We start from the raw sequence: 72,089 nt of genomic DNA, 5'->3' as shown, positions 1-72,089 counted from the left end.
CATATTTTCAGATATCTCCTTGTCCTCCTCAATAAACAGGAAAAAAAATGTATTGATTAACCCATTGCCACAAGATCTTGATCTTTTTAGTACTGTCTTAGATCCCATTTGTATAACTTAATTTACTACAAAGTAAGCAATTCTTTCTCCATAATAGTCTTATTCTCCTTTGTATTTTAAATTGCTTCAATCTTGTGTCATCAGAAAAATTTGTTAGTATATCCCTGCTTTTCTTTGCAAGGTTAATTAACAGAAATACTAATAAAGATTGTAAAAACTATTTTAAACCTATCCTTGATGAATTTCACTGTTAATATTTTTCTATTCCTATATTTGCTTGTCTTACAGTAAAAATTATAACTTCTAACCAATTCTTTTCCTACTTACAATTATGATACTGATCCCTATTATTTCTACTGTACATAATTCGTAGTGCAGGTATATATCACATGCATAAGTTTGAATAGATTAAACCCACTGAATTTTGTTTAACCACAGGACCCGCAGCCCCCCCCTCCAAAAAAAACCCACCAAAAACCAAACAAATCCCCCAAACCCACCAGTTTGTTATCAAAGAAAGACACTAGGCTAGCCACGATAGGTCAGTCTTCATTATGCACATGCTATGTATTAAAATATATAATTTATGAAAATTTACCCTTTTAAAATAAAGAGCTGTATCTGCATCCTTACATCTGCTATGTCTGCCCTTTTATATGAATCAACTCACAGACCTCTAGGACATTTTGTCTTCTATAAGCAATTTTACAATATCCTCTTTTTTTACTAAAAACAAATGAAATACAGTATTTGAAGAATTCCCTTACCAATAGGATAAACTGCTTTTCAAAATTCTTAATACTATTTCTTACTTAATCTGTATTTCTAAAAATTACATTTTTAGTACTATGGCTGTTTCCAGTAATAAAAAGGAAAAATCCATCAATATCTAAATCTGGTCTAACATTGTGGTTCTAGAATTATCCCAGTAAATCTTCTCCCATATTTTAAAATCTTTTGTACTATATATATTTTCACTTACTTCTGTACGTTTCATCTTTCCATTTGCATGCAGCTCCACACTTTTCCATTTATCTCCATTTATTTCCATTTTCCTGAAAATCTGTCTGTTCTTCAATACCTGTATTCTAATTGCAACTGATAGGTTACTGGTTTTTATCTTATTGTTAACACTCAAATACTGCTGGAGTAATCTTAGTTTTTGTGAACGTCCGTCCATCACAATATATATTCGGGGAGTTTCTCTGCTGTGTGTATATATATATATATACATGCTGTATTTTGAAAATAAACCAACACACACACCCCAACCAAAACAAACAAAATACCACAAAAAAATCCTACAAAGTCTTTAGGAGCAGTACAAGAACTTATATTCTTTATTTTAAAAAAAGGAGTATGTTTAGATTTTGCAATACCAGAAGGTTTGTTTCTGAGGGCCTACAAAAGCTGATTCTCTGTTACAAAGACGGTTCTATTATGTACTTTTATGAATAGGAATTGCCAGACATTGAAAGTCATAGGACAGTTTAGAAACCATGGCAGAGGAATTCTGTGTTCTTAGGCACAGGGCACTAACTATAAATTCTTCTGAAGTTGTACTACGTTTCTCAGTAGGACAGATTTATCTTTGGGCTGTTGACTAATCCACAGGCCCTACTGAAAGAAAGTCTTTGGAATCTGAAATGAAAAGTGAATAGAAAGAGAAGGAACAGTTGTTGAAGTTGTCTTGATGAGCAGTCAGTGAGGTAGTTTGAAAACTGTCTGAAAGCCTGGGCCGAGAGAGTGAATATCACTGGAACAAAGTCTAGTTGGAGGCCAGTGACTATCAGTGTACCCAGTGGGTCCATACTAGGTCCAATCCTGTTTAACATCTTCATTAAAGATCTGGATGATAGGGCAGTGTCTACAATCAGCAGCTTTGCAGATGACACAAAGCTGTGAAGAACGGCTGATACACCAGCGGGTCATGCTGCCATGCAGAGGAACCTGACAGGCTGGAGAAATGGGCTGACAGGAACCTTATGAAGTTCAACAAGGGGAAGTACGAAGTGCTGCACCTGGGAAAGAACAACCCCAGGCACCTGTATATGCTTGGGGCTGCCTAGCTGGAAAGCAGCTTTGCAGAAAAGGACATGGGGGTCCTGCTGGACACTGTGTTGAGTATGAACAAGCAACGTGCCCTTGGGCCAAAGAAGACTAATGGCATCCTCAGCAGCATCAGACAGATTGTTGCCAGCAGGTTGAGGGAGGTGGTCCTTCCCCTATGCTGAGCACTGGTGAGACCACTTCTGTAGTACTGTGGCCAGTTCTGGGCTCCTCAGTACAAGGTAGGGTGTCCAGTGAAGAGCTACAAAGATGATGAAGGGCCTGGAACATCTGTCCTATGAGGAAAGGCTGAAGAAGCTGGGACTGCTTATCCTAGAGAAGAGGAGACTCAGGGGGGATCTTATCAATGTGTGTAAATAGCTGAAGGAAGGATATAAAGAGAATGGAGCAGGGCTCTTTTCAGTGGTGTCCAGTGACAGGGCAAGGAGCAATGGACACAATCTGAAACAGAAGGTTCCTTCTGAACACCAGGAAACACTTTTCCACTGTGGGGGTGACTAAGCACTGACACAGGTTGCCCAGAGAGGTTGTATAGACTCCATCCTTGGAGATATTCAAAACCCATCTGGACATGGTCCTGGGCAACCAGCTCTAGGTGGTCCTTTTTGAGCAAAGGGATTGGACCAGACGACCTCCAGAGGTCCCTTCCAACTTCAACCACTCTGTGATTAACAGGACATTAACATTAACAGGACAGGAGAGCAAAGTATGCTGCTAAGATAAGTCAGTCAGGGGACCACAACAGATATTAAATATGAATATATTTCCAGTTTCAATGACTCAGACTTTTCCTAACAGCCTAAGACTCCTCATCAGATTAGTAAACACTTGTTTTTATTTTGATTTTGAGTTTAAATAAATTAAGGAAAAATAAAATAATTGGACCAATTATAATGTTTCATGTAATTGTTTCATAATTATCTTTTATTTTCTATGTATCATTTATGCTGTCTCCCTCATTAATAATTTTAATATGAACTACATACCAGAGAAACTCAGAATATTTTTAGAACATCATTTCCTGTAGCTGGTGTGTCAAGGACGTAAAAATTTGTGCTTTGCATAGGATACTGATCCTAATATATATGTTATACTTCGAAAACTTGTGTTTTGTCATGTATTTTGATATCCTGTGATTTGAAGAACAATGTAAAAGCATTGACTTACTAACAGGAATGTACTCAACTGAGTCAATAAAATAATTGAGCATTTCACATTAAGAATTTTACAAGAGAAAATATTTAGCTCCATATAAGAAAAACAATTTTTCCAGGATGATATTAATTAGGAAATTAATCTCCTAAAATGGTGTATTTGTCATCCAACTTTAGACGTGGAAAAACATAAGTGTATTTATATCCATATACACATTCTCCTGGTTTCGAATGGAATAAAGTTACTTTTCTTCCTAGAAGCTGGTACAGTGCTGTGTTTTGGATTTAGTATGAGAAGAATGTTGATAACACACTGATGTTTTCAGTCTTTGCTGAGTAGTGCTTAGACTAAGTCAAGGATTTTTCAGCTTCTCATGCCCAGTCAGCAAGAAAGCTGGAGGGGCACAGGAAGTTGGGAGGCGACACAGCCAGGACAGCTGACCCAAACTGGCCAACAGGGGTATTCCATACCATATTGTGTCATGCTCAGTATATAAACTGGGTGAGTTGGCTGGGGGGACGCCATGGCTTGGGGATTGGCTGGGCATCGGTCAGCAGGTGGTGAGCAATTTATTGTGCATCATTCGTTTTGTATATATAGTAGCAGTAGCAGTAGTAGTAGTAGTGGTAGTAGTAGTAGTAGTAGTAGTAGTATCCCTTCCTTTTCTGTCCTATTAAACTGTTTTTATCTTAACCCACGAGTTTAACTTTTTTTTTTTTTTTTGTGGTTCTCTCCCCATCCCACTGGGTAGGGGCAGAGTGAATGAATGGCTTCATGGTGCTTAATTGCCAGCTGGGGTTAAACCATGACACACATGTATATATGCTTATATAACTCAGAGATGTTCACCATAATCTTCTACTATATGGACAGAAACAGACATCTCCAGAGGTCATTTTCTCCTGAGACAGCTATGTAAATCAACTTCTTGGAGTAGATTTCTTATCTAAAGGGAGCCTATATTAGAGTTCAAAATTCAACTTCTGTAAGTAAGGACTGATGGAGGAAACATTGGAAAATTAGGACAAAAAGTTAGTCAAGAGGACATAGAAACAAAGATTTTGTCCACTCAGTATTTTATCAGAGGGAAGGATGATAAGTCTTTGGAAATAATACATGCTGTTCACAGAAGATGTTTTGGGTTTGTAGCAATCAAAAATGAAAACACATTTTTTTTAAGCCAATAAAGCTGAGAATAAATAAACCAACCTCCTCCTTCTTACATCCTTTTTCAGAATTTCCCCTCAACATCAAAAAACTCCACCTTTTACTCCATTATCTCATGATGGATTGCTGACTCTTGTTTATTTAAAATACTCTTTTATAACTTCCACTTTCTCTCTAAAATTATTCCAGTGATGGTAAAGCTGGATTTCTTATGGAAGCCTGTCTTTGGAAAAGCTTTCAGCAGCTGCTTATTCCTCCGCATAAAAAGCAGCATTGAAAGGAATTCATAAAATTTAGTAAATGTCTTCCTAGGCCAGATCCTAACATCCAGAATCTATTCTTAATTCTTAATTTGGTGATGTTTCTTTTTTTCTTGTCTATTACTAACCAGTGTGTCTCTGCTATTGATGCCACTTTGCTTCTTCTATCAGATGTCCATAGAAAAATTAAACTGCATTAAATATACAGAATAGGACTCTCATGTTTCCCTGGGAGTTTTCTTCTAATTATAAAACCATGTATTAAATGCAAAGAAGTAATGAGAATGGTAAAATCCTACTGTCCCTTGGCTATGTAGTCAAGAGGGATTAAACAAGAGAATTTACTGCATTCATAGTTGTTGGGGGTTTTTTTCTTCTCATCAGCTTGTAAGTCAGCTTTGATTGTTCAACAGTTGGGCTAAGCAAAAATTAATAGCACAAGCACAATGAACAAAATCCCAGGAGATCTAAGATTTGTGTCTATGCATAGGACACAGTACATGCTAATATGAATAAAATGTGAAATATTATTATAAAAAACATCAGGTTTCAGCTTTCTTCTGTTTTACACTACAATAACTTCATTTTTTCTCTTTAATAAGCACTTCCAATGCAGAAGTAGCAAAGAAGCTCTCCTGTACTGTGCGTGCTGTTGGACTTCTCTTGTTCGCCATTAAATTCTCATACTTTCCCTCTCATTCTACTTCCTACTCTTGTACGAAACACAGGACCTGCAGAGGAACATCTACCCACTCCATGGAAAACTACTATGTAGACAGCAGTTCCTTGCAACCTCTCTTTTACATACAATGAACGGATTAGGCTGTGCCAAAGAGGAATAACCACAACTGGTATTATTTTTATTCCCAGGATGTTAAAGGAGTTACACAGTGATTAAGTTTTTTGTAATTTAAGCATAGAAACATTACAGAGTTGTTAATTGTCCATAAACTAACTTTTGTATGCCCACCAACTTTAGAATTAAGTTTATATTAAAACAAAACCAATGAAAACAAAGTATCTATTGGTTATGGTGAGAAATATCCAATTAAAATATTCAATATTTAAATATGTTTCTCTTTTAAAGAAGGCTCAGATATCTATCTCTGATAATTGATCCTTTGAATCTGCCCAATAGGTCTACATGGAACTTCCTACTTCTCTTAGTCTGTGTCCCCAGTCATAGCTCTATTGTAATGGATTGCAAATATTCCCTAACAAATGTTGCAAAACTAATGTCTAGACAGTGTTCAATCATTGAGATTTTAAAAGACAGAAACAGTCAAACCAGTGGGTAACCCTACCCCCAAAACATTTCAGCTCAGAGAATAGAACTATTTCTTGCTAAATAAACTTTCAAGTTTGAGATATCTTGTTGATTTAAGATGTCTGTTTAGGCAGTAACCTTACAGCTGCTTTAACCTTTTCACTAGCCAGTATAATCAGTAGAATTAGACAAGAGACATGAAAAAATCAAACATATGTTAATGTAAAGTTTCACTTGTTCTATTACTTATGTAAACTGAGGAAAAAAAATGCATGGACTCTTCTCACTTATCTCTGGAAACCTTCAATGAAACTTTCTCTACCTGAAGCAGAAATAAACTTCTTTTAGGTGAAAATAGAGACGTTGGAATCAGGAGAGAGAATGGGGCATCTCTAGAGTTTAAGTCTTAACCATAGAACTCCTTACTGAAGCTATCTGAAGTTTGGTAAGAATCCCACCACAAATGAAAATGCAGTTATTTCACTCAAACAATCAACACTTTTGCATGAAAATGATCAGATATTTTATGTTGAACTCTGGAAATAAATACTGTTGAATCAGAAAATATAACTCACTCTCTAAGTAGAAAAAAGCCATGTATCCTCCTTTATGTGCAAAGCTGAAACCATGTAAAAGCTGTTATGTTTCCTGTTGTTATGTTCTGTGGTGGGTTGACCCTGGCTGGATGCCAGGTGCCCACCAAAGCTGCTCTGTCGCTCCCGCCCTCAGCTGGACAGGGGAGAGAAAATATAACAAAGGGCTCGTGGGTCGAGATAAGGACAGGGAGAGATCACTCAACCAATTACCATGACAGGCAAAACAGACTCAGCTTGGGGAAAATTAACTCAATTCATTGCCCATCATACCAAAGTAGGGTAATGAGAAATAAACCTGAATCTCAAAACACCTTCCTCCCACCCCTCCCTTCTTCCCAGGCACCACTTCACTCCTGGTTTATCTACCTATCCCACCCCCCCCCACCCCACCCCCCCCTGCCCCGAGGTACAGGGGGACAGGGAATAGGGTTTACAGTCAGTTCATCACATGTTATCTCTGCCACTTCATCCTATTCAGGGACAGGACTCATCACACTCTTCCCCTGCTCCAGCATGTGGTCCCTCCCATGGGAGACAGTCCTCCATGAACTTCTCGAACCAGACTCCTTCCCACGGGCTGCAGTTCTTCACAAATGGCTCCAGCGTGGGTCCCTTCCATGGGCCGCAGTCCTTCAGGCACAGACTGCTCCACCGTGGGTCCACCGTGGGGTCACTGGTCCTGCCAGAAAACCTGCTCCAGCACGGGCTTCCCACGGGGCGTCCTTCAGGCATCCCCTGCTCCATGGTCCTCCCTGGACTGCAGGTGGAGATCTGCTCCCCCGTGGACCTCCCTGGGCTGCAGGGACACAGCCTGCCTCACCAGGGTCTGCCCCACGGGCTGCAGGGGAATCTCTGCTCTGGCGCCTGGAGCACCTCCTGCCCTCCTGCTACACTGACCTGGGGGTCTGCAGGGTTGTTGCTCTCGCATGTTCTCACTCTTCTCTCTGGCTGCAGTTGCTGTTGCACAGGGTTTTTTCCCCCCTTCTTAAATTTGTTCTCCCAGAGGCACTACCACTATTGCTGATGGGCTCGGCCTTGGCCAGTGGTGGGTCCATCTTGGAGCCGGCTGGCATTGGCTCTGTTGGACACAGGGGAAGCTTCCAGCAGCTTCTCACAGAAGCCACCCCTGTAAACCCACCCTCCTACCAAAACTTTGCCAAATAAACCAAATACAGTTCCCTTCAAAAACTTTAATGACTGCATATTATCTTATGAATTTAATAGTCATGAGTTTTATGATAACAGTCACTAACTGAAGATAACTACTAAAAGACATTTATAATATTCAGGGAATATCCAAATACTTAAGAGTGACCAACTTGAATGAGTCAAATTGATACAGCATTATTAGTATTGTTTAGCATGTTTATATTTCTGAAATGTCATTTTTAAGATGCTTTTTCTGCATATAGAAAGATGGAAATACTTAACTTTCTCCTATGTGTTTACGATAGACGTAAGTGTGAATAAATGCTGTACATACATTAGTGTAAAACAGAGGTGACAATGAAGATACTGTGAACTCCGTAAAGGTTATTGGCAGTTCATAGAGATTTAGTTTTATGAAAATTTAGTGCTGTAGTCTGAGTGTTGTAGTCAGTATAAAGTTGGTCATATTAGCTAATTTAAATGGTCAAGAACTTGGCAGTAAGAACTTCAAACTATGCTCTTCTCCTTTTTCTATAAATGGGAAAATATTTCCTCTAAGTTTTTATTCTTTTCTTGGCTATTTAAGTATAAAGTTGAATTACTCAAATCATTTAAGCAGAGAAAGTAGTAGTGGAAAGATCCAGCATATCTTCCTTATTTAAAAAAATCCGTTACACTCCAAAGCAGTTTCATGTCAGTGAGGATGACAGTCTACATCTCATATATTTGATCTATATAAAGTGAACCCACCCAATGGAGTAAGAAAAGGATGTTATTTTAATGAGGAATAACCACTAGAAAGATAGAATAGCAGACTTTTCTAAGCGTGTTACAGAAGAATTATAATTAGAAGAATTATTATTTTTAAGGAAAAAATACAATAGCAATATAATAATAAAATCCTATTTCTACAGGAATTTCTACATATATCTTAATTTCTACATAAATTTATCCATATTTTCATGTGTCAGAAATAGAACTTGAATTTCTCACACACAACTTCATAAAGTTGTTTTTGTATATCAAGAAATGAAACAGATTTTTTTTTCTCAGAAAAATGTTACAAAAGAATGCAGTAATTTATAAAAATTTTGTTTGATTTGTACCTGTTGCTATAGCATACAACGGGAAGGATGTTCTTTCTTCATAGAACACTACTGTGCAGTTAATAGCTATTGCTTTTTTTTTTTTTTTTTTTTACAGATAGGTCACCTATTGAACAACAATTGAAAGGACACTATAGCCATAATATCTATCAACTGTTAAGATATCGACATCTAAAAATGCTTGCATTTATATCTGTATAACATTTTCTGAAGGAGTCAAACTCAGACTTTTTAAAAAATCTTTTTCTCTAAAAAGATAATAGTTTTTTTATCAAAATTGGTTTTACTTTTTTTTTTTTTAATTGTCTCCTTTGCTTTTGAAGATATTAGTGGTATTTCTTTCTTGGTTCTGTAATTTTAGATAGCACATGATCACAGGTAATGAGATATTTCTAGATTAAGCAAAAGAAGTATACATTTTTTAACTCTTTTTGTTCTACCCTTGTTAAGCTAAATGATCAAACACTCCTATGAAAACTGAGTTCCTAACCTATATATAGGCAGTTTGATGCCAAGCAACAGAAACTTTAAGTAGTTTCCTGAAAGTTTGAGCTAAACAGTCACAACAGCCTAGGCCACTGAAGGTATTTTATGTGTTTATTTTTCATGTATGTATCTAATTCCTGGGTTTTTTTCAGCAGATGCTTCTGAGAATCTCAACCAATGTGAATATGAATTCCCCTGAGATGCATTTATGAAATTTCTCAATGTTTTTTTACTATTAGATGTTTTAGTATAAAATCTAATATACTTTTAAATCAGATACAAATAAATGAGGGCACAAATGCTGAGGAAATTGACTCAGACACAGGAAACCTGGCAGAGAACAATGGATTATGCTTTTAAAGTTACAGAATGGAAAGTTCTTCAATAACATGAACAATGTTGATTATTTGAGTGGTATAAAGAATGATTGTTGCACACAATCAATTGTGAACGAACGTTGCAATTCTAGTAGAAATTTCAGGTTTTAAACCTTAATATCTTAAAGTGAGTGGTATTAGAAAGTAAATCTTTGCAGTGCTTCCCATTGTTTTCTTCTTTCCCCTTTTTCTAGCTCAATAATGGTAGGGCTTATTCTCCCCTCAACACCTCTCTTGACAATGGGTTACTTTCTCTGACTTTAATTCCTTGACAGAGAAATCAGTTCTTACTTTTTTATAGTTGAGTTTCCTTTGATTCCTTCCCCTATGGCTCATTATCTTTGGGTTTTTTTCTGGTTTTTGGGGGGGTCTATATTCCTTTAAAAATCTTGTGGAAATGAAAGGTTCCTGCAGTTTTGAGAGGATTTGTTTTTCAGAATTGGAATGGTTGGAAATTTTATGCACTGAAGAATGACCTTAACCAATGATGCTCTCCTGCTGACTTTCAACCATGTACATGGATATAGAAATTCCTTGGGTTTTGCCTGAATAAATTTAATTACACACTCAGATTCACTCAGTCAATCTCAGTTGAGAATTTCCAAATAAGAGATACTTACTGACATTCTGTCCTTATTAAGCATTGCAGATTGTTATTGTGAATTAACCACAGTCATATTCTAAGTGCTTTAGAGGGAAAGTTTGTCTGTCGTGCCATGAACATCTTGTTCGTATCTGAACTTCAGATGAATCTCTATTAAGTTTCTGTACTGGGACTTAGAGAATGCCCTAAGTAATTATAAAATTTGTTTATTTCTTCTCAGGTACATTTTTCTAGTGTTCTTATACAAGATTGGGTCACTTCAGCAGAATAAAATACATTTATTTTACAAATGTACTAAGCAAAATATACTTTATTTTTTTCACTTAGAATTTATTTAACAATTTAAAACTTGCTTTTATTTATATTTCATGCTGAATATTTAAAAAATGCATCAAATTACCACAAACCACCCCCCCCAAATACACAAAACATTGAAAAATTTCCACGTAAAATCTACAACAGCCTTGTTTCTCATAATGCAGAACAGAGATTTATATAACAATTTATTTTAAACTACTAAAAAAATCATTAGTTTAACCAAGTCAGGCCTCTAAAAATAAGGATTATGATGTTCCAGTGTTCCAGCTAATTATCCTGTTAAAAAATACATGGAGAGGCATTCAGTGATAGTGGGTTTTGTGTGTGTTTAACAGAATAAAAGACAAGAAAAAATCTGAAATCAACTAAATGATTCCTTGAGCTGTGAACATCTGTAGTGATATTAATCTTCAAAGTATTGTACATACTTTCTAATTAACTAGCAAGAATTAATTAGTTAAATATTAAGGAAAATTAAACTGATTGTGAAAAATCACTCTTGATGAAACTCCTTTGATTTCTTTAAGCTTAGAGAAGCATAAAATTTGTTCCATCATTTACTTTACATTCTGGTGTACTACTCCTTAGCAAGCAAAGCCAACTTTTTACCCCAAGGGACACATCCTTAATAACATAGCAACAATTTTGTTTTACTTTTTACCTCAGGCCGCAAAGTAAGATTAAGTGGGAGATGTATTTTTAGTTTAGGTCTACTTTTCCCCTAGCTTCACACCAATAATGCATACAGGGAAAATCAGGAGAGAAAGAAAAAAATCAGTTTTAAGTAGCAAGAGACAGAAAAAGCAGCAAGAAGAGAGTGCTTAATGCACAAGAAAACAGACCTACTTCAAATTAGAAAAGTCATGGGGGTATTGCATTGCATTCTTAGCTTAGGTGTATATGTAAAGGTAATCTGTGGCAAGGTACATAACATAATTAAGCTTAGCAAGCAGATAGGGATTCAAGCTGGCATTCAGGGGGGAAAAAATGCACACATCAAAATGAGATTAAAGGATGTCTTGGTATGGCATCTGTGTTCTGTTCCTCAGGGCTCGAGGAAATAATTCACTGGAGCATGCCAAAGGACTTAAGGGAAGTCACTTAGAATCACTCTAGTATCTCTAAGAACTTGAGAGAATAGATAGGGTCACAGAGGGCTGGGGAACTGAATATATGTGTCTATGATATTTGGCAGGGGGATAGAGATTTATTCTTTTTCTTATGGACTGTAGGAGTAGATGTGACATATCAAAACTATAGCAGAATGATTGACTCTGTCCCACAAAACATCTCATAAATAAACTAAAGTCTAGTTGTTATAGTCATTCAAGGTGGATGGAAAATTATTCTCTAAGAATAGTTATAAATGGTTTAGTGTACAATTGTGAAGCATCTTAAACTCAAAAAGGGTCTCTCTTAAGGTCAGATTTTCATTAATGTTATGATAGAAAACAGAGTGTAACTTCTAAATTTGCAGATGACATCACACAGAAAGGAGGTGCAGTTTGACAAAGAGGCTCCGACTTCAAAATGGTCTTGACAAATTAGTGCAGGACATGGAATCAGGAAGATGAAATTCAACTGAGACAAAAGCAAAATGCTGTATTTCTGAAGGAGGACAAATACTAATGGGGAATATCTGGGTAGGCATCAGTATAGCAGAGCACAGTTCTAGGAATAACCATGTATCACACACAAAATAGGTACCAGCAGTGTGACACTGCTGCAAAATGAGCAAATCTCATTTGGGAATGTAATAACAAGCTATTTTGTTTTCAAGACATTCTAGGTCTGGTAAACAGATAGAGAATAAACTTATCTCCCAGTTAGCTGTGAAAATGATTTAACTCACAGAATCCAGCTCAATTTAGATGGTGAAAGAGTGAGAAAAAGAGTTTTAGGACTAAGTTATCTGACCTTGAACTTCCTGCGTTATTTTATAGAATCATAGAATCAAAGAATCATTTAGGTTGGAAAAGACCTTCAAGATCATCAAGTCCAACCATCAACCATGCCCACTAAACCACGTCCTGAAGTACTCCGTCTACTCTCTTTTTGAATACCTCCACGGATGGTGATGCAAGCACTTCCCTGGGCAGCCTATTCCAATGTCTGACAACCCTCTCAGTAAAAAAAAATTTCCTAATATCTAAGCTAAATCTCCCTTGCCTCAACTTCAGGCCATTTCCTCTTGTCCTATCTCCAGCCACCTGACAGCAGAGACCAGCACCCACCTCACTACAACCCCCCCTTTCAGGTAGTTGTAGACAGCGATCAGGTCTCCCCTCAGCCTCCTCTTCTCCAGACTAAACAGCCCCAGTTCCCTCAGCTGCTCCTCATTAGACTTGTGCTCCAGGCCCCTCACCAGCTTTGTTGCCCTTCTCTGGACATGCTCCAGCACCTCAATGTCTTTCTTGTAGTGAAGGGCCCAAAACTGAACACAGTACTCGAGGTGTGGCCTCACCAGTGCCGAGTACAGGGGGATGATCACCTCCCTGCTCCTGCTGGCCACTCTATTTCTGATACAAGCCAGGATGACATTGGCCTTCTTGGCCACATGAGCACACTGCTGGCTCATATTCAGCCGGCTGTCAACCAGCACTCCCAGATCTTTCTCTGCTGGGCAGCTTTCCAGCCACTCTTCCCCAAGCCTGTAGCACTGCACGGGGTTGCTGTGACTGAGGTGCAGGACCTGGCACTTGGCCTTGTTGAACTTCATACGATTGGCCTCAGCCCATCAATCCAGCCTGTCCAGATCAATTTGTAGAGCCTCCCTACCCTCAAGGAGATCGACCCTGCCTCCCAACTTGGTGTCATCTGCAAACTTACTGAGGGTGCACTCAATCCCCTCATACAAATCATTGATAAAGATATTAAACAGAACAGGGCCCAACACCAAGCCCTGAGGAACACCACTTGTGACCTGCCACCAACTGGACTTCACCCCATTCACCACTACCCTCTGGGCTTGTCCATCCAACCAGTTTTTCACCCAGCGAAGAGAAGATTTTGGGTGAAGTCAAACAAAAACCTAAAGAATAAATCCAAACCAGGATGTAACCATTTACCTATTGGGGGAAAACCAACTACTTTTTAAATGTCTTGTCTGTCTAGAGATAAATTTCACAGTTAAATGCCAATGCGTCCCTGGAGAAAACTTTGTTAGTCACAACTGTGGACAACTGGCAACAGGAAAGCTCCTAGAGTTAGCCAGTAAGAAATGTTCAACAGCTAAAGAAAGTTGTCTGGACTCCTCCTTGTAACAGTGCTTTAAGAGTGGAACTCAAGATCAAAGGAAAGTATTCACATGAAAACTTAGATCCAGAGATCCAGTATGTCTTCTGAAGAGCAGGGCTCATTATTATCCTTTAAAATCTACCAAGGGAAAAGCTGATGGCAAGATTTATATTGTAACTACTATTTAGAACTCTTGACAGAATGAGAAAAGTTTTGAAACCTCCTCCATTAAGCATCATGAATAAAACAACAAGAGGTTTCATTTCTTTCACCCTATGCAGTCTTTCAAAGTCATCACAAACCTAATGAGCTTGTCATCCTGAAACACCTCCACCAACATTCATGAGATATCCCACAGCATACAACACCTTTTATGCTTTCACGTTATTTCAAAAACTTTGAACTGAAAAAAAAAAAGAAAGAAAAGAAAACAAGCACTCAAAAGTTAATAACCATGTCTCAATGTTATGAGAGTGTCACGGTCCATGAGAAGATAAGGGCCGAGTACTGCCAGGGTAGGCTTGACTGGCTTTTTCTAGTGAAAGGATGTTGTGTGTGGTGTGGTACCAAGTGGTGTACAATCAGCTCTTGGTGAAGTCATTCAGTAAGCCAGATCAGTTTAGTGATTCCATTTATTGACTATTTTGGAACCCTTTTCAAACCACCTGGTTGATTTCTAACCACGTATATACAGGGAAGGTATATAATCCAGGATTTAGTATTCCATTCTCAAATTACTGACTTGAAAGTTCCTTTTGTGTGCCTAAGTGTACTGGTTTTGGCTGGGGTAGAGTAAAATTACTTCATAGTATCTTGTATGGTGTTATGTTTTGGATTTGTGCTGAAAACCGTATTGATAACACACCCATGTTTTAGTTATTACTGAGCGGTGCTTACACAGCGTGAAGGCCTTTTCTTTCTCACACTGCCCCACCAGCAAGTAGGTTCCGGGTGCGCAAAAAGTTGGAAGGGGACAGATCTGGGACAGCTGACCCCAACTGACCAAAGGGATACCCCATACCATGTGATGTCATGCTCAGCAATAAAAGCTACAGGCAAGAAGGAAGAAGGGGGGAAGGGCATTTGTTTTCCCAAGTAACTCTGATGAAGCCCTGCTTTTCTGGAAATGGCTAAACATCTGCCTGCTGATGGGAAGTAGTGAATGAATTCTTTATTGTGCTTTTCTGCATGCACAGCTTTTTCTGTGCCTATTAAACTGTCTTTATATCAGCCCACAAGTTTCTGCACTTTTACCCTTCCGGTTCTCTCCCCTACTCCACTGTCAGGGCATGAGCAAGTGACTGTGTAGGACTGTGCTGCCTACGTGGGTTAAACCACAACGGTAAGTCCTTTACTAGTGGAGTATGGGCTTTACATATTTAAGTATTTAAGATGAAAAATATATATAACAATGCAAATTTGGGCAACTTTAAAAAAAAAAAAAAGAAAAAAAGAATTGACTATAGCTAGGGAAAAAAAAAAACAAAACAGAAAAGGTCTATTTGCTGTTTGCTACAAGCATGTCGCAGTAGAAAGGTGTTTGTGACAAAGCGCCAATTACTTTTGAGGTCCCAACATTATAACGTCAGGATCTACATCATAAATTTTAGTTTCCTATACTTTCAAGAGTTCACAAATCTACTGTTAATACTGTCAGCACCCAAGAAATATGCTTCAGTGCAAATACTGAAACATGAAGTGCAATGTAATAAATTGACTGCTTTAAAAAGCAGTGGTCATTCTATACATATTTGAGTCTTTGTTGTGGTTTAACACCAGCCAGCAACTAAGCATGACACAGCCGTTCACTCACTTTCCCCACCCAGTGGGATGGGGGAGAGAATCAGAAGGAAAAAGGTAAAACTAGTGGGCTGAGATAAGAATAGTTTAAAAGAACAGAAAGGAATAAACTAATAATGATAATAATAACAATAAAATAATAATAATAATGACAATAATAAAAGTAGCGGAATATACAAGTGATGCACAATGCAATTGCTCACCACTCGCCAACCGATGCCCAGTTAGTTCCCAGGCAGTGATCCCTCCCCTGGGCCAACTGCCGCCAGTTTATATAACAGACATGACATCACATGGTCTGGAATACCCCTTTGGCCAGTTTGGGTCAGCTGCCCTGGCTGTGTCCCCTCCCAACTTCTTGTGCCCCTCCAGCCTTCTTGCTGGCTGAGCATCAGAAGCTGAAAAATCCTTGACTTGGTCTAAGCACTACTTAGCAACAACTGAAAACATCAGTGTGTTATCAGCATTCTTCTCCTACTGAATCCAAGACATAACACTATGCCAGGTACTAGAAAGAAAATTAACTCTATCCCAGCCCAAACCAGGACAGCCTTGTACTAATTAACAGTGTATATTCTTTACATTAGTACTTAGCCTAGATGAAATGTGAATCCTGTGCAAATAGATAACAAACTGTGCAGTACTGGCTGTTTTGAACAAGACAATGAATGTCAACAGTGGCTGTTTTGACTATGCATTTTCAATTCAACTAGAAAATGAAAGAAACGTATGACTTGTAGCTCAAGAAAACATTAACATTTTTGGTCCTGCTTTCATTTTATAGAACAAGTAATTGCATTTTCCACTATAAACAGTGATATGCAGACTTCTACCTAAAACAAGTTTAACAATGAGGATTTTTTAAATTACTAAATTTAAGGTTCTCTAAACTTATCACTGTATGTATTTACACATTTAATCGCTATGTTATGTCTTCAGGTGTAATGTGTTGAATATATTTTATATCCTTGGTATGAATTGGTCCACAGCAGATTTCTGTAACAAGATGATTTGTTTAGCAGATCAGATAATAATTCTGAATTTTTTTTATATTTTTTTTTGGTATGCATGATTTTATTAATGCAAATTTGATTTTGCTTTTTTCGTAAAGAAAGTACCAGTGGTCACACAGAATAAGACCTTATCAGCAGATATGTTCTCCCATATGACATGAAATCTCAGTTTTATCCATACTTACAAGTCAGATTCTGAGAACAAGATAAAGCTGTTTTGCCTTAGGTCTTTTCTGTATATTTTGTAGCTTTCTGTTATTTTGGGGATCATTACTGTCTTCCTAGGAAACGATCTAAAAATCTTCCATGGTATTCTCTGCAATGGTATCCCAGTCTTAGTATATGAATAATGCCTATTGAGAAATATGTCCAATTGTCTATAATTTCAAAGTAGACCCCTATGCATAATGTGTGATTTAGTTCATCAGGAAAACATTGAATACCAACAATGAAATAACTGCAATATGTCTATGTCTCACTGATGGTGAGAAGTCATTAAACTGGGACAGAGTATAAAGAGACCAATCTAGTGAGTCAGTGCTTTTGGAATATTAGTAGAAGACTGTCCTGGTTTGGGCTGGGATAGAGTTAATTTTCTTTCTAGTACCTGGCATAGTGTTATGTCTTGGATTCAGTAGGAGAAGAATGCTGGTAACACACTGATGTTTTCAGTTGTTGCTAAGTAGTGCTTAGACCAAGTCAAGGATTTTTCAGCTTCTGATGCCCAGCCAGCAAGAAGGCTGGAGGGGCACAAGAAGTTGGGAGGGGACACAGACAGGGCAGCTGACCCCAACTGGCCAAAGGGGTATTCCAGACCATGTGATGTCATGTCTGTTATATAAATTGGCGGCAGTTGGCCCAGGGGAGGGATCACTGCCTGGGAACTAACTGGGCATCGGTTGGCGAGTGGTGAGCAATTGCATTGTGCATCACTTGTATATTCCGCTACTTTTATTATTGTCATTATTATTATTATTTTATTGTTATTATTATCATTATTAGTTTATTCCTTTCTGTTCTTTTAAACTATTCTTATCTTAGCCCACTAGTTTTACCTTTTTCCTTCTGATTCTCTCCCCCATCCCACGTGGTGGGGAAAGTGAGTGAGCAGCTGTGTCATGCTCAGTTGCTGGCTGGTGTTAAACCACGACAAAGGTGCTAAAGATCCATCAGAACAGTTAGACTTTGACATTTCCTGGATCTTAATTGGATGGAATGAAAGTGGAGTAGATTTAGTCATATTTGTTTAATTTGTTTTAATTAAGTTTCTATCTCTTACGTTCATATGCTTACTGGAAAGAAAGATCAAATAATTTGTCCAGCTCCAGCTGTGATGTGCTGCAGAAAAATGACTGACAATAAAAAGGGCATGTTGAAAACTTCTATTTCTTTCCTTTTGCAGTAGAACTGTAAGAAAAGATTTTCACCAAATGAAAGGTATAATATTTAGAAGTGTCAAGCCATTTAATTAAGCAACAGAATATGTTGCATCAGAAGGTGAGATTCAGCTCATCTTATTTCAGACACCTGCAATGTAGACAGCTACAGCAGTCTACACTGTAGATTAGGCTCTTTCTATACTCAAGAAATAGACATTTTCAGGGACAAATTCATGTCAGTTCAGAATGAGATGAATCATGCTTTGGACCCAATTGACAATATTAACTAGACCTTACTAGGAACCTTGAATTATTCTCTCAAATGTGAACATCTGATGATGGTTAGATGAATCATACCCACAATATTATTGAAGTACAGATTTCTCTACTGGGTGTATCAGGCAACCACAGATGATGATAAACCACCAAAGAAACATAAGGGAAATGACCAGAGGGAAACATAGGTTTAGGATTACATCAAATGACCTATTTTGGTAGGGCTAAAGAAATATTAGTGCCGGTATACAAGAAAGATGAGATTTCATTTAAAATCCTGTGCATCCACAGCCAAGAAATATGTGGAATATGTGAAGGGAAGGACAGCAAAAATTATCAGGGACATGGAGTTTTAAATTGACTAATGGAGTTTGGTTTATAATTTGTTCATCTGTGACATAATAGAAATTAAAGGAATATTTATAATCTCTGAAAAGTTGAAGATTTCTCACCCCTGTAGGATCATGGCTGGCAAAAAGTAATTCTAAACTGGGACTGACCACTTGATGAGAAAAAAGGTTATCCGATGTGTTTGCTGATGTTATTTTTTTTTTAATAGCAGCAATCGTAATTTCTAAATATGTGTATTTTGAGATAATTTAACATTTAATATTTAACATAAATTCTAGTGGCACTATTTCTTATTCTGAAAGTAAGTAACTGTGCCTAGACAAATATCGTGTTATCTTTGGTGGAATTTTTGTTAACATCTACTGTTTCTATTTTACCACAGTTTGTTGGTTCTAGATTTTTTTTAAAGTATCATTATTCATATTACAAAAGATGTTTGTTTTACTATGAATAAGAATGTTTATTGCTTATTGCTTACTATTGAACTGTTTAAAAATTGATATATTAACTATAAATTTTTAACAACATTGTAGTTTTCTTTTTTCAGAAGTAAACTATTCAAAAATCATTTGCTATACAAACATATCTATCATTTGTCTTGTCTTTGTCATTCTAAACCTATTAAGAAGCAAAATAGCAAACAGTAAGCTGTGGATGTCTTGTATAGATAAGTCTTTTCAGTCCTTAGAAAATACTTTGCAATCTTGTTCACTTATAAGTGCCTTTTATTTATTACCTTAAATTGCTTCCTCTTCTCCAACTCCTTCTTAATACTTTTTTTCATTTGTTTTCTCCTCTCTTGATTGATCATGGTTAATAAGTTTTTCTAACAATTTTTTCTTCACTAATCTAACTCTTCCTTAAACTCATGCATTATTTAGATAGTTCATCTTTCTTCAAACCTTTTCCTTAGAACTTCAGGTCTTCTCTCTCTCCTGTCTCTTCTGCAACTGTGATTGATTATGCTTTATCAGGGGACTCTTCTCTTTCCCTCTGCTCCTTTGTGTTTCTAAGGAAGTCCACCCTTCAAAAACTTCTCATACACTTGGGCACCATTATCAGTTTAATACCTACTTTGATTTTTCAAAGATTCAGATATGGCTCTAGATCTGAATATGATCTTGATTTCTTCAATGATTTCACATCTTATCCCATCTCTGATATTTCTGTCTCTATTACTTACAACTGAATGTGACCCAAAATATTTCCTCAGAGGAGAATAAATTAATGACAGTTAATGGATGTTGAAAAAATATTAAAAAGAAAATAAAGTATAAATCAAGACAAAAAAGAAGTCCAGAAATCAGTTAAAATACCTGTGTTTATCACATTAGTATAACTCATTTTATTTACAATACTTACAATAAGAAATACTGCAAATATTGTTGTGAATGACTTCATGTTTACTTCTGAGTGATTTAACATTTACTTTTCACACTGGCTAAATAACCTTCAGGGTAGTGGACAGGAACTTGTGTTTAATTAATCATACAATCATAGAATTCCCCATTAATGGAAGTCTTCAAGGTCAGGTTGGATGGGGCTTTGAACAACATGATCTAGTGGGAGGTGTCCCTGCCCATGGCAGGGAGGGTGAACTAGAGGATCTTTAAAGGTCCCTTCCAACCCAAACCATTCTATGATTCTAAGATTCTAAAATTCTAAAATTCTAAAATATTAAATAATATTTGTCCCAGTACAGACCCTTGAGGGACACCACTTGTTACTGGTTTCCCCTTGGATGCTGAGCATTGACTGTAACTTTTTGGACACAGACATTGAGCCAATTCCTTATCCATCTAACAGTCCATCCATATCATGGTTTAAACCCACCCAGCAACTAAGCCCCACACAGCTGCTTACTCACTCCCCTGCCTGGTGGGACTGGGGAGAGGATTGGAAGAGTAAAACCAAGAAAACTCATGGGTTGACATAAAGACAGTTTAATAGGTAAAGCAAAAGCTGTGCACACAAGCAAGCCAAAACAAGGAATTCCTTCACTACTTCCCATGGGCAGGCTGGTGTTCAGCCGTCTCCAGGACAGCAGGGCTCCATCACACGTAATGGTTACTTGGGAAGACAAACACCATCAGTCCAAATGTCGCCCCTTCATCCTTCCCCCAGGTTTTATTGCTGAGCATGATGTCATATGGTCTGGAATATCCCTTTGGTCAGTTGGGGTCAGCTGTCCCAGCCGTGTCGCCTCCCAGCTTCTTGTGCCCCCCCCCCAGCCTGCTCGTTGGTGGGGTGGGATCAGAAGCAGAAAAGTCCTTGATTCTGTGTAAGCACTGCTCAGCAATAACAAAAGCATCCCTGAATTACCAACACTGTTTCCAGCACAATTCCAAAACTTTGCCCCATATAAGGTATTATGAAGAAAATTAACTCTGTCCCAGCCAAAACCAGCACAATTCATCACTTGTATCTCTCCAATTAAGAGGGAATATTGTGGAAGACAGTATTGAGGGACTTACAGAGGTCCAGATAAATGATATCAGTAGATCTTTCCTTGTCCACTCATGTCCACGCCATCACAGAAGGCCATTAGATTAGTCAGGCACGATTTGATCTTGGTGAAACCATGTTGGGTGTCTCTAATCACCTCCCTGCCTTGCATATGTTTTGTCATATCTTCCAGGACAATCTGTTCCATGATCTTTCTGGGCACAAGGTGAGGTTGACTGGTTGGTAGTTCCAAGGGTCCTCCTTTTTACCCTTTTTAAAAATGGGTGTGATGTTTCCCTTTTTCCAGTTGCTGGGGACTTCACCTCACTGCTGTGACTTTTCAAATATGATGGAGTCATTTAATGAGGGTTATAACATCAACAAGGAAGTTAGGATGAGTCACCTCTTCAACAAATTTCAAAAAACCTGTCTCTTAAAAGAAAATTAAGAAAAAAAGGATGCAGGTTATTGAGATCAAAGTAAGATCTTGTCAGCTTGCTGCTGATATAAAAGGAAGTTGAGAAAGGGAAGTGAGTTTAAACACAAAATTAACAAGTCTAGATGGAGTTTAAGTGCGATTAACTAATACAACCACAGACCTCCTGGAAATTAAGGTGTACCATTTGAGGGAAAATCTACGATTAACGAAGAAAATACAGTGTGGGAGAGGGATGAGTAGTTACATGTCATAAAAATGAAAAGAAACCTGACAATTACCCTCCAACTTCAGTTTACTGCTAAAATAATCAAGGCTATATCAGAATAACTAGATGGCTTGCTTCGTACTTATGAAAACTGCAAGTAAAAGTAACTCAGGTTGAAAATAATTATAGCCACTGTAGTCACAATGCAAAATGGTATTTCTACATGAGAGTTTATTTTACTTTAGAAGAGTGGGATTGATTGTGATTCTCCATTCAAAGACTCTGGCATTAACTACTCCTGTGCAAAAGAGTGAATAAACTCACCACTAGTCATTTAAAAAGACCAAACAGACCCCTCCACATGAATATTCCTGTTCAGCCTTTATTGGTTTTGGTTCCTGTAATTTATATCACTTTGTTTATTCTACCTAACAAACCTATTGCTGCTTCCTGTAATGGTATTGCTGTCTTAAATAGTCAAATTATCATTCCAGTCTTCAGTGTATAATGCAAGTAGTTGAGCTTGGAAGCTGATTAATACATTTCCATATAAATCAGGAAACTTTTAAAATAAATAGGCATTAAATTTACATTTTTGTAACCACAAGCCTAGTGAAGCATGGAACCAGTAGCTCATTAAGTGTTTATATATTATCTATATTTGATAACACTCAACATCACAACAATCATGTGGTGGACACTGTAACTGTCAAGTAAGTGACAGCAAACTTACAGGAAACCAGACAGATGAACCCCCGTGAATGTAAGAGCTGAGCTATGCAGAAAGACACCTTCAATAAGCTGACTTTCCAGTAATAATGCATAAAGCTTCTGCAGGACTTCCATATTCATTATGCTCATTTCTCTTGTCTGCCATTGGATTTGGATTATAAAGCAGAAGAGCTGTTATTCCAGCATTCAGTATAATACAATGATTTTTTACAAAGGAAATGTAGGGCAAATTTTATTTATTTGTTTGTTTCATTTTAGCTGAATTCACTGAAAAGTGTTTAAATTTTCATCATTTGTTTTTAGAGTTGGCTGTTTCGGTTTATACCATTAATTTACCACTTACTGTTGTTTTTGTCCCTCTAGGTTTGTGTTGGTCATTTTTAGACACTAATTTCTAATTAGTAATAATAAAATAATATGATGCAAATAACAGTTTTAATTGCTTTTAGACACCAAATACTCATTGCCACAATGAGTATGCATACCACTTCTGTATCTTCAGAAGATAACACAGTTGCTTGCTAGTGCAACTTTTAGCTCCGGGTTTCTATTGTTACTACCAGAAAAAGTTCTACAGGCTGGTACTACATGCCATGGAATAAAAAGGGCACCATGTTGCAGTGGCTGAATAGATAACACATGTCAACAGTGAGAACTACAGTGATTTACTTTAATAGAAATATTTGAAGTTGCTCTGAGTCACTTATCAGAGCCCAGCAGCTTATTTCATTAGCATTTTCACATTTCCTTATGTTTTTAAAATCAGTCTGAGCAAACAGTAAAAAGTTCGTGTGTAATTTATTCTAGTGCCTTTTGTGGGATATATTTTTAGAGAGGAAAAACAGAATTAATACTCTAGTCTGTTGTGCTATAAGTTGACTCACATGAAATGTGTAATAGAAGTCTAATGTCAATGTTTTAGCTATGTTGTGGGATTCATATTTGAAATTATATCTTTCAAAATCAGTAAGACATTTCAACAAAATGCAATTTGGTGAACTTGGCAAACAACTGGAAGACACTGCAAAATCAGAACAGTGGCAGTATAACAAAATACTTAAGGCTTGGTAAGAACAGTGGAGGCATGCTGATCATTCATCACACAGCTAAACTCTGAAGCAATAGAAGTTTCAAGGATAGAACTTACATTATGCAAAAAAACCCAGTGTTTGCAGAGCAGAAAATAATGCAAAACAAAACAGCTTTTAAGGAAAACCATCTTCGTATATTATTGCTAACAAGGAATGTGCATTTTATTTTGTGTAATAAGTTACAGTTAAGAATTAAATTTTACTGAGTTCTGTCATGTTCACTTTGAAAGACTTTGCTTTTAGCCATTACTGTTATTATTATTATAATTTTTATTATTCAGTATGGTATGTAGTCTGTGCACAAAGTGTCATTCCTTATGTCGAATATGTTTTTGTACAACACAAAAAGGAGAAAAAATCAAAGAAAATTTAATTAGTTGTATAAAGTTTTAAAATTGGTAAGTAAGCCCACACTTACCTTGAAACATCTAACTCCTAAGTATAAGAGAATTGAGGAGACAGAACAAGGCCTAGTTCAGTTACAGACATCCAAACTAATTGTGCATTTAGGTGAGAAGAATCCCATCTGACATGGTTTTCACAAAAAAAAAAAAGGCAAGCAACCAACCAAAAAAACCAGATGAAGACGACAATTTGAATCATTTTACGTATGATGTGTAGGTATTAAAATACTATTTCACAACATGAAGGACAGCCACTCACTGCTGCTGAAATGTTAGAAAAATTCATACACCCCACCCCCACTCCCCGCCCAGATACTAATTTGGTTTTTTGTCACTTAGCAAGTGCTGAATTCTTTAACACATCACTTAACCTCTGTCTCTAAACATTTGGCAAGTATATTGTGGTGTTTTTCTTCATTTTGCTTTCTGAATGAGTCTCTGAGCAATTTTTGTGTAGAACAACTGTCTTTTTATAATAGGAAGAATGTTTTTTTCTCCACTAAGCATTCATGCAGAGCTTTAAGATACAAGTGAGTCTTGAAACCTGTTCACTAAGAAGCATGGTACTCATGCAAGGATTTTCTGAAATGTCCTTAGAAGTACTCCAGAAGTACTTAGCAGAATTGTCATCCTTCCAAAAAGTATACCTGGCAACTGTAATTTTACCATCCTTTAGGTCTGGGGACAGGAAAAGGAGTATAGAGTTTGTTGCTTCTAGTCCAGAGATTGAAAACTAGATGCTACACATTATGTCTGAAATTAGTTGTTGTTAGTTGTTTCCAAGTGATGTATTGCAACTGAATCATAGTCACTATCCAGTCTATAACTGTTTACTGCTTAGCTCAAGAGACAATTTAGTATTTATGGTTGTGAAATTGCATGGGAGTTTTATGGCTCAAATGAAGTACAAAAAATAAATTTTAATTAATGAATTTTACAAATTCTTCAATTTTTCTCATAAAAATGTAAAATTAACTATATATGTAAGGAAAGCAAATGAAATTAACTACTGGCTTCCATGGAGGAGGCATCTTTTCTCTTTGTTGAAAAACTCAGGATTTAGAGTGCAAACATGAGATGTGAAAAGCATCAGAACAATGGGGATTTAACTCAATTTAAAGTTCTTAAGTGATAAATCATCTCAGACCAAGTTGGAGCTGTGATGCCTATTTCTTTGCACAAAAGGAGATAACAAAAAGAACACGAAAGAGCTTCAGTCAGACTATCTCAGCTGGACTGAAACCTTACTCTAAGTGGCTTGCCATATGAAGCTTGAGATATAGTTTATTCTCTCAGACAGTTATTGCAGACAAACACCCCCGCTCCCCAAAATTAAACAAAATGTTGATAAAACAATATATGCAGAGGTGTCTGAACTAGCTTGGCCTTGTGGATTTGTGAAGTAACACATGATCTTTAGAATCTGTATTGTTCTACTCAGTCTCTACATATTTCTGCAAAACGCCTTGATGCCTGACCTACTGAATACTCCATGACCTGTTCTGTTTGGGATCTTAATGATGTAGAATTCTTCACTTGAGGAAACTTACCTATCATCCACTATTTTTATAGATATGTCCTTGTCCATACTGTGTAGTTTCATATGGTCTCTGACCTCTGTTACATTATCAACTGTGCCTCAAAGTTATTTGGGAATGTGGTGATTGCTACGGGCTAAACTGTCAAGGGAGCATTCACAGTACAAGTATAAACAAACGTTCCCAATGTCTGAGAATTTTACCTGGTGTTGCTTAATTCATATGTATTAATAAACTGTTGATAAACACTTATTTCCTCCATACTCAAGTAAGACTATGACAACTGTGATCTATGGAAGCTTGAGGGTCTTGGAGAATATTTAAATGCACAACATCTGATACTGGAAGATAAAGGAGAAGAAGAAAAAGCTTGTGAAAGAAAGAGGCATATCTTTTTCAGTCAGACCTGAACATAGCCTAACAAACAACATCTGATCTATATGAAAATGTCCAGAAGTGTAATTTTTTTAGCCCATCCTTCTTAAAGTGACAATTTCCCTTACAGTAGACATGCAACGGATGGCCATGAGTCCTTCCCGTGAATCCAATCTAGACTATAGATTTTTTTGTTCCATAGCTCTTCTTACAAAGGACAATTTAATATTTATAAATAGTAGAATAGTTAACAGGAAATACTAAACACAAGATATCCTGGAACTTTGTATACAGGAGATTCTTGTGGTGAGTATGGATTTAGATTCCTTCAAGTAACAGTTTATTTAAAAATTGGTCTCCTGAATGAAAGATGTAGTGGTCCCATAATATGTAAAAGGCAACTGTAAGCTCAACATTCTGCCTTACCCACTCTTTTCTTTCAGCTGAAACTTTTGGCAGATACAATATAGATTCTCTTGGATTGGCCTAAACATAATTTTAAAATTAATTTTCTAACCCTTAAAAATAAGGAAAGCCACATCTATTAGTTCTATCACTGGCATAAACATAATCTTTTACTGGAATATTCCATAGAAAGTGATGTAATGTTAACAGTTACTGACCCTGGGAAAACTTTAACTTTGTCATTCTAGTGAAAAGCAAACTTTTTCCATTCTTCTGGACTCTAAGATTTCCTACTACTAGCTCTAGCTACTGTTTCAGTCCAGTTTCACTATACTCTGTATTACTCATATTGATCTGATTAGATCTGTGTTGTAGTTTTGTATTAAAAGGACACAGAAATACAACATAAGAGAGCCTGAAGTAACCAGTGAAGTTACTATTTGGAATCTCCTGGTCAGAAATCTTACTTTTCTCTCTTTTTAGCCAAGCCAAATGTCCACTGCAAAACTCATTTTACTTAAGCTAACTGTTATACAGTACAAATGCGACATATCTTCCACTTACCTTCTTTTGTAATTTATCAGGGGGGATGGGGGACAACGACACAGCTTTGTTGAGATATAACAGCAGATAACAAATTAAAATTATATGTTAAAATCAATCTTTTACTGGTTTGCTAAGTGTACTGGGTTTGGCTAGGATAGAGTTAATTTTCTTCAAAGTAGCTTGTATGGTGTTATTTTTTGAATTTCTAATGAAAACAGTGTTCATAACACAGGGATGTTTTAGTCAACGCTGAGCAGTACTTACAGAGAGCCAAGGCCTTTTCTGCTTCTCCCCCCACCCCACCAGCGAGCAGGCTGGGGGGGCACAAGAAATTGGGAGGGGACACAGCTGGGACAGCTGACCCCAACTGACCAAAGGGATATTCCAGACCATATGACATCATGCTCAGCAATAAAACCTGGGGGAAGGATGAAGGGGTGACATTTGGACTGATAGCGTTTGTCTTCCCAAGTAACCATTACGTGTGATGGAGCCCTGCTGTCCTGGAGACGGCTGAACACCTGCCTGCCCATGGGAAGCGGTGAATGAAATCCTCATTTTGCTTTGCTTGCACGTGCAGCTTTTTCTTTACCTATTAAACTGTCTTTATATTAACCTGCAAGTTTCTGCACCTTTACCCTTCTGATTCCCTTCCCCATCCCCTGGGTGGAAGTGAGCAAGCAGCTCTGTGGGGCTGTGTTGGGGTTAAACCACAACACTTAGTCATGGCATTTAGCCAAACTTTAATACAACAAGCCTGAAAATAAAATGTACGTAAACCAACACATTTGCCATGAAAAGTTAGGAGCTCAATTTATTTTTGATCCTGAAGAAATAGCAACACCAATGACTTCTTCATAACTATCTAGTATTAAAGTTATAAGGCTTCAAATATAAAGTGCTTACTCTTGAAAAAAGAAGAGCAATATTTCTAAACTGTCCCTACTTATGAAATAGTGTTCTTTCTATGAATATTAGTGTAGCATGCTGGGTTTGCTAAATTGAGGTCCTGTGTAACAAAAGGATAACCTGTACTCATGTTTGAATTCACAGTTCTGGTTTTTTGAAGTATTCTAACAGATGTACCTTATTATGTAATTTTTCTTTAAGTTGCCACTGCTTGTAGGTGTGTTTGCTGTGATCAAGTGACCAGCAGCAATTTTGCCTTTATAAATGCTGGAATTGATTTTTGTCCCTTTGAAGATCTTGTTGCGAAAATCCAGAACATATCCTTGACCCTAAAGTGCAGCTGCAGTAACAGCAGACAATACAGTATACAAACGTGTTTGTGATCAAGCATGTCAAGGTGAGCAAAGTCTGATAAACTGATTCTCCCACAACCACACATGTACTGTTTTTCCTGACTAGTAGATAGTGGAATGGCTTAACTATGTTTTCTGCAGAAAACTCAAAGTGTTACCTACAGAATACGTAGTACACAACATATCAGACTTTACTTGGTTAAATAAAACATTGTCCTTTGTTGCTTTCTAGTAACCCAACTATAATTACACTTCAGAAAATAGTATTGTGTTTCTGTTTAATCTGCATTTCAGGTACTTTCAATATTCATATCTTGTACAAATCCCCTAAAAATATGTATGCCTTGTCCTTAAATAAACTAACAATATATCCACCCTTAGTGTCTGAATCAAATATTTATATGGTAATAAAGTTATATTGCAAATAACAGTCGAGAATGAAAAAAAAGAACAAAAAATGGAGGTACAGAATCTATGCCTTTTCTTCCAGTAAATATGTAACTAAAATACTTCTAATGAAGCAATAAAATAGATTGTGAAATTCATGTGTTATCTTGCTTGATTCATTTATTACCACCAGTTGGAATTTAATACAGTATAAAATCTGTCCCACCATTTTCCTTAAACACATTTCCTGGTGATGAAAAACATTTTCTTTCCTGCTGTTATTCTGTAACAGGGAAGTATTATTTTAATTTAAGAACAAATCCTTTCGTTCTCTCTATTACATTGATCACATATAAAATCCAGATCTGTGGATAGAAGCAATTTCCCCTACCTCAAAATGAGTTCACTGATACAATGGGAAATAAAATGAAGAGCAAGTAGAAAAGCTCCAGCTGTTCAAGAAGAATTCTGTGTTGCAGCTCACAATGCACATGTCATTTGTTCATGAAGGTTAAGGCAATTAATTTTTTGTTGTTTTCCACACCTGACAAATCAATCAAACAATGATACAATCAGTAACAACAAAGGCTTAATGGAACCCACAGTAAACAAGACTTAATTATTGCACTTTCCCTATAGGGGGTGCACTGTAGGCAACTAGGCTATAAGGCAGATTAATTTTACCTCTTTTTATTTTTTGTGTCCTGGTAGAGATCACTATAGAAACTGAATTAAATTATATGTGGTTTTAATAGCTACAGACTTTTATAAATCAATAATGCTGCAAAATTGGACTATGGTTTGTCTGGAGATAGAACAGCCTTCCTCAATACACAGAGAATGTTGAAATAAAAGTAGTAAAGTTACACAGACAGTATAAATTTAAAGCACACAAAACTTGTCTACTGCATTTATTTTCCAAACTAATTCTGAATAGAAAGCTACATAAGCACTTTTACTGTTGTCCTGATCTTCTCTGCAAAGGATTGTACTATTCTTTTAAAATATAACATGTTGAATTCTGCAAATATAATTAAGCCTGAGCTTGTTTCCAATCATGTGGCTTCTGCTATGAAAATTCCATTGTATATATACATGACTGAAAGCTGGCTATGAAGCAAAAAAGCTATTCATTACAGTCTGACCCGTGTCCTATGAGAGTTTAAGTAAGTGTACCATGTAAATCTCAGTAGAATGATAAAAATCAGAGGTGACATGCCTATTCTAACTCTTTTAGAGCTATGCCTCCCATTTAACCTGTAGGCATGGATATCATGATGTACTCATGATATGACTGCCGTAATAGCTGGTGTCGCAAAGGGACTTACAAAGGACTCAGATGAGTAACTTCTATTTTAGTTTCTTAAGAATAAATCTTCAAAACTTAAGGTTCTCATTGAAGTACCTCATAATAAGAGGGTGACAGCTAAAGTACCTTCCCTTTCATCCTGAAGTTGCTTATAGGCCTAAAATTCTGTTTGTGAGAAAGCTAAAACCAGTTTAATATTAACAGTTAAATGTAAGAAATTGGGATTCCTCCCTCTTCACAATCGGAGCAAAGTCAGTTTCCTATAGCAAAACTTTAGAGAGGACTTTAATAACAATAATTTAAAATATTAAATCAGTATGACTTAAAAAAAATGACAGCCGAGATGGGTGTATGGAAAACAGATTTATCTATTAACTTTTTAAATTATATATTATGAGAATTTCATATAAATAATAATGGAGATGCAGTTGTCCTGGTTTTGGTTGGGATAGATTTAATTTTCTTTCTAGTAGCTGGTATAGTGTTATTTTTTAGATTTAGGGTGAGAAGACTGTTGATAAGAAACTGATGTTTTTAGTTGTTGCTGAGTAGTATTTATATTAAGTCAAGGATTTTTCAGCTTCTCATGCCCAGCCAGCGAGAAGGCTGGAGGGGCACAAGAAACTGGGAGTGGACACAGCCAGGGCAGCTGACCCAAACTGGCCAAAGGGGTATTGCATACTGTATGACACCATGCCTAGTATATAAACTAAGGCATCTGGCCTGGGGGTGGGAATCGCTGCTTGGGAACTAACTGGGCATTGGTCAGTGAGTGGTAAGCAATTGCATTGTGCATCGCTTGGTTTTTGTATTCCATTTCTTTTATTATTGTTACTGTCATTTTATTATTTTTATTATCATTATTATTTTCTTCCTTTCTGTCCTATTAAACTCTTCTTATCTCAACCCACAAGTTTTACTTTTTTTTTTTTTTTTTCTGATTCTCTCCCCCATCCCATGGGATGGGGAAGAAATGAGTGAGTGGCTGCATTGTGCTTAGTTGCTGGCTGGGGTTAAACCATGACAGAAGTATAAGTAGATGCTGTAACATATGTATGTGATTTAGTGTTTTGGAACATTTGGATAAAGAGACTAGAATGATATGAGTGTGGTAAATATTAAATGGAGTAAAAAACGACTGACCATTGGTGTCAAAATTGGTATCATCCATAAAAATGACTGCATGTGCATGACAGGGCTTGGTTCTGGTCTTGTGCTAGTATCGGTGATATGCAAGAAAGCATAAAATTTTTAACAACCAAAATCAAAAAGAACAAGGAAAGAGTGGCAAATAAGAGATGGGACTGTTTGTTAATACTAGGGTGACCAATTGTTAAACCAATAACCAATACAAATTAATGAGGCCAAATGTTAATCATGCATTCGGACTGAGAATATAGTCTGATGAATGCTGTGGCAAATGATCTAACGTATTTCTAAAATTCAGAAATAGAAAATAGCAAGTAAGAGTAAAGAAGTTATAATGATAACTGATCGGACGGTCATTTTTAAACCTGAAACTCTGCTTGACCCACAGTGATCTGGAATAAAACATTCTGTAACAAGTATCCTGTCATTTCAGACTAACAGACTGAGGTATAATAAGGTCCAGTGCCTGGAAGCTGACAATAGACTCATTTAGATTAGAAATAAGGAATATAATTTTAATTATGATGGTAATAATCTGCTCTACTTGCAAGCTGTGTTAGAGAATCCATCACTAAAAATGTGTGCTTTCCTGAAAAAGCTGCTCTAGTTCAGAATCAGATTAATTCAAAGAATTCCTGTGACTTGTGTTATGCTGAAGTCAGGCTAGATAATCAGTGGCTCCTTAAGGTTTTATAATCTGTGGATCCGTTTGTTACAACAGGACACCAAACCATAGACTAGAACAGCACTGGTGGAGAAAGACCATGATAGGATCCTAATTACAAACTTTAAAGTTGAATTTCTTGCCACTCCCACAGTTTTCAAGAAAGAAATGATTACTCAGGCTTTGTGCAATAGATGAATCTCATCCAGATTGACAGTTGTCATGGGCTAGGCCTCTTGAGAGGCCTCTGAACACAGCCTCTTGTTCACTTCTCCCCATCACCCCAAGTAGGATTGGGGAAGAGGAAAGAAAGAATAAAAGCAAGAAAACCTGTGGGTCAAGATTAAAAAAAAAAAAAAAAAACACGTTAATAAGTGAGGGAAAGTGGAATAAGATAGAAGAAAACAAAACAAGTGATGCAAAAGTAATCACTCACCACTTCCCATGGGTAGACTGATGGATGGCCTGCCAGTTCCCAAGCAAGAGATGGCAAACGCTCCTAAAACACCTTCTTTTCCTTTTTTTTTTTTTTGCTAAGCATGACATTATACACATGGAATATTTATTTGGTTAGTTCAGGTCCTCTGCCCAGTTGTGTTTCCTCCCAACCTATTGCGCCCACCCAGTTTATTCACTGACAGGGCAGAGTGAGAAACAGAAGGCCTTCATGCTGTGCAAACACTGTTCAGTGAAAGATAGAACACTAGTGTCTTGCAAGTATTGTTTTCATCAAAACCTAAAACAGCACCATATATCTGCTATGAAGAAGATTATCTCTACCCTAGCCAGTACAACAGACAAGAGATCTGGGGTTTTTTTTACCCACTTCCCTTCCACAGTTTGTAGTCCTGACAATCAATTAGTGCACATAAATTTTGTAGTTTCAAAGCCATTGTTTTTCTTCAATTTTAGGTAAAATGTCCTACAATGCCTATATTACATTAACTCATATACACACCTTACTTCTACCACTGTTACTGGAATTTTTCACTGACTTCATTTAGGCTTTATCATTCTTTAAAGAAGGTTATTAAACATTCAATATTTCCAAAAAAGGTGTAGGTAGACAAGCTGAGATAACAATTTAGACCTCTATACTTAGCTGAATAGCTTTCTAGACTTTTGACTGGATTTCTTTTGACTATTAGGCAGCCGGCATTCATTTAGGTGGTACATTCAGATAACTAAAAGTAAGTATCTGTCATTTGGAACTCAATTCACTTCCCCAGTCTGTATTAATAAAATCGTACTAAAATATCTTCAGTGCTGACAACATCAGCATTTTTTTCATCTCTTGCCAAATTTCAATTTAGCATAAAAAACGTCTGAAGAGCCTAACTTTACATAACCTGTCTGGTACAGTTTCCAGTTTTTTATTTTTCACGTTATTGTTTGAGTTGCGTTACTGAATTGTTATTGTCTCATTGTTTCTTCTGATGCTGCTTCATTTTCCTGCTCCTCACCTCTTGTTATTAATACTCAAGTTCATCTTTCACCAGGTAACACTGCTAATCTAGTATCTAGCACTTTATCAGATATATGGAGAACAAGAACAAAAATGGAAGTGGCAAGATTCTGATCAATTTGTAAGCTTTAACGGTAATTCACTTTGTAGGTTCCTTAAGAAATTTGGATCCTGCTTATAATACTGTAAGAAAATTTACTGGGAAAAGGTGTTGCACCATTTGGACTTGTTTTTTAAGCAGTTTTGCATCTTAATGCTGAATTAAACTTGCAGTCAAAATGGAGGTGATCCAGAAACTTTTAATCTTCATGGTAGAATTTTGACTTAAAACTTCAGAAAATATTCGGAAACCTGTTACAACCACATAAACACTTTCCTTAAGACCAGACTTCATTGTCATTAAGATGATTAAATAACAGGAGTATCTGATGGAAGGGGAGAGGCTCAAGGACATGTGATTATTCAGACTGGAGAAGAGAAAGCTCCAGGGGATCTTATCCATGAGTGCAAAAAGCTGATGGGGGCGATTAAAAAAGACCCAGCCAGATACTTCTTACTGGTGCCCACTGACAGAGCAAAAGGCAATTGGTGCACACTAAAACTCCAAAATTCCACTGAAATGATAAAAAAAACTGTTTCACTGTGAGGGTTTTCAAACACTGGAACAGTTGCCCAAAGCGGTTGTGAAGTCTCCATACTAGGAGATATTCAAATCTTGTCTGGATATGGTCTTGAGAAACCTGCCATAGCTGTCCCTGCTCTGAGCTGGGGCATTGGACTAGACATCCCCCACCCCAGGGCATCAGGCACCTATGTTGGAACCTGACCAGGCCAAGGCCAGGTCAAGACATCAGCCCATGGGTGGGGATCAGGGTCAGGCCTGGTGAGGGGAAGCAGGGTCAGACACATCCCTGGGATGGCCAGGAAGGGCTGTGGAGACAAGCAGAGGCCGGGCTGGGATGTGGGCACATGGGTGGGCCTGGCTTGGCAAGGCCTATGGCCAGAGAGAGCTGCAGGGAGCTGGAAACCAGCCCTGCTGTGGTGACTCCGGGGCAGGGACTGACCTGCACCACAGCCAGGGTAGGAGGAGGCCCCAGGCCATTAAAGCCCATTAGTACACTCAGGACCCTTTCAGGTACTTGTGAGATATTCTCCTGTGACGTGAAGGGCACAGATTGACCTCCTTGGTACCTCCTCTGAAAAGCAAGCTCCCAAATCTCGATTAAGTCATAAGGAAACTAAATGAAACTTTAGTCGTCCACTAGCTTTCTAGTAAATACAACAGGATCTAGAAATCTAGTTTGCGTGATGATGCATTTATTTTTAGACAAATTTGTCTAAATGTCTATAATGTTTATCTCACTCTCACCTAAATTTAACCTGGACTTCCAACTCAGAAAGACTGTTCTAATCTCAAAGCTATACGCCAAACATATTTTCTTTCTGCTGGACTGTCTCCACTATGTATAAATACAAGTACACTTTTAACTAGTATTAAAGGCTTGTCTATAACAATCAGAATTCAACACTACAATGAGATACCTGGACTAACAAGGTTTAGCTTAACTTTTTTGGCTTAATATTCTCTCTGTACCCCTAATTTGTGTTAAAGGTTTCAATATCAAATTGCCTTGGCTGCAACACTACACTACTATGTACTTCTAATACAAAAAGTGGTTTGCTAAAAGCTAGTTTGGACATTTTTAGTAACTCAGTTATCACAGTTAGACATACAGCCACTGTGTAATAAAGCCACAATAATGCGCAGTCTCAAGGCTCAAGCCTGACCCTTAGAGAAAGAGAATGTAGGTTCAGGCCCTGAAGGCGAGCTGCTCTGCCCCGTAGGCTATTGAATAAATGATGATGTCTATTCCTCCACTGGTAACTTTCATTTTGAACACCTTCGTTCATGTGTTGTTTCACAGATGCCCCAAAGAAACATTCTCTTTAAACTTCAAATAGTGTTGCAATTAAGCAAAATGAAAAAAACAGTGTTTCATTTCCACAAAGAGGGGGAAAAGCCTCCTTCTTTCCTCCCCCTGGTGCTCTTCTGCTGCTGAAGTGAGCAATCACTAAATGATCCTAGGATTTTCATAAATATATCCATCAATGTTAAACCAAATCCATAGTTGGGTATTTTTTAAGGTTAAATTTAAATAAAATCACTCTATGATGAAGGGTACTGTTTACATAGTCATAGTCAAAAATGATAACAGAATGCCACAATTCGTTTTTCCTGTCATTGTGTTCTACTCAGCTCAGAGGCAAGGCTAGCATTGATCTTGGTATTTGTTGCTGTATGCTTAGGGCTTTGAAAACATAAAACAAATACTGCTATTTCTGTTACTAATACTATATCTAATTTATTATTTTAGATATTATTGTTGTTATCAGTACTGTTTATATTGGGGTTATGATTACAATTATTGCCATGCATATGTCTTATTTAATTTCTTTGTATAATATTAACGTAAATTAAATATTCTTACAGAAACCGCTTACTTTGATACTTTCCGGTAACAAAGTTTAACAAAGTTTTAAAATTATGTAGCTGAATGGTGGATATTCTCTCATGTGGTTACTTAAAACTTGAGATTTAATAGCATAAAGAAATGCTCTCTTGAGGTATTTCAACTAGATGATTGCAGGTAGTCCTTGACTTAAAAATGTAACTAATGCAACAGGGGTATTTTTGTCATAATATAATCATATCCCTGAGGCTGTAAAAGATACAAGATTTAGCAGAGTATCTATAATTCCCAAGGGGGGTGATTATCTCCTGACAACTACCCACTAGATTTGCCTTGCTGCTTTTATAAGAAGTCTGCATTGTGTGAGATAATGCAGCTTAATTTCCTAGAAGATAAAGTCAGTTTGACAGCAGTTTCAGCATGTTTCACATGAAATAATCTGACATTATGAAATAATGTAACATTTAGAATTATCTCTAGCCATTGAGAATGCTCCCCCAATTCAGTGATCCAGTGTAGTAATAAAGATGAACAAAGTGATATGACCAAGAACCTAAGGATATCGGGAACTTATAGTTTTACTGGGGAAACATTACAGAAATATTACTATCTGTAGAAAATTATAATATTATTGTGGTTTGGGTTTTGGTGGTTTTTTTTTGTTTTGTTTTAGTTTTTTTCCAGAATATTGTAATCTACATAGATTTCTACACTATGCTTACAAGAATACAGATGGAACTGGGTTACCTTTAATGTAGTTTTTAGGATAACAATAGTGAGTAAAATAACACCTCTTAGATTAACAATGCCAAATATACTTTGATTTCTGGTCTGATTTTGAAGTCCTTTCTAAGAAGTCACTGCTAGAAAGCTGCTGATATCCAGGCTATCCATTTTGAGGTTAATTTATTGTGTCCCTGTGACTGCATTATTGAAGATTCAGCTGATAAAGAACTGGGCAGAATGAAGGATGACATTCACCTAGACTAGGTAACAGAGTAAAACTTAGACATTAAGTAATTATCTAAGCTCATACGTTCACTGTTAATAGAGAAAAAAATAAGGCTCCAGGTAGTAAATGTTATTATCCCTTTACCTCAGATTTAGTAGATTCTTTATTACAAGACTTTTTTCCCCAACATACAGCATTCATCTTTTAAGAAACACATTTTTGTCACAGTCATCCTTCTTTAGACTCTACATTGTGCAAATCTCCATTGAAATTAGCTTTTGCTTTTAGAATAAATGTTCACAAAAAGTAACAAATAATAAAACATGTTATCATCAGCTCTTCCTACACACTGATAAATAGATGATCATTATAATCACAGTTCTAACCTTAATTGAACAATGTCTCTGTTAGAAAAACAGAAAGAAACAACCCCACCCAGCTGCTTAATTCACACCCAGAAAAGATAACAACAACAAAAAAAATCTCAAATCCACAGAATTCTAAAGACCATTAAATTTAAATTTCAAAGAATCTACTACTTCTTTTCCAAATTGGCACTTTAAAAGAAATATTCAAAAGAATGATGGCTCCAAAAATAAATAAGAAAGGATTTGCTGACAGATGTGAGTTTGTGGGTTTTTGTGTCTTTTTGCTGAAGTTTTAGTTACAGTCACAAAATGGGAAAATGGCTTTATTCTTATTCATACTAAAACATTATTTTTATTAGCTCAATAGACTGAACTGGGTTGGATATCAAAGTAAGAAATTACTTTGAACAATGTTATTTGGAATCAGTGGAGGGGCCAGTAGGATACTGGATTCTTGGAAAGCTACAGTGAGAGGATAATGCTGAAAAAATGTGAATAATTGTTGACTCTTTTAAAAATGCGAATACTTGTTGACTCTTTTAAAAATGCATTTGTCTTGGCTAGCTTCATGCCTTTCCTGTCTTTCTTTTCCATAGATATTTATAGGATGTTTTACATATACAAACTATCAGAGAAACTAAATTCGGCCCCATGTGCAAGTAATATTGGTGGAAATATTTGTATTTTGGTTCAGTCAGAGAATACAAACTACAGTGTACAACTTCTTTGAACAACCAGATCTAAAAACACCTAGCTAGAAAAAGGAGTTTAAATAATAAATTACAAAGAATGGCTGGTGGGGAATGAAGCAATGATCACTTTAGAGTAATTTTGAGCAAATGAAATTGAGGGAAAACACCATGATGTCCTTGCCTTAAAAAAGGAGAAAATCAAAAGGTGGAAGACTAACTCCTAAAAAGTATTGCTACAAATGGTCCATTTAATTATGAACAATAAGTTAACTTTTTTTCTTGGAAAAGGTCAGAATTGTTCATCCCTAACATTTAGTACTATGGGCTGATAACAAGAGATAATTTTAGATAACTGATCTTATTAAGTCAGTTTATCAGCCTTGAGAAACAATGGGTTGAGGAAAAAAAAAAAAAAAACAGACAAGGTGATTTTAAGATCCAGGAGGGTACTGGAAACTTCCTGGGCTCATGGAACAGGCACTTTATACTGCATGCAATGTAAAGTCCTTCATGTATGTGTACTAAGTCTATCATACCAGACTTTCTTCCACACACGTAGATCAGCCATGAAAGATGTATGCATTTGAATTAGTACAAACATTTTAAACACAGTTAATTCACTTTCAGGCCCTGTTTCAAACCATGATACATACCTCAGACTAGCACGAGACACATAATTGAAAGACATAGTGGTAGAAATGGTAGGAAAAAATCATAGGACTTGAGTTTGAAGTCAGAAACTGAAAAAGTGCTTCAGGGAACTTTGTATCAAGAAACTACGAGTAGTTCTGAGAATCCTAAAAGACTGTGTAGTAAACCAAAGTCAACTTCAGCTTGATTCCAGCAGTTAGAAATGGTGGATCTCAAAGGGGCTGAACTCCTTCCATGCTTTCTGCAAAACCAAACCCAGCTGCATGATTGCTAAAGAATATTTTTCAATGAATTTTTTATTTTGTGAAAGTTAAGCTTTTCCAAAGACACAACCCCAACCGCGAAAAACTAATGCAATTTTAAGCAATTTGTAATTCAGATGGAGATAAAGTAGGAACTGCCTTCAATCCCTACAGTATCCTGGCTAATTAATGAAGTATTGCTTTTACATCTTTCTCTTCTAAGCCTTTGGCATTGTTTGACAGTATTCTTTATATGAGCTTATTTCCCCAAACATTATTCTTTCTCACAAGAGTAATTATACCTTCTTTACACAGCATTATACATGCACAGACAGAAACAATAGTTCACAGTTCAAAAATCTTGTGATTTACCTCCTGTAGTCCTGAAACTTGGTTTTGCAGTTTGACGATGTAATAATGTGGGGATGCCATCAGTGGCAAAAAGAAGAAAACAAGTACAAAGTTTGGTAAAATAAATGGTATTTAAAGAGTAATTTAAGAGAAGAAAGCCTGGAGTTGGGGGGGGGGACAGGAGAGGAGATGTTCACCTCTCTTCAACACAGATCAGTTATATTTTGAATTTAGAGATAGCATTCCTGCAGCAGGATGAAGGATTGTAATCAATGTATATTGTTATAGAAGATTTGAGAAGACCACTTCTCCTAACATTTTGGCATAATTTACTTTGAAATTACAAGTTGTACTTTCTTAATTAAAGGCACCACTAGTATTTAGAATTATTTCTAAGCAGACATCTTTGAAGGTCAACTGGTTAAAAGTATGAAAGGAAGTTTAATTTGGGCTTTAATATTATTAAGACAACTAGCAACACTAAACAGAACTTCACTTATTGGAGACTATGAGTGTGAAGCTCTTATTTTGTAAATTTTTTCAGTAATAAAATTTTGCCATGAAAACATTCTGGATTTCAATACAATTGAGAAATTGATATATTCTGTTTGCTAGAGGGATACTAAGCTTAGCATTTATGATGATGAGAAATGTGGAAGAAATTCTAATATACATACTCATAAAATGCAATGCAGAAGGAAAATGTGTCTCATTTTATGACTAAGCATTTTAAACTAAAACCAAACCCACTGTTTTCTGATAAATTTAGAATCAAAGTCAAACTACAGGAAAGCATAATGAATTAATCATTATAGAATTTGAATTAACCAGATGTAAGCTCTGTATGAGTATATCTTGGCGGGAAGAGATATTGTTTGAAAACAAGAGACTGCTAATGTTGACAGGAAACAGATAAGAAAAAAGTGTAGGACAGTGAAGGAGAGCTTGATATCAGACTTCTTTCCTTACAGAGGAGTACTCATGCTGTATCCTGTGAAAACATGGTTTGCAAATTCTGTACTATTTTGAAGGTGGTTTAGTCTACATAATTGTCACAACCCATGCTGAACAGACCAGGGAGAGGTCGTGGTGAATTCGGAATTCCCTCAGGCTAAATTAAGGTGAAATGACACCAAACAATCAGTTAAACATTTTATTCATGGCAGAAGCAACCTGAACTTGGAAGGCATAACAGTAGGTGGTGGGGTTTCTCTCAACAGGAATTGGCATGAAATTACCTCAGTAAACCCCGTAACCAGTGGTAACCCTATACATCAATTCAGGGAGTAAGGCGAGCCCTCCTGTTGGACCAGGAGGTTGAGAGCGGACCCCCTTGCTTTCCAGACTCCTTCTCAGAGAGGAGCCCAGGGGCGCCTGGATCCACTCCTAGTCCCAGACTTGGTCAACGGTTTTATGTCTTAAAGGGATGAGGTGTAGAGGTTATGAAAAGGGGGGAGAGGGAGAGAGAGACAAGAGGAAAAGAAAAGAGAAAGATTTCACCAGTCCAGGGTCCAGTGTTGGTCCAGTCAGTCTAAAGGTCCAGTTCTTGAGGGTGCGCACATGTGGGGCTTCAGTCTGTGTTCTTTTATAATCTCCTTGCCCCTCCTTCAGGTGCGCACTCGGACTCATTAGGTTAATTAGGTGATGTGGGATGATTGTTGGAACTGACTTATTGATATGACGCCCACGCCCCCCAAGGGAATGTGAACTTCCAGAGTAGAATACAGTGGACACATAAAGATCAGTTCAATGGTAGTTCCCTAAGCAACATAACCTGCAACTTTGAGATGTTAGTAATACCAGGGGAGCTTGGTGTGCTGACTCTGAAAAAGTAACACAGAGGGTAGAGCGAAGCAGAGACGTTGCAGCCAAACTCTGTGATCACAGGGGTAGGGAACTGAAACGATAGGAACAAGAATGGTTGGTCCCTGCATTGAATCCACTGAAGCAAGGAGGTAAAATAATGGGGTTTCTGTCAAACTAATGCCTTACTTCTGATTTATATCACACGTATACCCAGTTCTGGGGTACTGATATGTAACACAATGTCCTTTGGGTGAACTTTGCTCATTATAATATCATTATAATATCAAAACACACCTCCATCCCAAAAGTGACACACTGTCATGGTTTCAGCCCAGCCGCTAACAAAGCACCACGCAGCTGCTTGCTCACTTCACCACCTGCCCCCCCGGCCACGGTGGGATGAGGAGAAAATATAAAGAAACGCTCGTGGGTCGAGATAAGGACAGGGAGGGATCACTCACCACTTATGGTCTTGGGCAAAAGACAGGCTCAACTTGGGGAAGAAACAAAATCAATTTAATTTACTACCAATCAAATCAAAACAAGGATAATGAGAAGTGAAGCCAAACCTTAGAACTCCTCCCCCCCCACCCCTTACTCCTTGCTGGCTCAGCCCCACTCCGGGTTCTCTGTCCCTTTCCCCCTCAGCAGCACAGGGGGACAGGGAATGGGGGTTGGGGTCAGCTCCCCACACCTTGTCTCTGCCACTCCTTCCTCCTCAGGGGGAGGAGCACTCCACACTCCTCCCCTGCTCCAACATGGGGTCCCTCCCACAGGAGACAGTCCTTCACGAACTTCTCCAACATGAGTCCTTTCTGCAGGCTGCAGTTCCTCACAAAGTTCCCTGGCAAGGGTCTTTTCTGTGGGCTTCAGCTCTTCCTGAACTTCACTGGTGTGGGTCTTTTCTGTGTGTCACAGTCCTTCAGTCCCAGGCTGCCCCAGTGCGGGCTTCCACAGGGAGCAGCGGCCATCTTGGGGGGCCTCCGCTCTCCCGCCTCCCTCCATGGGCTGGTGGGGGACAGCCTGCCGCCTCACCACGGGCTGCGGGGGCATCAGCCTCCTACCCCGCTCCTCCTTCCTCCCTGCCCTTGGGATCTGCACAGGGGTTCCTCTCCCATCCCGATCCCCCGACTCCCGGCAGGTTTCCCCTCTGGAATCTGTTCTCCCAGAGGCGCTACCACCATCATTGACGGGCTCGGCCTGGGCCAGAGGCGGGTCCGGCTTGGAGCTGGGGAAGCTTCCAGCAGCTTCTCACAGGAGCCAGCGCTGCAGCTCCTCCCCCACTACCAAAAAAACCTGTGCCACACAAACCCATAAGACCCAACTCCAAGGTCCAACCACCCCCCCACCCAGAGCATGCTCTCTGAATTTTTTTCTAGCATATTCCTTTAAAAGCAAAGCAAGAGAACTTTATACCAATCAAAGTAAAGGTATGTATGACTCGAGTCACTCAAGCTCCACCTAAAAGAAGAATAGTATAAAAAGATCTCAAAAGAGGAAGACTATTAGGGAAGATACCATCATAAACAAGTCAGGAGGACATCATTGAATTCTGGGATCAGGTGACGGGCTGAGCCTCTCTTCCCCCCATAGGGATGCCTATTGGGTGAGATGCAAACACTTGGCTGTACCAAGTGCTTCTGCAGGAAACTTAGAATTCTTTAGAGCTCTTTTCTTTCATAATTTTATGTGCTTGTAGTCAACTGTATTATCATTTACATGTGCTTTGCAGACAGTGTATTTGTCACTGGCAATCCAAAAGAACCTGTACTGTTGCTTTAATAAACTGTGTTGCTCATTAATCTAGTCATGATAGTTCGTTAACACAACCAAACTTCCTAAGTCTGGTAATTGTCATGTGTTGAATACGGCTAAGCCGAGAGTGCAGTGTGTTGTAAGTGCATCCGTCATCGTGATAGTTATGCGACCGGACTTATAGTGCTGAATTGGACATTACTAAACCTAGCTGCCACCAGCCCCTCTGACATCTGAGGATAAACTGGAATTGCAAGGGGGTTTATTTTCTATCAAATTCCTTTACCCTTTAACGCAAGAGGTCTTATGCAGGGTTTGTGCTTTCAGAACATTTGGGAAATGTGTTGGTGGGCTTGGGGGTTGTTTGGTGAGTAACTTCTCCCTCCCTGCAGGCATGACCATTGTTTGATCTTTGCCCATACATGATGAGCTGCCTCGCTCAGCATGTCAGAACACCGGCCAGCACAGCCTCCATGTCGTGTGCTGAGTGCTAATCGGTGCTGATAGGCTTCTTTTCACCCGGGGTGCCTTTCTATGTAGTGTACGTTGTTAAGCAGAGTTTGTCGTTAGGCAGAACTTGCTCCACCACAATGTTCGAGACATTAACTCTTTCAGTCTCTCACAATAATATGGATATTCTTGAACTTCAGGGCATATTTTAATGTATTTCTAGTTCTTTCTCATTGAAATTAACAACAACAACAACAACAACACCAATAATAATAATATCAGTAATAAAGATAAAAATGTTTCCTTTGAACCATTTCACTAGAATATGCCCTGGTCAAACAGAGGGCAAAATTTAGTCCCAACAGAAAGTTTATACCTTGTCTATCCTTGAATCTTCTCTGCACTTAAGTTCTTAAGTGATATAGATTATACACTATTACCTTCACAGTCTTAAAGAAAAGTGAAAGATGTACTATATTTTTGGTAAGGGTGATGTTTTAGGGTGATGTACTTCAAAAATTAAAAAAAAAAATAATGAAGTAGAAAATGTTGTGTTATGTATCATTCTGCTAAGTTCAAGGAGAACAGTACTTTGAAAAAAAAGTTGAAACAGTTATGAAAATGGGGTCCTAACCTATTCTACCTTAGTCTTTGTCTGATTTTGTATTTTAAGGGTAATTTAATTTTACAGTGAATAACAGTCTTCAAAATGGGACTAAAATTATTTACTTGCCTGTCTAGGAAAATCTGTTATCAAAGAGTCTCAAGAACAAATATATGCATTGTAGGTAAATATATAAATATAATTAACATAAATTTATATTAATAATACCAAAAAACCCTATGTATAGGACCATTGTCTCTAAAACAGTAAGTAATTTTTATGTTTTCTATAGCCTCAATCAGGCCTTAATAGGGAAACTATGTCAAGATTGTTACCATATTTCCGGGAAAAAAACAGGGATTAATTGGGTAAAATACAGAGGAAGTATACAAAAATGGTTATATCTTCAGAAAACATGACTTCCAAGGCAAGGTGAAAAGACGTAAAATTGTACTGTTGACAAGACTGCAGATTTAAATACATAAAATACAACACCAGAGATGAAGACAGTATATTGTCCATGTCCACTATTATGACAGAGAATACTTAGATCAGCCATCAGAAAATTTTCATATTCATTTAATTTGCTAAGGTAGTGTATTAACTTTTCACCTTTGGAGGACTTTAAGAAAATGTTAAACAGCCATTTGCTGGGAAGGGTTATAGATAAATGTTCCAACCTGGGGGAATGGCGTGAATTAGATCTGGATGCCCCTTCTGTTTCCATTTTTATTATTATAACTTTTTTATTGCAAATGTATTATAAAAGTACAAATAACTCAATATAACTAAATTCTGTGTTTTGTCAGTGAGAAGTGCTATACACCAAGAAAAAAATAAATTAGTTATTAACCTGAAAAAACCTTGCAAGGAATCAAAAATATAATGTGACAAATAAAGTGTCTTGGGATGCCCCTAGAGTTGGGTCAGATACTCATGTTAACCTTCATACTCACTCAGACCTGTACTGCACAAGACTCATATAGCCCAAATATTTAGAAGACGTGGACTGTAGGTACTGATAATGAAGGAAATTTGGTGCATAAAATGAAAAAAAAAAAAAAAATACTGCACCAACACTGATCCCACAAAGTTCACAGGTGCAATTTAGGAATCTAAATCCAAAGTGATATTCTGAAAAGACTTCTGCAGTTTCTGCTTAATGTGGTTATTTTGGCAATCAGATTTTTGATACCAGCTGTATTGGTATATCAATTTAGTATTTTCAGTTACCCTGACATGTGAAGTTCATAGCCCAATATATCTTAAATTTAAATCTTCTGAGACAGTTGAAGTTTATCTTACAGTCACCCAGCCAAGATCCAATAGTCAGTCATTTTGGAATCATTGCTAAATCATTTGCAAAGTATATGCTAGTAGAGATAGGGCTTTTATTATTATGTAGTTATAGCCACAGCAAGAGCAAGAGATGATCTGAACACATCAGTGATCAAAACATTTTTTCAGGATGCATGAAACATTTCTCCCCTCCCCCCTGTTTTCTGCCTCAGGTAATTTACATCTGGGTGTGCAGTCAAAATAAAACAGAAACAGAAAATCAGAGAATTACAGAACGCTTGACCTTGGAAGTTCAAGAAGGGTCAACTGGACCAGGTTGCTCAGGACTGTGTCCTGTTGCATTTTGAATATTTTTACAAATGAAGACTCCCAGCCTTTCTGGGCAACCTATTACAGTTGACCACCTTCACAGTAAAAAAGATTTCTCCTACTTTCAGATGGAATTTCATGCTTTTTAATGTGTCCCTGTTGCCTCTTGTCCTGTCAGTGAGTACTACTGAGATGAGTCTGGCTGCCATGTCTTCATTCCCTTCCACCAGGTATTTACACACATTGATGAGATCCCCCTTGAGCCTTCTCTTCTCCAGGCTGAACAGTCCCAGGTCTCTCAGCCTCTCCTCATATGTCGGATGCTCCATCCCCTTAATCATCATAGCGGCCTTGTGTTGGACTAGCTACACTAAGTCTATACATTTCTTGTGCTGAGGACCCCAGAACTGGACACAGTAGTCTAGATGTGACCTTATTAGCGTTGAGTAGAGAGGAAGGATCACCTCCCTTGAGCTGCTGGCAACAGTCCTAGTGCAGCTCTGGATACCATTATATTTCTTTGCAGCAAATACCCGTTGCTGGCTCCTGTTCAACTTGCTGTCCGCCAGAACCCCACCTCCTTTACTGCAAAGCTGCTTTTTAGATAGTTGTAGGAGTTATATAGCTACAGCCAAATAGGTGTTTTAAACACACACACACACACATGTGTGTACATATACATATGTTTATATGTATATTTACGCATAGTTATATATACAGCTGTATTTACACAGTTACATAGTTATTCTAGAAAGCATATTCTCTACATGTATATCAAACTTTCTTCAGTGCCATTTGCACATTGTTTATTAAGGATGACTCCTGCCCATCTTAATATAGTTGCCTAATTCCCATCCTGTTCTAAAGATGCCCACTGAGCCAGTCCTCTTTAAAGAAAGACCTAATTTCACCATGCAGGCAATAAAAAACAAAGACTGTCTCTATAGATGGAGACATTGTGGTTTTCCCCTTGAAGCCATGATAGTTGACAGGGATCCTACATTAAATTATTACTTCAGTGTAATGCTAAGAGCTTTACAAATGCTTTAAAATCTATAGATACATTAAGTATATTAACCACGGCTGTCTACATACAGACTAAAGTCTGGACATTCTAGACAGGGAAGTGGTCTCTCATGCTGTCCTGAGCATGTTTTCGTGATTGACTGTTTTGCGCAAGAGCTGTTGTGAACAAAAATGCTTCTAATTTCTCTATTCAATGATGTAGAAGACAGCATGTGTTAAGCATGATCAAGTCAGTGAGGAGAAACATCATACTGCAGTTGAACTGTTATTTACACAGTATACAAAGTACCAATTTCGACGCCCAAGGATCAGACTTCTCTAAAAATAGTCAATGTATCTCACATGAACTATTGTGATGCATTTTGTAGAAATATTGGCTTTTTTCAGACATTCATAAAATTTCTCAGCTCTGAGAATTTTGGCATTTGTAGCCAAAGCTAATTTTAATGTTAGTTTACAAGTGGGTTGATTTTTTTTTTTTTTTCTTTTTCTTTTGAATAGTGGATGTACAGGCAAAAATGAAATCTACAGAAATGGTTCTGATTCAAAGGCTTTTGCATCATTAAGAAATTTCCAAATATGAAAGAACAGCAACCCAAGAAACAAACCCCAAGCATTTAAACCACTTTATTCAGAAGATCTAAACCTTCTCTGAGTCTTGTATATATTCATCTATATCACTAGCACTCAGATTTTATTGGTCATTTTAGAATGGTTGCAGAGAAAATGTTCATTTGGCTTAATGGTAGCCCAGAAGTAGTCATTTTTTCCCCTTTAGTCCTTTCTTGTTTGCCCATTCCTTTCTCTGTCCTCTTCCTCTAGCACTAGTATAATTTCTCCTCCTATTTTTTCTCATTCTTCTGTCACAATATTTGTTCACCCTTCTTTGACTTGTATGGTTCTATTTAAGGCATTTATTACCTCTCTAATTAGAGAATTAGTGTATTACAATACCAATATTGTAATACCAATATTACAATACATAGCTTGTTCCTATCATTTCTAGCTGTCAAAAGCATATACAAAATAATGTGGTTATGAGAGGAAAGTGATAAGAATAATAATAAACTGTGACTGACTGTTATCCTGACCTGATTTCTCATGGTGGTGTTTTAGATTTCTTAAATATGTTTTGTAGCATGATATGCAGATTTAAGAATGAATTGTGCATTTCATTCCTACCTTTCTGAGTGTTACATTGTGTGTAATAATGCCACAAAATCAAGGATGACAGAATAGCAGATAAAACACTTGACATCCATCACTGATGAAACACATTCAGCCAGTGCATATACTTAACCTTTATGCATATAGGTTAAGGACAAAACCTGCCTTTTATTGGTTCACAAAATCTGGGAATATCATATGTAGGACCATACATATTGGTCATAACAATTAGAAAAAGTGACTTTTATTTATTTGAAGAGTAGTGCCCCACTGAAATTGTAGAAACTAAATGTGTATATATTATTATGTGTGTATATGTGTTGGTATCTGCCTATGCATGCTTTAAAAAGAGGGAGACTAAGGAGTGTGACTGCTCTGTGAGTATTTTAAACAACCCAAAGACAGCATATGCTTTTTAATGCACTCTTTCAAATGTGCCAGTTAACATACATCTATATACATGGTTTAGGCCTGATTCTGCACCCAGTCAAGTCAAGAGAATTTAGCCAGTAATTTCAAAGGGATTTGGACTAAGTTCAGCATCATATTAAAGAAAATAAATAATTAAAATGTATTCCTGATTTTTTTAAAAAAGTATCTGAAAGCAGTTCACTTAGTGTGACCCTGAAAAACTCACAGCAGTATCAAAAAACAGTTGTGTAATTAGATGCCAAATTAATCCACCTGGACCAATTAACCCAGAAAAACCTTCCAGGCTTGGTAATGCAATGTCAACAGAAATAAAATCAGAAAGGAGAAAAAGGTTGAGTAAAGAAAAGTTTTTAGGAAAATCAGAACAGAATTAGGGATGATTAGAAAAAAGTCTGGGATCAAAGAGATCTTGCAGACAAGTTTGCATCAGAGTGCCAGATAATAATACAAATCATCATGTGATACCTATAATTCACTGATGCACTGAAAAAAGTTGGCAAATCACTGTAACTATTGAAATCTTTGCTACTTGTAAGTTTCTTGTCCTGTTTTTGATGGGTTTGTAGGGTGGTTTTTTTGGAGGGGGAAGGAAGAATGATTTCTGCTAAATCTCCTGACATTTTAATTGTCTAAAATTAGCTGGAACACTTATATCTATGGAGAACTATAATGCTGCTCTACTAAAGTACAGTAGAGAAAATGTTTGATTACTAGAACAAGAACTGTACATTTATACAAGTGTGGGCTTCTGTTGCTTACTGGGATCCCATCTACTCCTTTCAGTTTTTAGCTATTGAAGTGATGACAAAATATAAACATACAAAATTAGAAACTCTCATATTTTCCTTGAAGAAACTTAAAACCTAGTTAAATTCTTGTATTTGTAAAAGCAGCACCTGAAGTAGTTTATAAATTAGCCACCAGAGCCCAAGTTCTGTGAAAGGAGGCAAAACAAGCACAGGCCAAATTATCCAGACCAGTTAGGGAGTAGTACACGCTAGCATGTGCAGAAATTGGAGGTAATAGATCTAGGTTAATGCTGCATAACTGTTAATGCATGAGCTGCTTGGATGATACCTTCAGTTCTCTTCCTTCTTTTTTTCCTGTTACCCTTTTCCTTTCTCACTTTTCCTCCTTTTTTTTCCTATCTTTCTCTTTTTTTTTTTTTTTTTTTTTTTTTTTTTTTTTATCTTTCCAAAGGGATCCCTAGTATTTGTGTACTATGGACTTTCCATTTTTGGTATCAGCAACTTCACACTTCATGTTCACACTATTTGCTGGCAAGGTCCATTCTCCCTGGTTATAAGAAGTTAATGATGAATAATATAAATACTTTCAAATACATTCCATATTAAGTATAAGCTATTGATTTTTTGCCCAGAGTATATTCTTAACATATATAGATCAGAATAGCATTACTAGTATAAGTAGTGCTTTTATGAATATACAGTGCAAATATAGGCATGAGTGTCTTGCTCTTCTTACAGACCTTATATGACAAAATAAAACATATTACATATACATCTCCAGAAAATACCTTTAGAACCAGATCTACTTTAAAAAGTTGTTAAGGTTTTCAGGAATTCATGCCTGTGCACTTTTTAACTCCATTAATAGAAATAGTGATTTATATTTGGACTAGTTTCAGAATGTTTGAACGGCTTTTTTGATGGAAAAGAATATGTAAACATTCATTTTATTTTATATGGTTTTGAGTGTATATTCTATGTAGTTGTACTGATTTTTATTTTTTTTTAATTAAAATAACACTTAATATGAAAGAAAGTGGAACTTAGTACTGTCTTTGCCTAGGCTCATTATAATCCTAGTCATAGCAGTATCATTCACACACAGAATTAATGTGACTAGATCTTCATTTCATCAAGATTTTCAAGTGCATTAATTTGCATGATGCAAGAATAGTAACTGTAATCTCCTTTTCTCAGGCGGATTCATCAATATTTGGGACTTCGTAAGTGAAACCAAAGAACAAGAAGACAGAGTAAAGGAGACAAACAGTTTTACTGTAATTTAATCTTAATAAGAAATTGTCAATTCCTATTAATGTCTTTTTCAGTCTACTTTTTATGTCTGTAGAGCCTTCTAGGAGTTAAAAATGTATTTTCAATTATTTGTCCCAGGATGTTTCCTTTAATAGAAATTAAATAATAATTTATTATCTAATGTTCATAGCAAATATTCAGTGGCAGATTACTGATAGCTTAATGCTGAAGGATGGATGGAAGGACCTAGAACTAGATGGCTGAATGTCTAACTCATTATAGGAATCATTATGGTTTTTTGTAGTACACGTAGCTTGATAATAATTCATAGTTCACAGATGTAATTATACATAAGGAAATTCACATGTAATAGATTTGATTAGGATGCTGTCCATTGCTGTCCATGCTGTCCATTGGAAGCTGTCCATTTCATAGCATATCTGTAATTATGGTTTAATTTGGTCTGGCTCTGCTGAAATTTCATTCAGGACAAGTAGACACCAAAATAGAGTTTGGTGCAATTCAGCAGTTTTGGCTTTGTTTGGTTTGGTTTTGGTTTGGTTTTAAGTCTGAAGCATCTTTGGCACAGATTTAATAAATAAACTAAACATAGTTTGGTTTTGTATATTTGCCTAGTAACACTGCACTTGGTAGAGGAATGCAATATTTTAAAAACTTGCCTAAGTGTTTCATCCTAGGACATTTTATGGAACTTTGAATGTAACCAATAATTGTTATCCCTTGCAGAGAACACCACAGAGGAACTGAGGAAACTTGGTTCTCTGACACTGAGAACCTCAAGAGTTTTATGAATATGTTGGCTAGTCATTTAGCCAGTATTGTGTAACTTTTAATCCCTGATGACTCTCATTAAATATTAAAAGGAAAAAAAAAACCCCACACATAAAGGAAATTACAAAGTCTTCTTTATAACTTTTTTTAAGACTTCTAGATGCTTACCTATAGATAATGGTGCCCTGTTAGTCACAGTAGATTTTTAAAATAATTTTTATCTATTAAAATAGTCTTATATCGAATGAGAAGTATTCAATCAACCCCAAAATAGAGAGCTGTAGGTAAAACATAAATAAAAATTATTAGGAAAGTTTTACATGTGTAACAAGTCTGCTTCTTTCTAAAATATTATAAGTATTTAAAATTCCAATTGTATTTCAAGCACTCTGAATAGATTTCTTTGTAAAGCTATAAATGGAATTTTTTGATCTAAAAATAACCATTTGATTTGTATACTTTAAAAGGAACTTGTTGACTTAGCTCTAAGACAAAGCTCTATTTTCATTGACATGTCTCTAAAAGTTTAGTACAGAATAATATCACTGAAAATCACTGAAATTTGCATGTTTTCCTTTGATGTTTCTGTTTTTCATTTCCTCTTACTGAGTTATGTTTTCTAGAGGTTATGAAAACTCTATTTAAATGTTGGTGTAAAGTCTATTATTTTTCTGCTTTTCAGAATGAAACTGTTAGGTCACTGAAGAATTGTCACCCACTGTTTTTTTCCCAATCTTGTGATGTTATTTCTATATAAATTCCTATTTCCAGACTGATAAAAAAAGTGTTGCTATAAACCCATACTTCCTAGTATATGGTGCACTTCCTGGAAAGTGCAGTTTTCCAGTACCATTTACACTAGGTAGTATAGATGAGACTGCAAGCTTTTTGACTCATTCTGGTCTGTTCAGCTCTTCAACACTGTTCCAGAAGCTTTTGCGCACTTTTGCTTTGTAATCCCAAACGTAATTTCCATGTTTTAAAACACACCTCTGAAAACCTGTAACAAAGCTTTCACATAGTATCAGATCCTTTGCATTGAAGGAAATGCAGAAAAAAATACAGAAAAATAACAATATTTTGTTGACTCAAGGGGAGATCCAGGGCTAGGTGAAGTGGGGAGAAAATCTAGTCAATCTGCTTTAGAAGGTAAAATCACAGAACATTGTGTATGTGAACTACTCAGAATAATTTGCCTGCTGGCCACAGGTCTCTCCCTTGAAAAAAATACAATAAACACTGTGAACATAAAATATATTAAGCAAGCCACAGAAAAAATATTACTGTTATTTTACTTTTATAGAACATGAAGATTATTTGAAGAATGTTCTGAGGGCTCATTGCTTTTTCAAAAGAAGAGAAATTTACTTAACAGAGGAAATTTCTTCATTCAGTATACTAGAGCTACATTTTGAGTGTATTTTGGTGAAAACAATTTTTTTATTATAAATAGCATTAACTTTTACTACAGGTGATTTCAACTTTTTAGAGGAATGAAACCCTCTCTTTGACAGCTTAACTCCTACTTAGTCTTCCTAGCTATCTTTTCAGATGCATAGAAAGTAGGCCATAGACTGTTCAATGTCCACAACAGTTAATTACCAAACAAGGCAGTCCATCAACTACTTGAGGTCCACAAATCATTGACTGAATTTAAACACAATGAAAACAAAACTTCATTCAACAGTGCCTTGTGAAAATGTTTTTGAAAGCCATTACTTCCCTCTGGAGCAAAAAAAGAGAATAGTATCTCAGGAGAAGGTAAGAAGTCATTGATCTTACATTAGATGGTAATACAAAAGGAACCTGGCTTTATGATTAATACAGTCATCTAGCTGGAGATACAATTGGGCTGTGATTTTGCTGTAATAACTGCTTTGAACTGTACAGTTTTAACAGTTATCAGATAAGTTGCAGGAAGGTTTAGAAGAAGGATCTCAAACAGAGGAGTAGCCTGAAAAGCCTGAAAAGCTATTCAGCTCAGCCCAAAATAGACATAAAAGGCAAGATTCTGTTGCCTAACTATTTGTGTGTACTATCATATTAGTCACTGTGAAGCCAGTAACACCTATTCTAGAAGGATTTGGTTCTCAGAGCTTTAAGTCCAGAGTCATGCGTATCAACCTTTCACATATGCCCTGATTACACTATGGCACTTGAAATTACACTGAGTAACGATTGGTGTAAAATCAAATTAAATCCTAGAGCTCATTTGAATGTAACGGAGGCTTAGAAATCTAGCTCACATGTATACACCTCCTTGTAGATATTACCTCAAGGTTCTTAATCTAAAAATATAACACAATCATTTTGCTAAATTACTACAGCAAGATTTAGTTCTGAAACATAGGCATCTTATATAATTTTAGGCTTCAGGGGGTATTCCGCTTTCCTTCCAGTTAACATGCCAGAAAGCAACAGACCTCATATAAGACCATATAGTCCACTCCCATAAGGGCATCACAGGTAGCACTAGCACTAGCCTCTCTCTCTGAGATCTTATTGTGCTGCGTGCACTTTTCCTTTTCCTAAACAGGTTGAATTCTCTATATGAACTTTCTATGCGATTTTAGACTCTCACTGGGGATGCTGGGCTGACTCCAAACTCTGTAACACAGAAGATTTTTTAAGTGAGACTCTGTCTGTTACTTTATTGGTCCCCCTCTGGGACCACTTCTGGGGTTGGTCTGGTTTGTCCTCCCACCTTTGGGATGGTTTAGTCGCCCTCTGGGATTGGTTTGTCCTCCCTACTGGGATGGTTTAGTGCCTCCTGAAATCTAATTTGCTTGACACTGGTAAGATATACCCATATAAGTAATCTGTCATAAATATATCTGCTGTTATATGGTTAAATTTGCTTAACTAATGATAAATTTGTAGTAGCTTGTAAAAGCATATACCTACTTTGTTGTTGCTATCATATTGGTTGTTGCTATCCTATTGGTTGTTACTATAATAATGATTGATGCTGTATTATTGATTGCTGATAGTAATTTGCAATAGCTTGTTATATATATATGCTTTATTAGTCATAGGTATACTTGCTAGTGATGATTTTTGTGGTATTATATTTGCTAGTGGTGATTTGTGTTCTGTTTGTGGTAATCTGTAATAAAACAGAGAACTTTAGAGGATGAAGCCTCCATGTCCTTGTGTGTTAGAGAATCCTCAGAGCCCACAGTTCCAATCTCTATATACCTGCAGGCCAGGTAACCCTTTAGGTCGTGACAGTCTCCCTGCATAAATATTCTTCACTGGAATATATAGGCTACTTGTATACTTTTAAATAAAGTATTACCTTGGACCAAACCCTGGCCTTGAGACCACTTTATACCAGCTGGCTTGCATCCACATTGATTACAGTTAATCTTCTAGAACACATTTCTCTTCAAGACAGCAAGTTGAAGTGGTCTAAAACCAGAGCCAGATGAATAAGATATCAATTAAGCTGTACTGATCATCAACATTATAATGCTCGAGCTTGCTCCATGACCCACAGAGATCAAGCAAGCAGGGACATGTGGCAAAAAGAAGAAGATGAATCTGTCTGTCCAGTCTTACCCAGCCTGGAGATACTCAAGTCCTTCTGAAAACTAAAAGTAGATAGCTATTAAGTTTGTTAGAAGTGAATTGAGGGCATAACTGTGAGATAAATGTATAAGGGAGGAATATCTCCAATGTTGTTAACACAAGGTTTCCTCTATGGGAATAAAAGACTTCAGTATAATGCACAGTTCTGCTCAGAATATCAGAATGGCACCTCTACTATATGCTATACAGTAGGATTATTTCTATTTAGTAATCAAATATGAAAGAGATCTAAGCCTGTTTTTCAGTGCATTTTCTATTCAAGGACAATAATTATATTTGCATCACTTTCAGAGCATGAGAATTTGCAGTCTGATAATTTCCAAGTACTGGTTCCAACATCATCAAATTCGAAAGATTAATATGCTCGGAAATCTTTCAGATCTCAGAGACTATCCATCTTGCAAAAGATACTGCAGGAAACAATATCCATGCTGGATTTATTCATGCAATATTTATCAGTCTCTCTCTCCCTCTACACACAATATTTTATATATACTTTTCAAAATTGTGTACAACATATATAGAAAAAGTTATTTGGTAGTGTCTAATAGCACAAGCAAGATAGTTTTCCTTGGGCACAATTAAAAGTGATCTAGAGTAGGTAAATTCAGATGTGAATATATTGATTCTATGAGTCCTGTAATTATGTCCCATTGTGAATATTGGTATCAATAATGGCTTTACTTAACATTATCACATATATTATTGCCCTGATGTTCTGTAGTGGCAAAAGTGTTCATGTCTGGAGCTCCTTTTGCGTTTAGCTTAAAACACAACAGGGCAATGTCATGTCTTATTGCTATAGATAATACCCAGAGATGCAAAACCAGAATACCTTCCTATAGCTCTAGCTATATGTATAAAACATTTTAATCTCGTCTGTATCATGACACTGTGTGATATTGACTGTATCTGTGTCATATATCCGTAAGAAACCCTCCTAACATTGCTAGACAAATTTAATATGGAAAAGACAGATACATAAAAACTTTACTATAATTATTTTTATCATGGTCCATTCTACTTATTCCTCAAGAAAATATCAGGGTTTATGTTATTAAAAACTGTTATAATTAAACAAAGACCCCTGATACACACACACACACACACACACACACACACACAATTATAAGATACAGGTATCAAATTACATGTATGCACATATACACACACACACAAAAATTTTGTATGCATAGATATAAAATTATATACATTACATCACCTAAACTTAAACATATTTTGATTTATGCTGAACAATCTTTTTTCCCTGAAATTTCCATTATATATGAAAATTCATGTTTTATTTTAACTCAAAATGGAAATAATTATGCATACAAGTAATTAAAAACACTGACACAACCTTTTTTTCTTCTTCTTTTTTTCCTTAATATCTGATAAATACCAACCCTTTAGGTTCCAATCAGTTAGATAACAAAGCAAATTTCCCTACGTCCATTTTGAGATCTCCAGAGTTTGACGGAAGGAATAGGCTCATGCCTAGTGCTATAGCTTCTGTAGTTGTAAACAATAGAATAATCTTCTCTTTACTGAAAAAGTTGTAAGACCTTGTGATTGTAAGAGCTTAAACTTTCAGTCAAGTAGAGTATCAAAACTACCTATGGACTGTCATTTGAACTGCTTTATGAAAAATGTAGATGGATCAAGACATTTGGATTCTAAATCTGTAGCCATAGAATACAGTTCTGAAGAGATTAGCAAATAACTATTTGGTCTTTGTGAGTATTGGGTTCCCTTCTCTTTTTTGTTATTGTTGTTGTTGAGTGAATTCTGCTTTAGCACAGCTGCAGATTTCCTTTTGATTTATAGGTATACAACCTCAAGGAGCACAGTCTACCAAGTGAGTCATACTTACATAAATACCAAAACTTCTTCCTGTGAAGAGCCACAATGTAAAATTTTTTCCTGGTTATTTCTGAACTTATCTAATTTTAATATATAAAAGTATTTTATGTTAATGCATGTTAATTCCTGTTCTTTATTTTTAATAAACTGCAAGATACTGCCTCCAGCTGCTGTGAATGCACATTTATTGCCCACATCATTTGTAGTTATATCAGTTCATCTAGCCCTGCTTACCTCCCAAGCTATCCTTGAAGCATGAGTCTTCTGTAGTTGAGATACTGTCCTCAGGAATTCAGAAAGTAAAAGTTAGGATAAGATTTCACTTGGAGTTGTACAGTTACTTATTCTTGCACAAGACTGTGAATTTAAAGCATTGCATATTTTGTTATAATAGGCTTCTTCTTTATCAAATAAAATCAGAAAAACTTGAATGTATGTGAAATTATATAATGAATAGTTGATTGATATTTATATTCTTGTGGTGGTTTGACCCTGGCTGGATGCCAGGTGCCCACCAAAGTTTCTGTATCGCTCCCCAACTCAGCTGGACAGGGGAGAGAAAATATAATGAAAGGCTCATGGGTTGAGATAAGGACAGGGAGAGATCGCTCACCAATTACTGTCATGGGCAAAATGGACTCAACTTGGGAAAATTAGTTTAATTTTTTACCAATCAAGTCAGAGTAAGCTAATGAGAAATAGAACCAGATCTTAAAATACTTTCCCCCCACCCCTCCTTTCTTCCCAGGTTCAACTTCCCTCCTGAGTTCTCTACCTCCTTCCTCAGAGCAGCACAGGGGGCCGGGCAATGGGGTTTACAGTCATTTCATCACACTTTATCTGTGCCGCTCCTTCCTCCTCAGGGGCAGGACTCCTCACACTCTTCCCCTGCTCCAGCGTGGGGTCCCTCCCATAGGAGACAGTCCTCCACGAACTTCTCCAATGTGAGTCCTTCTCACGGGCTGCAGTTCTTCATGAACTGCTCCAGCGTGGGTCCCTTCCACAGCGTGCGATCCTTCAGGAGCACACTGCTCCAGTGTGGGTCCCCTACGGGGTCACAAGTCCTGCCAGAAAACCTGCTCCAGCCTGGGCTCCTGTCTCCACAGGGCCACAGGTCCTGCCAGGAGCCTGCTCCAGCGCGGGCTTCCCAGGGGGTCACAGCCTCCTTTGGGCATCCCCGTGCTCTGGCGTGGGGTCCTCCCCAGGCTGCAGGTGGAGATCTGCTCCACCGTGGACATCCCTGGGCTGCAGGGACACAGCCTGCCTCACCATGGTCTTCCCCACGGGCTGCAGGGGAATCTCTGCTCCGGCGCCTGGAGCACCTCCGCCCCCTCCTTCTTCACTGACCTGGGGTCTGCGGGGCTGTTTCTCTTACATGTTCTCACTCCTCTCTCTGGCTGCAGTTGCTGTCATGCAATAACTTTTTTTCCCTCCTTAAATCTGTTCTCCCAGAGGCACTACCACCATCACTGATGGGCTTGGCCTTGGCCAGCAGCAGATCTGTCTTGGAGCCAGCTGGCATTGACTCTATTGGACACAGGAGAAGCTTCTAGCAGCTTCTCACAGAAGCCACCCCAGTAGCACCCCCCCCACTGCCAAAACATTGCCATGCAAACCCAATACAATTGCCCATATATTCTTATTTCTATGGAACAATTTCTACAGAATATCATGTTGAAATTTTAATTGTATTAATATGTATTTTTGTAATTTAAGCTTATTTTCCCTATTAATAAAATGTGAAATATTTCAAGCTCATTAAAATAATGAATATGCAACACCATAAAGGGATTTAGGTGGAACAAGATTTGGAATTTTGTTTTTAGCCTAGCAGACCTGGTAAATATACAAATTACAGATGCAAACATGCACCATTTTCTTCTATCAAATGCAAAAACCACCCAGCCTCTTTCAATATGGCTAGCAGAGCATTTCTGTAAGATATAAAAAAATATTCTTCTGATCTATGATGATGCTGTAGGGAAACATCCAAAGTTCTGAAGCAAAAGGAAATATGCACTTTAAAACTTAATGCTGTTAAAGCACGTCAATGCATTCAAACCACCCAGATCTACAATAATTTCTTGCCTATAATCATAAGAATCTTACTACCTTGAGTTACCTTGGTGTTCATTAGTGCCACCAAAAATCTTAAAAGACTTTTGGATAGGATTATTACAGAAATTGAACCTTAATTGGAACTTAATCTCTATAATTATGCATAATTAACCATGTTTATTACTCCTACGATGAGCACACATTTTTCTTTAGCTGTAAGGCAAAATGAGTTAAAGCTTCTAGAAGCATTGGATAATATGATTTGTCTGCACTTCACTGACTTTATTAGGCTGTATAGTTTTAAAATTCAATTAAAAATGTATTTTCACTCTTTGGCCTTTGACTTTGGTAAGGAACATGAATGGAGAAAAGTACAGGTCTTGATGGCAAGTGACAGCCTTTCATTTCTTTTATTCCTTGAAACATGGGCTAAAAATGGTAAATTACTGTCCTTTGCATGACTTCTTTCCATTCTGAAATATTCAGATGACCCAATGTACAAACACAAGGGAAAAGAAGGGTACATTTAATCCAATTTTATTATTTTTCAAAAATAAGTATGATTAAATCAGACTTACTTAGCCTCAGTCTTTACTTGTGTCTATTTAAACTACAAGTCATGTTGGTTGTCACCCCAGGGAGTAGATTTGCAATAACATGGCACAGTCATTTGTAAAACTACTCTTCATAACTAATGCAGCGTGCTTGGATGAGTTTCATCATTTGTAAAGAAATAGTCACATGCTGTGACTTCTTTTCGTGCATTCTGACCTCAGTCTTTTAAAAGTTGGTAGCTGTGTCAGCAGCATTTATATTCAGTGACCATCACTGTCATCAATTCCGTGAGGTTAGATCCATTTCCTTTTATAATCACAACTATCATTGCACCTGCCTTAGAGTTACTTACAGATATACTTGTGGTACTCCAGGGCTAAGGAAATACTATGGCTGTGCAAAGTGTTTAAAATACACTACTATTATGTTTTGGTAGTAATAATTTTATATATAAGGAAAACCTAAAACAAAGTCCCAAACTTTTTTACTCAATTCAGTTTAACAAGAAAGTACTGTGTCATTTCTAACAATTAAGTGGGTGGTAGTGCTAACAAGGGTACAAAGTCAGTGTTGTTTTCTTTTTTATGTTCCTATCAAATCAGCTGCTGATTACCATTAGAAATTCAAGCCTGATTTACAATGTTATGTGTCATGATGAAAGGCGATAGTAATTAAACTGTATATACATTATTTATTTTTTTATATATTTTTTCTTTATCTTGTGGGAATGATCACCTGCATTAGCAATATCATATTATTATTGCACAAGGGAAAATACAGATGTGCAACAAATTTAAGTAATGAAGTTTGATAGTTGTTATCAATTATGTAAAAGTTAGATAGATGTTAAGAAGTCACTAACCAGAAGTTGGAGGGTAATTATATATTTGTCTCTGGGTGTGGCTGTGGCTGTAGGGGGGCGTGTGTGCTTTTGATTTTGCTAATTAACTTGAATTTCTGAAATCTGGGAACAGTGAAATAAGAATGTATGCATGATCAAGACTGTTACAAGGAAAATTTGAGAACCATACTTTATCACTCAGAAAGAACCATATCCTAAAAGTATTAATATGCAGCTGAAGAAAAATGACCCCTCAGTAATGGTTCACTGATGACTAGATCACCAAAAAAAACCAACTTGATGGATCAAATTAAAGAAAAGAGAGCTCCCCCATGGGAAAATCAATTAAATTTATACAGAGAACACAACCTTAAACTATTTGGAGAATGATCAAAGTTACCTATACATAATAGCATAAATGGAATCCTACTTAGACTGGCTTTACAAGACTGAAGCAAACACCACTGAGTTTACAAGTCACCCTTTTCTTCAGAACTGTTATGCATAATTGATCAACTTGATATCCCGCATCATTCTGTTACTAGTCTTGGCATTGTTATATTGTCAGGTAAGGGAATTGTTTGTATCTTGTTGAAGGATTTGTTGATGGATCTTGGTTTCTTACTCCCTCAGACTTGCCAGCCACACTGGATGTCACAACTAATGGAGACTATGAGCAACCTTGGCTGTAATTTAGATGCAGCTCTGTACCAAGATAAATTTAAAGCAAGTAATGCAAATGTAAAGCAAAAAAAAAAATTAGTTCTGGAGTTCTCCCTCAAATACACTACTTTGATTATATTAGAACACTTCTGGTGTTTGCCTTCAATGAATATTCAAACTATTGGTTATATAAGTCTATCCAAACTTATACTGGTAGAAATGGTTAAGAAAAACACACAGACAATAGAACAGGTGGATTCAGGCCCAAACTGGTGAAGGAGCAAAGGCAATGAAGGTGGGCTGTATCACATGAAGTAAGTGGGCATTTACTTTATTAGGTGGGGCTAAGTGGGAGCTGTCTTCCTCTTTGCCTGCCTGGCAAATCTGCATCTAATACCACTGAATATTGATTCCCAGCACAGAGCTTGTTGTATGGGATGGGACACAGCTTGGCCAAATGGGATTATATAGTCCCAAAACTTTTGGCTAAGAGTTTGTGTCAGATTGTAATGATGCAGATTTTGAACCAAAAAATATTACCTGCTCTTTGTGCCAGTTTCTCCTGCTCTTTGCATTCTCCTCAATACTATAGGGTAAATACTGTTGAATTTAGCATTAAAAATTCCACTGAGCTCCATGAAACCAATGTATCATACTGAGCATCATATACTCTGAGTAGTATAATAGGGTTTATTACTGTTTCGTGAAGTAACATTATATAATAACTTCCGTAAATTCCTGTAAGTGTACTAAATATAGTTAGTTCTTTCCCTTCCCTTCCCTTCCCTTCCCTTCCCTTCCCTTCCCTTCCCTTCCCTTCCCTTCTCTTCCTTCCCTTTATAGAAATAGATAGATAAATACATAAACAAATAATTAATGTCTGGATTCATTGTAACATTAGACCCCCAGCATAGATAAGCATGATAGAGGCATATCAGCAAAATACAAGAATAGTCATCATGCTCAGATCCAATGTAGGGATACAGGAAATACCAGAAAGCCATTCAGATTATAGATGGCTGTTTCTTTTTCCACATTAGGTATCTGAAAAGCTGAAGGTGACCAATTTTTTTTTAAATTTAAGAGTTTCAGATATATCTAGATAGATGAGTTCAAATGATTCCTTTATTTTAGGAGCTTGGTTCATGAAATGGAATTGAAAGAGAAGAATTAAGCATCAACATTCTCTGTATAAAGAACAAAGGGAATTCTGTCCTTGTACTAAAGCACCTGAAGACATTAAATCATGGAAAAAACTGCAAACTGAACACAGAACTGATGTAGGCAAGACAGAGAACCCCAAACCCAGTAAAATCTACAAGACACTGCATCCTTCTTGCACTGTATTTTTTTTTGTAGTGATAGATTTGAGACAGCCAACATGGCTTTACCAAGGACAAGTCTTGCCTGACTAACTTAGTGGCCTTCTGTGATGGAGTGATTACATCAATGGACAAGGGAAGAGCTATGGATATCATCTGTCTGGACTTCTGTAAGGCCTTTGACATGGTACCCCACAACACCCTTCTCTCTAAATTGGAGAGATACACTTTTGATGGATGGACCATTCAGTAGATAAGGAATTGGCTGGATGGTCACATCCAGAGGGTAGTGGTTAACGGCTCAATGTCCAGATGGAGATCAGTGATGAATGGTATCCCTCAGGGCTCTGTATTGGGACCAGTACTGTTTAATATCTTCATCAATGACATCGTGGGATCAAGTGCACCCTCAGCAAGTTTGCAGATGACACCAAGCTGAGTTGACATGCCTGAGGGAAGGGATGCCATCCAGAGGGACTTGGGCAAGCTCGAAAAGTGGGTCCATGTGAACCTCATGGGGTTCAACAAGGCCAAGTGCAAGGTCCTGCACCTGGGTCAGGGCAACCTCTGTATCAATACAGGCTGGGAGATTAAGGGATTGAGAGCAGCCCTGCAGAGGACTTGGGGGTACTGGTGGGCCAAACATTGGACATGAGCTGGCAATGTGCGCTCACAGCCCACAAGACCAACCATACCCTGGGCTCCATCAAAAGAAATGTGGTCAGCATGTCAAGGGACGTGATTCTGTCCCTCTACTCTGCTCTCATGAGACCCCACCTGGAGTACTGCATCCAGCTCTGGATTCCTTAGTACAGGAAAGACATGGACCTGTTGAAGCAGGTCCAGAGAAGGGCCACAAAAATGATCAGAGGGATGGAATACCTCTCCTATGAAGACAGGCTGAGAGAGTTGGGGTTGTTCAGCCTTGGAGAAGAGAAGGCTCGGGGGACACCTTATTGCAGCCTTTCAGTGCTTAAAGAGGGCTGACAAGAAAGATGGAGACAAACTTTTTAATAGGGCCTGTTGCGGTAGGATAAGGGGAAATGGTTTTAAACTAAAAGAAGGTAGATTCAGACTAGATGTAAGGAAGAAATTTTTCATGATGAGGGTGGTGAAACACTGACACAGGTTGCCCCGAGAGGTGGTAGATGCCCCATCCCTGGAAACATTCAAGGTCATTTTGGACAAGGCTCTGAGCAACCTAATCTAGTTGAAGATGTCCCTGCTTATGGCAGGGAGGTTGGACTAGATGACCCTTAAAAAGTCCCTTCCAACCCAAACTATTCTATGATTCTATGATCTGTAGTAGAATTTAATGTTCAAAATCTGTCAGATCTCCTAGGTGAGTACTGTTCAACCCCGATGATTTACTAGCTTCTGTCTTCTCTATTTAGTCTAATATTTCCTGCATTTTTTCCTTTTTTTAATCTATTTTTTCTACTTCCTTTGGTTTATCTTCTGGAAGGGATCCAAAATCTGTCAGAATATCCCTTAGAATTCACTGGGAGCATAGAAGTCATGGAGAATTCATATGCTGTAGTCTTCTAATCTACAAGTACCTCTTTTACATCTTTGACATTGGTTGAACTTATGTGATGTCATCCATTGAACTTATTTGATGTTTTGCTTTATTTTTTTATTATTGATTTGGTCACTTTCATAAATTCTGTTTTGAATTTTCTTTTTAATTTTGACCCATCAATTCACAAGTTCTCTTTTTTTGCTAATGAAAAAAAAAAAAAAAAAAAAAAAAAAAAAAAAGTTGTAAGACTGAGTATTCCTGTGTTCATGCCATTCACCTGAAGAGTATCAGGCATGCAATTTGTTACCTATTCCAAATCTTATTTTTGTGTTTTACGTTACGCAGTAGTTAAATACGAGAAAATAGCAATAACATTAGAAGCAAAGACCAGAACACTAGATGTACTTTTTCCACTTGAAGACCCTAATCAGTAAGTTACTTGTTTTCTATTTCTAGTTCAGTGAATCTTTAATGATACAGTATTCAAGACGAGTTGGAAATTTTCAAGTTTTTCTTGTGATTAGGAAGCTCTTAGGGTGGAGATGTATATGCAAATGTTTCAGTCTGAAGAGCTATGGAGTTTGATTTTGCACTTACTGACCACTTCTGTAGCTCCTTGAGCTGTAATACAATATAACAGCAACTACCATTAAACTGATAGTTACTAACAGAGGCCACTAACAGTAACTAACAATAACTACGTCCATCTAAGGGTATTTGTTAGAGGGTTGCTTAGTTCCTATATCCCTATTGGGCTCTGGAATAATATGAGCAATGACTTGCAAAGACCCCTAGAAGATCTAGACATAGCTAGAACTCTCTCTGTCAAATTCTGACACTAAAGAAGATTTTGTGAATTATGCCCCAACAGATTAAGGCACTTTATAAAATTTTTCAGATTTTCATATAGGATATTGTTGAATTACAGTTTTGGACACCTCAGCTTTGCTTCAGTCCTTCTCTTGGGACCTTTGCACTTTATTAGATGTAGCCTTACAACTGTAATTAGGGCTGAGCAAGTTATTTGAGAGTACATAATTTATCAAATAGTTTTGTCTTTTTCAGTGTATGAAAGTATCATTAATATTTTTGTTTTAACAAAATGAGCTATTATAAATTATTCAATGAGAACACTGTGCATATAAATAACCATCTGGGCAAAAGAATCACTTGTTCATTTAATTATCAACACTCACTGCAACACCAGTGTCTCAAATAAAAGAATATTTTGTAGCATAAACGGTTACAAGTGTCAGGTCAATTCATTAATATGAAGGGTATGGTAATGGTTGTGAAAAGGTCTCAAGACTCTGACCTGACAATTATTTGGGAAAACCAACCAACCAAAAACCTCAAAAAGGAAACAAACACACACACACACACCCCGTTTCTTTAATAATATTTTTTTTTTTTCAAAATACTAGCTTCATTTTTGCTAAATTCCATAAGAGATACAAAAGGCTAACTACACTGACAGATACAGTATAAGGAAAGGGACTTTCCTCATAGGAGAAAGACAAACAGGAAAAAAAAAAAAAGGTTAACCAAAAAAAAAACCAACCCCAAACCCTATATAAGAGGACTGTCCTCGGTTGCAAGTTTGTCTTGTTTTACCTTTACAACATGCACTAACCTTGTATTCAAATTTTCGGTCTGTAGCTAGGGATAAAAGGTCTGATATTTATACTAGAAACAATAATAACTTATATGCAGTTCTGTCTATATGCACATAGTAATGACTTTTCACCTTAGGAAAAAAAAAATCCGCAAAGAACAAGGATCTTAGACACACAGAAGGAAAGAATATACTAAAAATTATTTGTATATAGTAGCATGACAAACAATCAAATTGACTCAGCATTTAAGGGCCAAATCCAACTAGGGAATTAGGCAGTCAAAGTACAATTTAAATATATTTTCAGCTAAATTCCTTTTATTCCATGTTACACAAACAACTTCTCATTATTTCTTACTCAGATTTATGAGGTTTAAAACTTATCCAGCTTTCCATAGTTGTCGATTCTGTCAACTGTGATTTCAAGTGATTTCATAATAACTTTCTTAAACATTTTTAGTGGGATTCGTTTGGTTGATACTTCTCCTTTAAAGCTCTTTTTTGTACAATGATAGATTTATTTTAAAAATTAATTATCTTTTAAATAGTAGAGTAATATATGGAGGAGTTGCACAAATGAGAAACCTTATTTCATTATTTCTACATGTCTTAGGGAAATTAGTCTCAGAATCAGAATAAATCTAATAGTGATCTATAGAATCCATGGAAGAATGTTTAACCCTCTTCTAGCTGTAGCTAATTTAAAAAGAACTGTGCATTACTTGTATTTTTCAATTTTTTTATGTAAAAGGAGTGGTGGGTAGAATATCCTTCAGTAATACTTTTTGAGCAAAAATGTAATATATGAGTTGTTTAAGATACCTTAGCATTCAACTCAGTTTTTCTAAAGGTTGGTATATAATATAGCTACATGACAGCTGATATAAATAAACAGGAAGCTGTCATACCTCAACTCCTCTCAAATCTATTTTTAATCATTAATATTATTGAAACAAACAAGTCAGCCAGATTTATAATGTCCAATTTCCTAGTCTTCATTATTTTCTTTCACAAGCTTTAAACACGTTAACATACTAAAATTATTGAAGCTGTATAAATTTACATGCAAATCTATTTTAACTGCCTGATAGCAGTTCAAAGCTGTAAGGAAAGATAAATAGTTTATCTAATTACATGATATTTAATGCTGATGTTTTCACAATGCTGATTGGTTGGGTTTGTGTCATTAAAATCAAAAGTTATGCATGAAATGTTTTTATTACCCTCATTAACGATGTTAAGCTCAAGAAGTACAGATATTACATTACTATGGTGTGGATTGCATATTAGGATTGGCAAAAACATATTTCTGTAGTGCTAACACTTTAAAATTTTAACACATACTAGCAAAAGCAATAAAATCTAAGTCTGGCTCTTATGCCTTAATTACTATATTGTGATTATAAATAGTCAAAGTGAAGACAAAACATATTTTTAGCTTTTTAATTTTCATTTGATATATATATATGATATATTTAATGTACTATGTAGACTAATCTTTTGCAAGACTTTAATTTAGAAAAAAAAGAAGTTCCAAAATTAGTGTGAAAGACTGCAAGATGCACTCATGTACTTATGTTTTTAGAAAGTGGATAGACTTTGTAAACTTGTGCTATTATTGATTTCTTGTTTCTTAATTTTCATTAGATACCAGTTTAATATTAGTAAAATTTGTTAAAATTTTCCTCAAACATTCTAACTTTGTAAGTTTCTAGTCTTAAGAAAGTTATTTTAATTGTGTATTTTATTGAGACAACAACAAGAAGAAAACAGCTTGTAGTATATCTACAATAAAGTGTCAGTAAGTTATTATTCTAAATATTAGTAGTAGCTACATATGTTATTATTCGGCACATGCCACAAACAGGACAAACTCTCAATCAGAGCATCATTGTACTGGCTACCACACATTATGGGAAAATATTGTCCTTGCTTAGTTTTAATTTCAGGAGTGCTGCAAATGGCACACAAACTATTTCTCATGAGGAAAAACAGAAGATAATTTGTGATAGGGCATTCTTGAGTAAAGGTTATCTTTTAGGTTACCTTTTCAAATGTTTCTACCTACAGTACTTTGTAAGCTTACTCAAACTGCTCAATCCCTTTCTTTCCCAAGATCAGAACATAACTAAAAATATGCCACCTTTTAACAGAACTAGAAACTCTCTGAAATTCATCCTAAAGTCTTTCCTAGTTTTTCTACCAAGTTTTGTGCTCTCCAATGCTACTAAAATTTCAAGAACAGAATAGCATTCAGATTGTAATCATCTCAGCTGATTTTAGGCATCTGCAATATCTATTCTTGTAGCTAGATTACTCTTACAGCTACCCATATTAGGCTGGTAACTGTTAAGGTGAGTTACCTCAAACATAGGTACTAAGTAGTCATCTACTTTACATTGAAAAGACTTTAATACTCGAGCTCACTTCAGTTATCCCCCAAATTGTTGTACAATGACTCAAAACATAGCACTGAAATTTACAGAAAAGTAATGGTGTAAAATCATAGTCTGGGAAAATTATGACTTCATTGGTAGCTTTGCTTGGTTTTGGACTAATATAAATAAAAATATACAAACACTTAATCAAATATTGTAAAAAGACCTCAGATATTCTCAAGGGTAACCTATTTAGCAAATAATTCAGTTGAAGAGGAATAATGATATTCATTGTAATAACTTTTACTCAACAGAAAGATGTAACAGCTTCTGTCTCTCAATAGTATTTTATAGTCTTTCTCTCTAAGGAGAGATAGAAAATTACTAGTAATTATGCACATATAAACATTTCCTCTGGATGCTACTAAAAATCTCCAGAGAATCTCTATTAAGAGCTACGCCTAAGGAAGAAAATAGAAGTATTTCATAGGATAATAAGATAATTTGGGTTGGGAGAGACCTAGGCCAACCCCCTGTTCAAAGCATGTTAATATGTGAGGTCAAACTGACTTAGTCAGGGCTTTATCCAGTCAGGTCAAGAAAACCTTCAAAGTTGAAGACTGTACAACCTCTGTGGGCTCCATGATCCACTGCCTGACTCTCCTCTTAGGAAAAAAGTTTCTTCTTATACTTAGTCTAACTGTACCTTGTTTCAACTTATGCCTGTTTCCTCTAATCCTCCCACCATGCATGGCTGTGAAGAGCCTGGATCTGTCTCTGCCACCTCGCTGTAGTTACAGGGGAGCTTTTTTTAGGTCCCCTTGAAGCTGTCTGTTGTCCAGGCTGAATGAGCCCCTGTCTGTCAACCTCCGGACAAGTGCTCCAGTCCAGACCATCCTGGTAGCCCTCTGCTGAACCTGTTCCAGTTTATTTATGACTTTTATGTACTCAGCATGCCCAAAGTTGTATGATTTATTACAGATGTGGTCTAAAGAGTTCTGAGTAGAGGATGATCATCACTTCCCTTGATCTGCTGGCTATAATCCTGTTAACACTGTCCGAGATATTGTTGGCCATTTCTGCTGACAGGATGCACTGTTTTCTTATTTTCAGCTTGCTGTCCCCCAAGGCCCCAGTAGTTTTCCTCAGAGCTGTGCCCCAGTCCCTCAGTCCCACAGCCTGTAAAAATGCCACAGTTTTCCTTCCCAGGGGCAGGACTTGGCATTTGTCCTTGCTGAGTTTCATTAGTTTAGCATCAGCTCATTCCTTCAGCCTGTCAGTACAGACCCATGTGTGCAGACCCAGTACTCCTCTGTTGACTTGGTTGACTCCAGGTACGGAGAACGAGCTGTTAACTACAACCTTCTGACTTGATCATCCAACGGGTTTATTGTTTATCTGCTTGTTCACCTGCCCAGTCCATAATGTACTAACTCTGATACAAGGATGTTGTGGGAGACAGTGTCAAAAGCCTTGCTAAAACTGAAGCAAAAGACACTGCCTACTCTCCCATCATCTATGAACGCGGTCATTTAATCACATAGGACAGTGAGGATGATCAGACATGATTTATACTTTAAAAAGACCACCCTCACCACCCCCACCCCCCCCTGCCCCACCCCTGAACTCTTCCGGACTGACGTTTTCTCATTTTTATACAGATTAGGCAGATTTTCAGAAGTCATAGGCAAAATCCCCACTCATCTGTCATGGTCAAGATTTCATCTGAGTATCTGTTCCTAAAAAAGGTGGAAAAATACCTCCTATGGAAATCAACACTGATTTTCTATAGGAAAGTTAGCAATGACAGGATCATTTTGCAGAAATACATGCATGGTTTTTAGTAATTTATGGATGATCCCTCACACTTAAATAGGGGCTTCAGTTACTGCAAAGTCAAGTCATTATATTTCAAATATAATACTAATGAACTGGGATTTTTCTTCCATCAATTCACCAATTATTTAGAGTAGGTTAGCAAGCTATTATTCTGAACAAGCAGGAACACTGGGGCTTGATAAAAGTCTAAATTCTCCTAGTCAAATTTTATATAGCAGTTCAATAAATTCTTCCAGGATGTGATCTATCTCTTCTTAAAATGGTATCTAAGATAAGTAAGATTCTCAGTCTGTGGCAGTCATTTTTTCTTTCCACTGACTTTAAAGAAAGCATAAGGAGCTTAGTTGTCTATGTTAGACGAGATAAATTCTTCTGTTAGAATACCTGTATAATAAATGAAAAAAGAGGACAAGCCATAACATTTGTTCTATGTAGGCTATGATGATTTTTCCCTTGGTGTTGCCTCTCTCTAGATTAAAAAGAGACAAGAAAGCTACCTTAGCTTAAACATGCAACTAAAACTGTATGAGATGAGTTCCACTCTTGTCACAGCCAACTGTCTTCAGCTCAGTCCTCTGTGATTCATGCTTATTATTTTCTCTCATTTTATTTCAACGTGAGTGTACTGGGTCTGTTTGGGATAGAGTTAACTTTCTTCAGAAAACCATATATGGTGCTGTGTCTTGCATTTGTGACTAAAAGAGTGTTAATAACACACCAGTGTTTCGGCTATTGCTGGACAGGCTTTCTCTTTGTCCCACTCTGCCCCCTCAGCAAGTCGGCTGGGGGTGAGCAAGAAGCTGGGAGGAGACACAGCTAGGACAGCTGACTGCAACTGACCAAAGGCATATTCCATGCCTTACAATGTCTGGGATGTTTTTGCTCTGGTTTCTTTCAGTGTATCAGTCTGATATACCTGTCAGTTAAAGCCCAGCTAAAGACCATCTGGAACTTTTTGGAAATTTACTGCGTAAATGGTGAGGAAATTGGACACAAATGTAAAATTCCTGCAGTAATTTCAGCCAGTACTTTTCCTCTGTTGCCCTGAATATTATCCATTCTACACAACAGAGAGGTTTTTTTATGTTGGATTTAGATCTAAAACTTAGTGAATGTATGGATTCCTATAAATGTACTATATAAATACAAGTGTTTATTAACATCATATGAAGGCTGACACTAAGATAAATAAAATGGTAGTAACATGTATCATAAAGTTCTTTTTTTTTTTTTTTTTTTTCCCTCAAGCAGAAGAGATTTATGGAAATACCTTTGCAATCTGATAGCATATATGTTAAATTAATGCTCTCCCATGTTTCATTTTTTCATAATCATATTTAAACCTCATCTTTGTAAGTCTCGAAGATTAAATTCAAGACATACTTCCTGAATTTCAGATAATTTCCTTTCTGAATAACAGCTATTTAAGATGAAGCAAAAATGAATACTGTGAATAATTTTATGCAGATGAAAATCATGCTCTCATTGAATTGTTAATATCTAAAAAGGGAGATTTTTAGAGGAAAGCTTACCGAAACAGACCATGCTTTTTAGAAATACAGAAAGTGTCTATAAAACATTCTGAAAACCATGACATTAAGATGATCAGTAGATCTTACCCCACTGCATGGGGCTTCAGAGGAGAAGTCTGGTCAGAATCACACTATTTGAGTATGAAGCTAATCTGGTCTACCCAGCAAAGAAAGCACCATGTGATACTGTGCCATTCTGACCTGAGGAATACTGCCTCCTATTTTTTTTGCACCTTTATATCACTTCTAGATTGGGTACAGCGTTTTCAGTAGACACGCAGTCATAGGTTCATGGCTTTACATACATGCACATTGTGGTGTAATTTGTTCTAAGTTTACAATGAATGTGCTGCTACTATGAACTGACATATTGAAACTGTCTGTCATCCATACCAGCTTTCCTTAATGTTTTGTATAAAGTCTTTATATTATACAACACTATACACTGCAGTATCATAAGGAAAAAAGGAAGAATACCTAATGGATTTTATTAATTTGTATATTCTGTTTTGAAAAAAACTAACATTACTCTTAAAAAAATTATTAACCACATTCTGCTTCTGTTGCTCATAATGATAGCTACCTTACATTACACTTTAAAAATAATCTCACAGCAACTTAAATATCCTCAAAAGTACATGGCTTCACTGTGGAAAACACCAAGGGTAGGATTCAACTCCAGAATGTGTCTACCTAAATATAAATGTATAGATGCTAGATTTGCATGATAACTAGATATCTGAGCTGTCATTACTGCCAACGTTACTGTGTAAGAGGACTTGATTCATGGTCTAAACACAGAAGCCATCTGGGATGCCATAGGATATCAGACCCTTCTGCTTAAGGCTGTCAGACCTGTAGGTGATCCTTATCTCCCTGGAATGGCACCTAAAGAACAGTCCAGACACCCTAAGATATTTCAAGCCTCATATATGTCTAAGGTTAAGAAGCTGAATCAAGTCACTGCATTTAGTCAGAAGATGAGGTCTTCAAATTCTTTGAGGCTTGATTCAGTTGCCTATACTTAGACAGTGTTTTAGCGCTGTTTAAAATGTCATAAAGTGCTGTTCAGTTGCCTGAACTTAGAAACCTAGTGCCATTTTCAAAGTACTAGAGTAATCCACATAAATCCAGGTGGTTCTTTAAAAGGTTCATGTCTTACACAGGTCCTGTTCCTTACTTTCCATGGATTGCATATTTTAAGGCTTCTCATGACTCTTATGTTTCAGCAACTCAGTCATGACTTCTTGACTATATGTTCTATTTGCCTCTTGGTATTTGAAACATCCTAAGGGAGCTGACAGTTATGGCTAAGTATGGGTAGATACTTTTACTGTCAGAAGAAATTGCAGGATAATGTGGCAATACTTCTGATAATTTTAAGTGAACCCATTTAGCTGCAGGTAACAGTTATCCTTCCTAATTCACTGTGGCTTTCAGCATTTCTGTGACAGAAAGTTTCTATCCTTAAAATGCAAGCATTTTTGTTGTGTTAAGAATTGGTATAGAAGTAGTTTTTATGGAAGAGCACATAAATGAGTCTAGATCCACACTGCTAAATGACTCTGTCCCAAGAAAAGATCCCCAGTCCTCAGGCTAGAAGGTAGAGTACCTGGCATCCACTTTAAAGCAGGTTGGTTACATTCGTAATACATAACAGTTTTAACTGGGACTCCCAGTCCCTAATATAACTATTACATAACAATTCAAGTGGATTTATTTTTATTTGGCTGAAAACCTCAAGAATGACAACTTTACATCATGCCTTTGTCTCCCAGTATGCAGCAAATTAATTTGGGAGGAGGATGAAATCTTAAGGACACAACAACTGTTCTGACAGTGTTGGAAGACAA

This window comes from Accipiter gentilis, chromosome 13, assembly GCF_929443795.1.
Source record: "Accipiter gentilis chromosome 13, bAccGen1.1, whole genome shotgun sequence".
Classification (NCBI taxonomy): domain Eukaryota; kingdom Metazoa; phylum Chordata; class Aves; order Accipitriformes; family Accipitridae; genus Astur; species Astur gentilis.
Note: the sequence above shows the minus strand (reverse complement) of the source record.